The 70,788-nt window shown below is 41.0% G+C and overlaps 3 protein-coding genes, 1 long non-coding RNA gene and 1 pseudogene across 12 annotated transcripts in view; 3 read left to right on the top strand and 2 right to left on the bottom strand.

Moving 5' to 3' along the window:
* SMU1 (SMU1 DNA replication regulator and spliceosomal factor) overlaps positions 1–7,422 on the top strand; it is a 21,662-nt gene extending 14,240 nt beyond the window's left edge. Inside the window, exons 9-12 of the mRNA XM_090274266.1 lie at positions 359–485; positions 2,732–2,899; positions 5,532–5,684; positions 6,849–7,422. Of these exons, the coding sequence (XP_090130392.1) occupies positions 359–485; positions 2,732–2,899; positions 5,532–5,684; positions 6,849–6,947 (547 nt within the window). The 3' untranslated portion in view covers positions 6,948–7,422. The remainder of the gene's footprint in view (positions 1–358; positions 486–2,731; positions 2,900–5,531; positions 5,685–6,848) is intronic.
* A 6,782-nt stretch (positions 7,423–14,204) lies between these two features.
* Positions 14,205–24,227, bottom strand: DNAJA1 (DnaJ heat shock protein family (Hsp40) member A1). Of its 2 annotated transcripts, XM_090274265.1 has the most exons (10): positions 24,087–24,227; positions 22,878–23,019; positions 22,806–22,826; positions 22,548–22,746; positions 20,443–20,547; positions 19,554–19,781; positions 17,527–17,641; positions 15,928–16,043; positions 15,515–15,615; positions 14,205–14,849 (listed from the first exon to the last, which is right to left on the bottom strand). In XM_090274265.1, exons 2-10 carry the CDS (start codon positions 23,007–23,009, stop codon positions 14,631–14,633), a joined length of 1,236 nt encoding a protein of 411 aa, XP_090130391.1. In that variant the 5' UTR covers positions 23,010–23,019; positions 24,087–24,227; the 3' UTR covers positions 14,205–14,630. The 2 variants fall into 2 exon arrangements, with proteins under 2 accessions (XP_090130391.1, XP_090130390.1); XM_090274264.1 differs by lacking the exons at positions 22,806–22,826; positions 22,878–23,019; positions 24,087–24,227 and having other exon boundaries at positions 22,548–22,668.
* Positions 24,228–24,569: 342 nt separating this feature from the next.
* LOC150013293 (uncharacterized) lies at positions 24,570–38,643 on the top strand. The gene is made up of 4 exons (XR_016510805.1): positions 24,570–25,069; positions 30,112–30,273; positions 31,821–31,903; positions 38,533–38,643. It is a non-coding gene; the product is annotated as an uncharacterized LOC150013293 (long non-coding RNA).
* Positions 38,644–39,340: 697 nt separating this feature from the next.
* LOC150013292 (mitotic spindle assembly checkpoint protein MAD2A pseudogene) lies at positions 39,341–39,957 on the bottom strand (annotated as a pseudogene).
* A 4,496-nt stretch (positions 39,958–44,453) lies between these two features.
* Positions 44,454–63,293, top strand: APTX (aprataxin). 8 transcript variants are annotated; one of them, XM_090274258.1, is made up of 9 exons: positions 44,459–44,528; positions 44,658–45,052; positions 51,239–51,375; positions 52,690–52,736; positions 52,964–53,266; positions 54,031–54,090; positions 54,915–55,141; positions 59,926–60,029; positions 60,784–61,067. In XM_090274258.1, the coding sequence occupies exons 2-9, from the start codon at positions 44,985–44,987 to the stop codon at positions 60,936–60,938; spliced, it is 1,101 nt and encodes a 366-aa protein (XP_090130384.1). In that variant the 5' UTR covers positions 44,459–44,528; positions 44,658–44,984; the 3' UTR covers positions 60,939–61,067. The 8 variants fall into 8 exon arrangements, with proteins under 8 accessions (XP_090130385.1, XP_090130384.1, XP_090130388.1 ...); XM_090274259.1 differs by lacking the exon at positions 44,658–45,052 and having other exon boundaries at positions 44,454–44,528; XM_090274257.1 differs by lacking the exons at positions 44,459–44,528; positions 44,658–45,052 and adding an exon at positions 61,972–63,293 and having other exon boundaries at positions 50,319–51,375; positions 60,784–60,966.
* Positions 63,294–70,788: the final 7,495 nt, after the last annotated feature.

Below are 70,788 nucleotides of genomic sequence, written 5' to 3'. Positions count from 1 at the left end.
TTATTTTGTCCATTTGAGTCTTGGCCCACCTGCATCAGCATCATGTTAGAGGACACAGTGCAAATACAGATTCCTGGGACCTAGCCAAGACCTAGAAGTCTGTCCATGAACAGAAACGCCTGTGGTATTTATTGGTATATTTTCTTCCAGTCTCTTTGCCAACCTTTTGTTTTGGTTTTGCTTGATTTTTTGACATAATGAAAATTACACTGCCTACGTAAGTGTGTAGACCTATTACTTCGCTTAATATTATAACAAGAGCTTGTATAATTCATCTAAAATGCATTCAGTACTTGGTCTCAACCATAATACATTGAATATTAATAGTTCTTTTCCTTTCCTTTTTATGTGTGATAAGAATTCATGGTTTAAAATCTGGGAAAACCCTGAAGGAATTTCGTGGCCATTCTTCTTTTGTTAACGAAGCAACATTTACACAAGATGGACATTATATTATTAGTGCGTCCTCTGATGGCACTGTAAAGGTTAAGTATTTTGGGGTTTCTATTCCATTTTTGCTCTGAGGAGTTTCCAGTGATGGTAATGGTGATAATTGTGGTGGAGTAAACCTCTGTACTATCTATTTAAGCTATAATTGAGGTGAGTCTGAGACAATATTAATATGCTATGGGTAATTCCTATTGGCCTAGGAACCTCAAATCTCAGACCTACTAAATCAGAACAGACTTTAGCATGTGTAGGGAAAGAGGAGAGGTGTGGGTTCCTAAATTTAAGTCACCCCCATTTACAGGGTTAAATTTGATCTTGCCATAGGTATGGTCCACTTGTAACAAATTGCTAAACATCTTTGAGACACTCCATATACATTCTGGACTTGCTTTTGAATTGCCTTATGTGAGTGCTTTGTAGCAAAAGACCTCAACATTTTAACACAATCATCTAAAAGACCATGCTCAGGTTTGTTCCAGCTTGGGAATCAAACCAGAAACCTGGGGGTGGAAGATACATAACTTCCTCAGGTTGGATGGGGAAATACACAGAGCTCTTAGTACTTTGGTCATGGGATTTTCCCTCTTTGTGCAATGTATAGGGTGTCACAACGTGTAAAATGCCATTGGGAGGTGGTTTATCTAGGCCTTTTTGTTTTGAGGTCTTTTCCTTTAGTTCTGTAATGTGTGGGGTAAAACATCTCACTAACCTTTTGGACAGAAAATACTAGAAGCCTTAGAACTCTTGATACCTGAAATGCTCATTTCTCTTCTAGGCAATGGTATTTTATTTTATGGTTTATTTATTTTTAGAGAGGGGGGAGGGAGGCAGAAAGAGAGGAAGACAAACATCAACATGTGAGAGCTGCATTGACCTGTTGCCTCTCATGCACCCCCAACTGGGGACCTGGCCTGCAAACCAGGCATGTGCCCTGACTGGGGAATCGAGCCGGCGACCTTTTGGTTCACAGGCCGGTGCTCCATCTACTGAGCCACACCAACCAGATGTGGGACAGATGATTACAGTGTTTTATTAGGAAAATAAACACTGGGGCAACTAGTGGGCAACTATTTCCTTCTGTTTATGGGTACTCAACATCTGTTTTGTGCTAAACTCTATTGAAAGCATGGAGAAAGTACAACTCAGTCCATACTTGTGAGGCTTTTACACCTCATTAAGTGAGTGGTATCCAGACAAAGCTATGCAATCAATATTTGGTCCATCCCTTCTTTATGCACATCTTAGATGTCAATAACTATGATGTCTGATTTAACCCTTCATAACAGCTCAGTGGACAGGGTGAAAAGCATTAGGGTGGAGAACTATTACCGGAAGAGATGTAGGACTGGGAGAGGTATTACAAGCGGCCAAGAGTGACTTCTCCGTGTGTGTGTGTGTGTGTTTGTCAGCATTGTGACTTCTGTTCAGTGGTTCAAGTGGTACATAAGAACCATTTGTGGAGCTTTTAAAAAATGCACATGCCTGGGCCCCATTCCAGACCCACCAGATCAGAATCTTGGGATAGGGTCCTGAGCATGTAACTAAACAACCCCCATTTGATTTTGATGTCCAGATAAGGGTAGCTTTGTGGTTGTTGATGACAGTAGCAGTATTGACATATAGCTAATTTTATTTATTTGTTATTTTATTTTTGAGAGTATATTAAAGCTGGGGAGGGTGAAACAAGAAAGGGCTCAGGACAAGAAGCAACAGGAATGCCTAGGCAAAACTGCTTAGGAAAGAAACATTACAAGAAAGAAATGAGCCACAGTGGGGCTGTTTTGGCTCACTGGGAAGTCAGAGAAAAGGGGCCTTGGAGACAGGCTCAGGGGGTTAGCCTGGGACAAACTGCTGCTGCCCATTGCTCCCCTGGTTGCAAGTCTCGTGGGGACTCTTAGAGTTCAGGAGATGCACGCACACCTAAGAGGGAAGAAGGGTGTGTGTGTGTTCCTGGGAGGGAGGGCACCGACACACAGCTGATTTCTAAGATGGGTATCTTGTTAGGAAAATTTTGTAAGGAAAGAGCATAGATTTTTAAAGGTTTTTATTATTTAGCTTTGTGACCTTTGTTTATACTAATTAGTCAGCAAATAGATGATAAGTGCTCGCTATAAATATGGCAGTGCTCGGTATTTGATAGACTGAAAAATCAAGAAGCTTTTGTTTTCCTGAGTCAGTTTTGTTCTTTTTTAGTAATCTTAATTTTTATTGTTTTAAATCCCAAAACTATAGAAGTTCTTATGCTTTGAATTTATTTGTGCTTTAAATTTTTGCATCATAGATCTGGAATATGAAGACCACAGAATGTTCAAATACCTTTAAATCTCTGGGCAGCACTGCAGGGACAGACATCACTGTCAACAGTGTGATCCTGCTTCCTAAAAACCCAGAGCACTTTGTGGTGTGCAACAGATCAAACACAGTGGTCATCATGAACATGCAGGGGCAGGTGAGTGCTCAAGAAAAGTACCTGTGCATAGTCCCTGTGGACTGTTTCCAAATCAGCATGTCCTGGTCCAGGCCCTTCCAGTAACCACATATGGGCTCACACTCCAAAAACATACGCGCTGTGTTTGTTATTCAAGTGTTTGTTTAAGCTATACTCTTCGGCTTTTTAAAAGTTACGTCCTTTTCCCAGAGTGTTTGTATATTATGCCCTTTCTTTTGTATCCTTTGGATAAATGAAGGTCTTCTCTGTCTTTAAGCCTCTGCTGAGTCTCAGGGAAGATTTTAAGATAACAGTTCCTGTCTGAGTGAAGGAGATTGTTAGTTACCAGCTTGGGACGTCTAGCTACCCTACTACATGATCTAAGGTAGAACTCTTATAGGAGAAGGGCAACAATGTCTTCATGATGTGTATTTGTAGCACCAGGAAATTAAAAACTTCAAGGCTGAGGTCCCTAACCTTAAGAATGTGTTGTGTGCTATTGAAATGTTGGCCTCAGCACTTGGGGGTTCTGCTGAGCATGGAGAAGACCTGGGGGGTGGTATATGGAACTGTCTGTTCCTTTAGTCCCTATAACTGATACAAACTAGTAGTTTAGAACCCATGGCTGGTCTGCAGTATCTGCTGGGCCCTTACTGGGCCATAGCTACCCATTTCATAGTTTTCTGCTTGACCTTTTAAATATTTTTTTATTAAAAAATTTTTTTTAGATTCATAAAGAAGATGCAAAAAGCACGAGAGTGTTTTTTGTGTACCGTTCCCCAATGATAATATCTTACATAACCATAGTACAATTATCAAAACCTGGAAATTGACATTAGTATAATTCTGTTAATTCCAATACAATCTTACTTGGATTTTACCAGTTTTTACATTCATTTATTTTGAGGCAGGAAGTTAATCTATGAAATTTCATCATATGTAGATATATGTAAACACCACCATAATTAGGATACAGAACCTTTGTTTGTTTGTGTTTTATTGATTATGTTGTTACAGTAGTCCCAATTTCTTTTCCCTTTGCTTCTCTCCACCCAGCAACCCGCTTCCCTGCACCAGTTCCCACCCTTAGTCCATGTCCATGGGTCATGCATAAAGCTCTTCTCAACATCCCCCTGTCCATTCCCCACCCTCCTACTATGCTTCTTAACTCCTACATCATTTCCCTCCCTCTTCCCTTTTCCCCCTCTCAGCTGCCCTCCCCCTACATGCTCCGTGTACCTATGATTCTGTTCCCACTCTGGTTGTCTGCTTAGTTGGCCTTTGTTACCATTCCCTAGCTTCTGTTGTTGATAGTTGTGGTACTATTTTCATTTTAGTGTTCATAGTTTTGATCTTCCTTTTCTTAAATAACTCCCTTTAACATTTCATGTAATAATGGCTCAGTGATGATGAACTCGTTTAGCTTTACGTTGTCTGGAAAGTACTTTATCTGCCCTTCCATTCTAAATGATAGCTTTGCTGGATAGAGTAGTCTTGGTTGCAGGTTCTTGCTTTTCATCACTTTGAATATTTCCTGCCAGTCTCTTCTTGCCTGCAAAGTTTCTTTTCAGAAATTATCTGACAGTCTTATAGGGAACTTGTTGTAGGTAATTCTCCTCTTCTGTCTTACTGCTTTTAAGATTCTTTAGGATACAGGACTTTTTTATCACCCCCAAAGAACCTCCCTCATAATACACATTTATAGTCAAACCCTCTCCATCAATCCTAACCACTGGTCTGTTTTCCATTATTATAATTTGGAGAGAATGGTGGATAAATGGGATTCTACGGTATGTAACCTTATAACCTTTGCAATTTGTTTCTCTCAGCTAGATCTGTGATGATTTTAAATGGTATGTAAAATAGAGCAAGCAAGGTCCTGGAGACAATGTCAGTCTGCGTGGGGAGAGCATCTCGTTTTGTTGGAAAGTGGGAACTGGGGAGCGTGGTCTGTAGAGCATTGAGAACCAGTGGTAACTGACTCAGAAGTTGTGTGTGTGTGGGTGGGTGGATGGTAATGAATTTGCCTCAGGGTGAAAGGAGACCGGTGACTTGGGATACATGAAGTCTAAATTTATGTCTGCCACTGACTTGAGATAGCCTATCTGTTGAGTATATCTCAGGATTTAGCCCATCATGAATGGAATTGATGATCTAATTATAAATGTTAATACAGTATTCCCTCACTTATCTCGGATATTACGTTCTAGATCTCCCCGCGATAAGGTGAAAATCCGCAAAGTAGGAACCTTACATTTATTTTAGTATTTATATATTTTTTAAGGCTTTATAAACCCTTCTCACACACTTATAAACTTTTCCCACTTCCTTATTAACCTTTTCCATGCTTTTATAAACACTACTTATGTTCTTAAACATATTCTACACTCTTAAACCTATGTAACTTTAACAACATACGTATACAGTACCGCAAAATCCCACGATATAGCGAAAAATCTGCGATAATTAAATATAATGTTTTTAAAAATCCCACGATAGTGAGGCCGCGATAAGTGAACCGCTATATAGAGAAGGGACTACTGTAAACCAAAGTTCAAAGTAACAATGTAGAGATATCCATTTAAACTGCTGCATTAGAACTGCTGCTAATCCAGATGTCTTGTTTTTTGCCTTGGGCTGTGACGTGATATAGATCGTCAGAAGCTTCAGCTCTGGTAAGAGAGAAGGTGGTGACTTCGTTTGCTGCGCCCTCTCTCCCCGCGGTGAATGGATCTACTGTGTAGGGGAGGACTTTGTGCTCTACTGTTTCAGCACAGTCACTGGCAAACTGGAGAGAACCTTGACAGTGAGTATTACTGACTTAATGCTTATGTCTTTCTGAACTCTGAAATAAACCTTTTCCTGATTGCTATCATTGTGAACCTCACTCTAAAAAACATAAAAGTTTTATCACTAAATATTTTATACTTTATTTTAAAGGACCCATAAGTCATTGTATGTAATTACCTCCTCTCTCAAGAAAAATCATCCTTCGTTGAGCGCTGAGCTACAAGTGGATAGAGTGGGTGTATGTAAAGCAGAGAAGAAGAAAGGGAATATGCCTGTGTAGCCAGCTAGGTTACATATATGTTCCTCATGGGGACTGGAGACTGACAGATAATAGCTAATCCTGTCCATGCCCTTTCAAAGGCATGTTACTTTTCCATTATCCTTTCAAATTGATCTGATTATGATGCTTTTAAGTAGCTCGATGTTGTAAGAGTCAGTATAAGGAGCAATAGATGCCAGCTGTTGTAATAAACAGTCCCCAAATTTCAGTGGCTTAACTGATATGAGTTGAATAGCCCTCCTCCATCTTTTTAGCTGTGCCAATTGAAATAAATGGCCTTCCGGATCTCAGAATCAAAAAAAGGTAGCTGGAGGGCTATATTGGATGTTTTTGAGACCCACATCTGGAATTGGCTTATATTACCTTGTTCCTTATTCAGTTTTGGTTAGAATTCAGTCAGTGGCCACACCCAAATGCAAGGGTGACAGGGAAAATGTAATCTCTGTGGTCCAGGAAGAAATGCTATGGTGAACATAGAGGAAATTATGTACACACCCGTATTAGAAAGTGTAACCTCTTGTCTCATATCATTCTTGAGTGAACTTTTGGTGCACCTGCCCTAGGAAGCCTCCAGTACTGATCTAAGACGTGAGTAAGGCAAGGTGAGGTAGAGAGCGTCCTCTAGCTAAGGGGCCCAGACAGTCCAAGTCCACTGAGTAGAAGGAATCATTTGATCTCAGCCACTGTCTTGGGACAAAGTGTTATTCACGCATTATGAAAAACATTGAGTTTTGGTTTGTGTGTTTGTTTAGCCCTTTTTGAGGCTGCATTAGGCTTGATTCCTTTGTTGAAAAGTGGAAGGTTCACTCTTAACTCTCTCCCACTCAGCTCTAGAAGCCTCTTTGGAGTGATTTATTTTACAGACCTGTATACCCTAACCCTGTGCTTTGTTTTTTCCAGGTTCATGAGAAGGATGTGATTGGTATCGCACATCATCCTCATCAGAACCTGATTGCTACCTACAGTGAAGACGGACTCCTCAAACTCTGGAAACCCTAATTGACTTTTCTTTAAATTAGCTTGAGAGCATGTACTTAAATGAAGACATACTCATGTGATGCATTTGTGGGGGGTGGGAGTGGGGGCAGCTTTTCTGAGTAAATTGTCTGAATTAGGTGCAAGAATAATTTTGTGAAAATTCATGTTTAAGGAGCAGTTACCCTTTTTAATATATTTTTAAGGTATTCATTTGTCTGTTTCTAATTGAGGCGGTCACTTAACATTTTCAATAATGTTTTACCCAAAGCGTGGAATAACTGCTATTTCTAGAAAAAATAGTAATCCTTTGATTATTGAAATGCTGAATGAAATGTGCCTCCTTGTAGTAAACTATAAAGGAACTATTAAGGAACTATAAAGGAACTAGTCCGTATTCAGTAGCTGTTCCATCCTTTTTTTTTTTTAAGATGGTAATAAAGTTTACACCTTTCTGGAGGTTTTGTTTTTAAATGTAAATAAATACTCATATAGTTAACATATTTACCTAGAATCTAGTGAGATGGGTGGGACATGGACATTATTATGCCTGAATCTTAAATAGAGCAGGAAGTCAGCTCCTGGGTGGAAAAAGAGACTGAATGTGAAAAGTTTTGATGTTGGATAGGATCTCTTTTCACTGCCCTGACCCTTCCACTCCTTATTAGCTGTGCCTTCTCACATGTTCTGGCCAGCTCCAGGGAATACCATCTCGAATCTTCTGGGTAGAACTAGTTGCAGGATCCATTATAAGAATTCAGTTTTGGCACCTCCACTTCATTAAAGGAGAGTTTGGCATTGCAAATGTGCTATTGTTCTGAAGAAAAATTGGAAAAGGACTTGAGATTTAGAAGTCTTTTGTCATGTATGCCATTACCAGTGTGAGAAACGCTCACAATAAAAACTGGGACCCAGGTCTTGAGCAGTAAAGCGAGGCCTTTATTCACGAGTCTGCAGAGCCGGGTGCACCCTCACAGCCAGGAGAATGTGCGCGCCAAGTAGACAAAGATGGCTGGTTTTATAGTCTTGGCTTCCCCACCCTAAAATTGCTCTTAAGTGATTAGCTTCCCCATCCTAAAGTGAGAGGATCAGCTCCCCTCTCCTTCCCCGTTTCTCCATTACTGGTTACTCCGGAGTTACAATCTAACACGGTTATCTAAATGCCCCTATTGTGATTTGTAGATATGCCAGTGCTGTCAACTCCCCTCTCAGAGACCCTTTAATTACATTTGCCCTTTGTTATTGCTGATTTTGTACTGCTTTGGGAGTCACTATGTCCTTGTTTCCTACACCAGTTAAGAAAAAAAATTAAAAGCCAACAAAACCCTTGAAAATATTAGGCAAGTTGGTATCTTTTATGTTTCAACCAAATGTGTTGAGAGATGGAGCATCTGTGTGGATGTGTGAAGGTACTGTGCTAGGTATCATTTCCAGAAATTGAGACCTATTAATTTGTGCAGATCTTTTATGTCCCTCTGTAATTTTAGGTACAAACTAGTGGGGAGAGGTTTTTTTTTTTAAGTTTTATATTCTTACAATATACCTTTGATTGTAATTTTAAATACAGCCTGGTCCTGTGCCTAACAAATAGTAATGCTCCATATTGGATGAATAAATTCTTAACAGTGCTAAGAAATCCCTCTTTCCCAGTTATATTTCCGAAACTGAAATTTTTTCCTGGAACTTACAGTGAAGATGGCGATGTAGGCAGACATTGCTCGCCTCTTCGCACAACCACATCAAAATTATGACTAAAATATAGAAAAACCATCACTCAGAACTGTTAAGAAATAAAGTTGAAGTCTGACCACTGTGGAATTAAAGAAACCACATATGTCCAGACTGGTAGGAGGGGCACAGACGCGGAACTAGCTGGTCCCTCATACACGTGTGGTGGATAAATATTTGGGAGGGGTGTCTCAGGAGCGAGGAGCCCCAGACCCACACCAGGCCCCCCAGCCCAGGGATCCAGTGCCAGGTTGATGAGTCCCCACAATTTCTGTCTGCAAAAACCAGCAGGGATTGAGTTGGAAAGAAACTGCCGAATCCCCAAGCAGTTCCTCTTAACCCACACTGGACTCACCTACTCAGACTCACTCCTGTGAGAAATGCTCACAATAAAAAGCGGGACACAGGACTTGAGCAGCAAAGTGAGGCGTTTATTCACAAGTCTGCAGAGCCGGGCGCACCCTCAGCCAGGAGAATGTGCGCGCCAAGTAGACAAAACTGGTTTTATACTAATGCGATTAGCTCCCCTTCTCCTCTCCTTCGTTTCTCCACCACGGGTTACTCCACAGTTACAATCTAACACAATTATCTAAATGCCCCTTTCGTGATTTGTAAAAATGCTAATACTGTCATCTATCTGCTTCCATTTTCCCTTTGTCTGGTGATGACTAGCTTTTCCCCTTCAGGATGTCCCTCTTGTGATTTGTAAATATGCTAATACTGTCAACTTCCTTCTCAGAGATCCTCTAATTAATTTGCCCTTGAGATGCTCTAATTACATTTGCCCTTTGTTACTAATGATTTTCTACTGGTTTGGGAGTCACTATTTCCTTGTTTCTTCCACTCCCTCTGAGCTATAGCACTGGGCTGGCAGCTTGAAAAGCACCAGTGGTATACAGGGAGGAATTGGAGTGTCTGTCATCAAGATGAGCAGAGGCCATTGCTGCTTTTCTAAACCATCCCCAACAGAGCTGGCAAGCTGGTGCCATTTCTGAGATTCCATCAACCTGGCTAACCCTGTGTGACTCGCCTTGGAGATCCCCAGAGACTCTGCCCCACCCAATTTACGGGCCCACCCAGGCTGCTTTTCTGTAATAGCTGATTTTGGCTCATGCTTCACAACTTCCTAACTCCTATCAAACAAGCAACAGCTGGCCTCAGTGAGCCCCAGGCCTGGCACTTGCAGCAGCCAGCCTAGATTCACAGACTGGCTTCACCTGGGAATCTCCAACCCAACATAAGTAGCAGCCATCTCAGATTGCTTTATAGCTCAGGCAGGATGCCCCAAGCAAAACACAGTGGGGGCTGACCTTTATCAAACACCTCTTCCGTTTCTGCACCTACCTAGTGCTGAGGATGCTTTAAAAAGGCAAGTTTCTGTCATAGGGTGGGGAAGAAAAGCAAGTTAAAAGGAGTCAAGTAGTGGACCAAGAGAAAACCTTGAGGTTTTTGTTTTTGTTTTGCTAGGGAAGGGCACCTAATCCAGTCCATCCCTACTGAGTTAGGAAAAGCTTCCTGGAGTCTAGCATAAAGGACCACCAGGAACTGGAGGTAAACAGGTTTGGCAATCTAAGCAGTCTTTCTAGGCACTATAGAGTGGCACAGCCATGTGCTGGACAGATGGTTGTGCCCAGGGAGACCAGGCAAAGAGGAGAGGCCTGGATTGGAAGCTCTTAAGTATGTATTTTTTCTTTTTAGTAAAGTGATGCATTGGTGTAACAAGTAAATGCAAAGCTGAAAAAGAAAACCTTGTGCTTTTCCCAGGTAACTGAGGCATCTTACAACTTTATTTTGTACAAACCTAAAAACACAGTATTACTTTTATTCAAAAATGGAAATGCGCTTCCCCTTACTCGGCACTCAGCTTTTCTTCTTAAGGACCATGTGACCATCTCTCCAGTGCAGAAGGCAGGGGAGTCCCAGGGACAGAGGTTGAGGTGGAAGAACTCTTCTCACCTGGATCGGGAGGTGACTGCTGAGGGCACAGCACATGTGCAAGGTGTCATGAGCCCCTGTCGGTGGTCCCTGGTGTGAACCAGGCTGAGTGGCTCCAGTAGACCCCTAATCAGCTGCCGGCAACCTGCCCCTCATTGGAACCAGGTGTCAGGCTGGAGGTGTTTGACCACACCAGTGAGTTGCTTTTCATGTTGCATGTTGGCAGTCGGAGGTCCTGTTATTGGCCTCTTACCACAGTGCCAGTTGTAGAGGCCAAATGAATGAGAACTGGATGCCAATAATCAGTGGCTACTCCCTTGTGAAACTAAGCATGTCCTATCAGGTTCCTAGGGAGGCACTCTGCTGCAGCCCACCAATTTAACTAATACTCGTTCCCCTTTAGATCTGAAAACTTAAAATACACGGCATTAAAGTTAACCCCGTGAGACAAAGGACATTTGTCCTACCTCCCACTCAGTTGTTGAATTAATAACTGGAAAACATCCAATTCTTTTCCAACACTCATGTACAATACTATATCTTAAGCCAGTTGTTTAAATTTTCAACTTGTATTACTATCACTAATAAAAACTACTTATTGAGCCCTTCCTATATAAGCAGCCTTATGTAATCCTCAGAACCATTTTATGAAGTACAGCTTATTATTCCCATAATACACATGAAGAAACGTTTCTGCACTTTGCCCACGGAGCTCACACTGAAAACCAGGTGTGATTCCAAAGCTCAATTTCTTTACTCTTTGAATCAAACTGCTGCTCTCAGTTTCTTCTCTATCTTTAGGTTTGGACAGAGGTGAAGAAATCTATGCATTGTTTCTCCAAATTCTGTTAAAATTTATCTAAATTGGCCCCAGGCAGTGAGATGAGTAGAAAGAACTAAGGTGTAAGAATCTGGATTCCAGTCTTGGCTGTCATTTTATCTTTTTACTTGGGCCAGAACGATGGCTGTAACCTGGAGATTTGTTTGAAAAAGTAAGGTCTTAGGCCCTACTCTAGACCTACAGAAATCAGACTGGCTATGGCACTTGGCAAGCACACACAAATTTGAGAACCAGTAGACTAGAGGGGCAGTTTCCTCACCTATGAAGTATGGCTGTCCCTTGGTATCTGCAGAGGACTGGTTCCCAGACACCCAGAAGATACCAAAATCAGGAAGATGCTCAAGACCCTTATATAAAAATGACATTTGCATTATAAGGTATACAGCAGGGTATACCTATACATTATTCTTGTGGCAAATTCAAGTTTTGCTTTTTGGAACTTGCTGGGATTTTTTCCCTCCAATATTTTTCAATCTTAAGTGCTGAATCCGTGGACACAGAACCTGAGAATATAGGAGGCTATGTTTCGATTCTTGTTCTGTCTCACGAGGTTGCTGAGATAACCAAACTAATAAAGGTACCAGACTTCAGAAACCCTTAAATGTACTTGTATTGCTATAGCTTACTAGCGTTTTTGAATATATTGGTATTGCTGTAGCTTACTAGCATTTTCACTACCTGTGCTTTGAGAGCCTATGCTTTGTTTTCCCAATTATTTCAAAAGAAAAAATTGTGATGAAGTATGTATCTAAACTGGGATGCTCCCTTGGCCTGAGCCTAACTCTCACTTGCAGTGGCAAGGGCTGCCATTATTTGAACTTCCACATTAATTCTAAGTGGCATTTCTGTCCTAGATGGGTTAATACAATCATGTCCCCACACTGGTGCTGAAACTTCACTGTACCTACCATCCAGATTTTAAAGCTTCCCAGGTAATTCCATTCGTAGCCAAGGTTGAAAACCAGTGCCATACACAGAAAAGATCTGATGCTAATTTCAGAAGTTGGCCACCATGTTACACAGCACCTTCATGGGACATAATTGGCCTCTATTACTCCCTGAAAGTGTGAATGGGTGGGGTAAGCATCACAGAGAAAGCAGTGCTGGGGCCAGGAAATGCACTTGTATTTCTGTGATAACCTTGGTCAGTGTTGTAAGAGGCATTTTTTTAAAGATTACAAACCTGTCAGTCTGTGCCTCTCCAGGCTATAACTACAGTAGTCCCTCTCTATGTCACGACCTCACTGTATCATGGGATTGTTAAAAATATATTTAATCATTTATCACAGATTCTTCGCTATATTGTGGGATTTTGCGGTACTGTATATGTATGATGTTAAAGTTATGTAGGTTTAAAAAGTGTAGAATAAATGTAAGGTTCCTACTTCGCGGGGGGCGGGTCTAGAACGTAATAGCCGTGGTAAGTGAGGGAATACTTTATTTTCTTTTAGTGATTTCTATTTTCTTTTAAAGGTTTTCTTTCACTGTGGTAAAATATGTAAAATAAAACTTACTTTTAACCATTTTTAAGTTCCTCTCCCCTCTGCCCAGCTTGTGGTATTCATGTAGCTGGAAGCATAGTAGATTATCTGTACTTCTGCATGTCATATGTAGGGTGGACAAAAGTAGGTTTAGTTTTTGTATGATACAGTAATACAAGAATAAACTGTTTCATGTACTCACAATTATAAACCTACTTTTGCCAATCCCTGTATAATCATCACATTTTGTTTACATTCTGTTAAGACACATGGTTGTTTCCCTTTGGCTATTGCAAATAATGCTATAATGAACACTGGCATACCAAGTATCTGAATTAAGGAGTATAAATGATGGGTCATATGGCAATTCCATGCCTGCCTTTTGAGGAGCTGCCCAACTTTCCCACAACAGGTGTGCCATTTTACATTCCCACCAGCCATGTAGAGGGTAACAACTTCATTCTCATTTGCTTTCATCTTGAATTAGATTTTGGATTATTTAATGTGAAGGAGCAGCTCACTGTGGTTTTGATTTGCATTTCCCTCATAACTGGTATTTTTCACTCTTCCCATTTAAATGAAAACATTTAATTACAGTTAATGGTATTTTTTTGGTATTGCTCATTTTAACTATTTAAGTGAAAAGTTGTTACCTATCTTAGTGAAAAGCTAATGCTTTCTTCTGGGAAAAAAAAGCCTGTAGTGACACACTGAAAATGCTTTGTAATCAGTATATTAAGGAGACATTCATACATTTCAAGAATTGCTTAAATTCTGGTATCCAGACTTAAGCTTGTGAACATGACTTTTAAACACACAATTAAAGCTATTCATAATTTGCTATACTACCAACATTTAATTACAGTTACTTTGGAGCATAAGTTAAATGGTTTAAAGTAAGCCTGTAACATACCTAAAAAAAAAAAAAAAAACAAAACCAAAAACACCTTCCTATCTCATACATGCAAATTACTTTTTCATGTAAAGTTCTCATCACTCAATTTCTAAGTTAGGTTGCTCCAGAAGTCACTACTCTAAGGCTTATGGTCCAAAGAGAAGGAAAAAAAATGTAACCAAAGATCGATATAATTATATATAAAAAGATGGCACTGAAGAAGGGAATGCAATTCTACAGGTGCAAGCCCCCTCAAGAAGCAGCTTATTATGATAAACCCCTCCTTCAGAAAGGTATCATTTCTATCACTGATACCACAGGTTAAATTATATGGCATGCCATCTTCAATAACAGTTGAGGCAATAAATGCAGAGGCATTACAATGAATCCCACTTAACTATACAAACTAACACTTCTCCATAAATTTTTTTGTCTGACTGCCAGTTAAATACAGAATTTTAACTTCAGAGCTTAACAATTAAGGGTCATACACCAGTCAATACATATACCTAGCATTTCAGTCTAAGATATTCCATGTACATAGATGAAATTAATTACAAAGTATGGCCTAACAAATACTAGGGGAAAATTTTTTTTAAATAGTTTTTACAGGTATTGAACTTATCTTGCACACTTAAGTCACCATACATACAGGGCAAAGTCAGAGCTTTTATATTTTCAGTTTATTCTTCATTTAACTTTTAAAACACTACTATAGTTGAATATTAAAACAAAAACAATAGTAAGTAGTGAGCATATTATGATTATAGTCCTTCACTTATTCACTACTGTATATAAAATGCCAGCAGTGCTATTCACTGGCCCCATTAAGAGGTCTGACACTGAACACCACCCCTAGGATGATGTTCATCATCCTCATATGCTTCTCCATTGTAATGGCGCCGTCTTTCTTGATTTGGATCAAAGTCCACCAGTTCTACCTGGTCCATTTCATCAGTCTCTTCTACTTCCTTCCTTTCAGGTAGGAGCTTTTCCAGCAAAGAGAGTTTATCAGGAGAGAGAAAGCCATTCTCAGGAAAGTTTACCTACAAAAAGAAATTTCTACTGTTAAATTCAATTTTATTTACTTCATCATTAGCTCCTTAAGTTACTGTTGACCCATTTCCCCCAGGAAAACACATGTAACCACTCAATTTTTCAGTGAATTTGCCAATCTCAGATTAGAACACATGTTCTAAAAGGCACAGCATCTAGTGCTCTTAACTATAGTTTAAGGCATATGACGTAAGGTCTTTAAAAAAAAAAAAAAAATGCTCCTAGTAAAACTGTACTGTAATAATCATTGTCCTAGTCAGCAAATGCATTATACAAAAACCCTTCCTAAAATAATTTTATGAACCACTGTTAATAAAACAAGCACTGTAGTATTTTGCCCAAAATTCACAATAGTTATTTCAAGTCCTTTTGCTGAAACTTTAAAATACCAGTTAAAGGCTCTCATTAAAAAAATACCCACTTCCCATGTACTCCCCTCCCCCAATCTTTAAATAGCCAAATAATGATGTAAACCAACCCAATCCCACCTTGTTAACAATGATCAATTTAACAGTAGTAGTACTAGATCAATGTTATTTCTTCCTGGACAAGGGAGAAGATAAATTTGATTTTTCTTGTCATTCAGAAAATATAATTGCTATCAGATTTTACTATGTAATCACTTAAATATTCCTGGAGTACCATTACAGCTTACCTTAAATTCGATGATTAGGCGACCCTTTTCATATGGCCTACGATAAATTGGCATGCCTTCATTTAGCACACACTTGATATCTCCATGCTTGACAATTTGACCTGAAAATATTGAAGCCAAGATCTTCCTTAAATACAGCCACATTTTCATGAATTAGGGAAAATAAAGAACAGAAGAATGTCCTAGCTCATAGAGAGAAGGTAAAGTTATATGAAGAAATACTTTACTTTTCATTTATGAATTTTCTATGGGCTTCTAAAAAGGAGCCAAGACCACACAATTTCAAGTCACCTCATAAGGAGGATATGTAACTGAGCAAGTAAAATACATTTCCTCAGTGTTTATATTAGCTATCTGCTGAGAATGAAAAGAAATTACCAGACTAGAAAGAAACTCATCTACCTTTCCCTTACCTGGATGAGAAGTGATGACTATTGTTCGGTTGTCAAGAGTAGCTATTGGCTTTTGAAAGCCACACAATGCTTCAACCAGCTGTATGTCCATACACATGAAAAGGTCTTCTCCGCGCCTGTATTAACAAATATAGTACATACTTAGATCTTTCAAATCAGCAATGATTACAAGTACCACAGCAGGCAATTGTTTTTTTTCTTAACAGCAGCAAGGCATCATTCACAAAGCCGTCCTTTCTTCCTCATTCTAAAAACAGAGCCGAGAACTGGGAAAAGCAAATATATGGAATCTGCCGGCCCCATTTCCGAGGCAAGGCTTCAGAATCTTTCGATACACTCTAGGTAGTCTCTACCATTTACCATCCCTGACTTGTTTCATTACCTAATATTAAATCTAGTTTCTCACAGAGAAGAAAAATTCTCACAAGAGGATAAAAGAAAGCAAAAATATATTAGGAAGAGGACATTATAATATAAACTGGACAGACCTCATCTGGGTCTGGATTATGGGGCTCTATGAAATTTACTGATGTACATAAATTAAGTAATATAGTGCCTGGCATGTTATAAACACATTCTTTTATATTTAATAACAATTTCCTCCTCCTCATACTAAGACTTTCTTCCTTTTCCAGTTCACATTAATAAAATATCTTTAATCAGGCAGAATACTCTCCAGAAAAACTCCTGAGGATTTACCTCAAATGATAGCATTAAAATCCTGAGCTTGGCAGAGTTTTTCATTGCTGGGACACCTGTGAAATGTTCTTTTATAATTAACTTAAAACGAGTTTCTTCAGCCCTGACCTGCATGGCTCAGCTGGTTGGGCGCTGTCCCGCAAAGCGAATGGTCACTGGTTTGATTCCTGGTCAGGGCACATGTCTGGGTTGTGGGTTTCAGTCCCGGGTTGGGGCACATGAGAGGCAACAATGTTTCTCTCCCTCTTTTTCTACCCCCCTTCCCCTCTCTCTAAAAATAAATAAATAAAATCTTTAATAAATAAAACCAGTTCCTTCAGATGTCATTCCCAATAAGATTTAGAACTCTAATCCAGTTCAAATTTTTAGTCATTCACTGTTTACTACCACTTTTTATTGTGCTTCACTGTAAGTTTATTGTAAACACTATTATTTCACAGCAATAGACGCACATTTATAGTTTTTAATAGAGATGGTTCTAGACACTTACAATTAAAAGCAACCAGCCTATCATGAACTCAGGACTGAAACTGGTGAGAACTTCAGGGTGAAATTTTATCTAGGGAGGTGTTCCCCTACTCTTACCTGTTTAGTATACTCATATAAATAATCTAATCAAAGTATATATCCTTTAAATCCCATACTAGGTAACAATTTACCCAAACTTAGACCAAAAGCTAAAATCTGATTTTTTTAAAGCCTCTTTTAAAGATGGAAACAGTAATGATTAACAACCTTTTAGAAAAGACATTACATATAGCCTTACTCCTCTACCACTATATTTTTTCCAGGGTATTTCTAGGAAATATGTTCTAAGAGTAATGAAAAGCTCACTAAAATTTTTAAAAAATACCCCAAGTATGAATGATGTCAGTTTGAGTAGCTGGTTAAAGTTTTTACCGAGTGAAAACAGCATGGTCCTTCTGATCTAAAACAATGATAATATCTCCTGGCTCTAGTCCCGGTTCTTGGTCTCCTTCACCATGGAATGTTATCTTCTGGCCATCTTTCATTCCTAAAAACAAAAGGTTAATTTTATACTCTTATTTATCATCCAACTAAGGTCAGATTCTCAATCTAATAAGAAACACAGATGCATATTTGTGTGTGCATAAAAAACAAAGTTCAAGTTTTTGTGGATGCTGAAGTTTACAGAGATTACCAAGAATGCCCATATCATTTGATCAGTCCAATTTCTTACCGAGGAAAGCTATCACAGTGGAGAACACAAACCCTAGAGGCCAATAGATCAGGCCCCAAGACTCAGAGCTGCTATTTACTACCACACCAGCTGGGTTATCTTGGGGAAGCAAGTTGCATAACTTTCTTAAGCATCAACTGTCCCACAGAGACCTACCTCATCAGGGCTGTTAAGAGGATTAAATAAGGTCTATGCTGGCAACAAATCAGTGACTGGCAAACACTATAACCATAAATGTTAACTATTTCAATTTCATGGAACCTATATCAAATTATTTCTATTAAACCTAACAGAAACATAAATCAAAACTTTCTTATGCCCTGACTGGTTTGGCTCAGTTGACTGAAGACTGGCCTGCAAACCAAGGGTCACGGGTTCTATTCCTAGTCAGGGCACATGCCTGGGTTGCAGGCCAGGTTCCCAGTTGGGGGCATGCGAAAGGCAACCACATATTGATGTTTCTCTCCCTCTCTTTCTCCCTCCCTTCCCCTCTCTAAAAATAAAAAAAATCTAAAACAAACAAACAACCACTTTCTTCTCTCTGTTCTATTTACATATAGGAAATCTGTACGTAAACCTAAATAACTGAAAAATCCATTATCATTTTGTTGAACAATGATTCAGTTTAGCATCCTTAAAAAAGGATACTTATGCGACACTCCCTTCAGCCTATGTGGTTAGAATAAAAAATTTAAATCATAAGATCAGTATTATACATTGAAAAACTAAACATACTCAGGCTTTAATCATCACGAGGCAAGGTGACTGTGTTGCTGCACTATAGTGTAACAAATGCAGCTATGTTTTGCCGGTTGTTTCATTACTGTAAAGAGCATGGGTAAAAGGCAAAAGTAATGTCCTTCCCTAAGTACATATCAGGGAGAGGTCTGCCACGCATCTTACTGGAGGAAGAAAAATATCCAAACCCTACAAAATATGGGTCAAATATTGGGGGAGGGATTTGAAGGAGGGCAGTATCATTATTCACATGGGAAAGTACGATTGCCAGACTTATGTAATAGTTGTATGCATTAATGAGCTGACGGTCATAATAATTAATATTTCCAAATTAGTATGTACAGTATAATACTAATTGCAAAAGTCTTAAGACCACCACATTTATTATTTCAGAATAGCAAAATCAGATTTTAATTTAGTCAGGAGTTATATACATTTCTAAGATTTGTATTACAGCAATACAAATGTGTATAGCTATAACCTAAAACCCAGGAGTCAGAGACCAACAGGTAGGTTTACATGATCTACAAAGAACATTTTAAAAAAGCAATATAATGTAATTATATCAATATAAGTTCTTAAAAATCAATTAAAGAATAAAGCACTTCGTTAGTTTAGGAAATTTTCAAGGAAATATTAATTTTAATAAGGACGCCCCCCCCCAAATCCTTGAAAGTATACATATCCCTTAACCTAGCAGTTCTAAGGAACTTAATGTGTACAAAAGCTAATTACAATTTAAAGAGAATTAATATCAGAACACTATTCAATCATTTACTGATATCTGTTATATTAAGTGAGGAGATTCCTAAAATATTCCCCACAAATGTGCAAAAATGTCTGGAGGGAAAAACATTCTTTACTATGTAGCTAAGATATCTCTGGGTGGTAAGATCATACACATAACCCTACTGAGAATTATTTTTAACAATAAAATGTAAATATCCTTGCCATAGCATTAAAGAATTAAGAAGTGGCTAGAACTCACCTTTGTCAATATGAACTTCTAGAATCTTCTTCTCTCGAACTATCTTCCTTCCGTTGCAGCTTTTACATCTATCTTTAGGACTGATCCGTTCCCCGTGGCCCTGGCATTCCATGCACACAGACTGAATTTGCTGAACCATTCCAGGTCCTATCTGATGAATTCTTATTTGCATCCCAGTACCTCGGCAATTGGGACAGCACTCTACTGCTCCTTTCTTACCACCTCGGCCTAAATAGTTTAAAAAGAAATTGAATTAATTTGAACTTAGTGCCAAACATAGTAATGAATATTTTAATAAGAGTTCCTCAACACTACACTTTAAACATTTGCAAGGTGTGATGGAAAGCTGCCCTAAAAATCTCCAATTCAGCCTCTTTATTTGATAAAATAGAGCTGCAGTCAGCTTCAGTTACATATACACATGTAAACATTGACTGCTGTTTCCCCAAGGAGCCATTTTAGAATTGTGAATTTTAAATGTGCTCCCAAATCACAATTCATAGGATGTCCTTTATCTGTGAGATGAAAATGTTTTTAAAAGTTTGTTCTCTTTAGAAGATACCATATTTCCAAAAAATAAGTTGTACTTCTAAAAAAGGAGGACACTGTTTAAACCATACTACAGATTATGAAGCCACTGAATTAAGTGTTAGAGATAATAAGTACTCATTTGAACAATGTTGAGAAAAAAGGATACTCAGATTGATCACAAATGCATTTAAAATATATACATAAAAAAAGTGCTGATATCTTGTGAATATTTCTCTAGATGGTATGTTTATGTGGTTTTCTTTTTATTTGCGCTCTCCAATATCTGGGTAGTGTATTTTTGTCAGTTTTATATATCCAGAAAGGCTTCAGATATACTTAAGATGTTAAAAGACCATACCTTCACATTTGTCACAAATCACATTCTTTTGCAGAGCTAGTTTTCTTGTGGCACCATTATATAAATCTTCTAAGGTTACTGAGAGCTGATGCACAACATTTTTACCTAGAACAAAACACTGCTCATTAAAAATCTAAGATACTACATTTTATTTGTGTACAATGCACCATAAAACTGAACAATAATGAAAGATGAGGTTCACAAGGTACATATGTTGAGTATTATATGCATAGAATGTTGGCCATATTATCCACACATGATCCTCAAACTGTAATTAATTTCAGGTAAGGAAATTTGGGTGAGATTAAATAATTTGCCTGAGAATGTAGTTGTGGCCATCTTACAGACTATGGCAATCAAAAACATAAACTGCAAAATCACTTGAGATCCAATATCAAATAAGTAAAGGCACATTTCACAATTATTACCCCAAATTGCATTTCTGTCCCAATATGTTGAGTCTTTCACTTAGTATGATATTGAGCAAGATGGCCCATTACTTCATCCAAAAATTCTTTTAACACACTAAGTTCCATGCTACAGCCAATCAAGACTGACCAGGGAAGCTGATGCATTTATTCAGTCACCATAAGTATCAATTACTATTTCCAGAACTAGGAATAGCACATTTACTGCTTGGCCAGCATTAGTTTAAAGACCAGATCATAGTGCTGTCCAAAAGAACTTTCTGCAGTGATGAAAATGTTTTACATTCATACTATTCAACACAGTAGCCACTTGTCACATGTGGCTTTTGAGCACATCCATGTGGCTATTGCAGACCAAGAATTGAAGTTTTGTCTGATTAATCTAAATTTATTGTGGCCAGTGGCTACAAAGGAGTGCCATATCTCATTTCAGAATGGGAAGTGGAAGGTGGAGATCATATGAGGACACCAGCCATGGTTAATAAGTCCCTAGCCAGTGATTCTTACACAAGGACTTTATCCACCACAGAACAGTATTGCCTTGTGCCTAAGTGAAAAAAAGTTCTCAAACTCTTATCTGCACAACATGCTTATTGTGTACATTTCTAGTTTCCAATGAAGTGTGAAGTACCTTAACTATATATTCCTCTCCTAACTCTTACTCTTTGGGTTCTGTATCATAAATATAGTCCCACATAGTTGGTTCCAGCATGCTGAAAACTGCCCTTACTTTAGCTTTATAGATTGAAGAGTATAAAAAAAAGAACAGCTTAAGTTTGATTAAGAAAGTATCTTCTGCTATATCACACACACAAACCCTGCGTTGATCTAAATCACAGTTTGCTAGTCAATTCATTATTAAAAAGATAATTAAAATAAACAGAACACTACTACTTTTCTCTGGGACAAACCAACCTAAGCAATTGATTTTGACAGCAAATTGTTTTAAGGCAGATTCTTTAAGTAAAATCATACCCTTTCAAGAAAAGCTGAGTCAACAATTTCCAGTCTTTTTGAATTTTAAATAGTTCCAAGTGAAATTAAACAGCTTCCCTATTCCTTCTACTATGGGTTCTAACCATTAGCCCTTATTTGTGTAAAGTGTACCAGGAACAAAGTGAGATTAACCCTGACCCTAACACTGTTTCCTGTGACGACTGTCTCTTCAGCCAGGAAACCATTTCTGATAAATGTTAAGGGCACATATTTTTATATAATAAAAACGAAGCAAAATTAAGACAGCAGACTATTTGGAGGTAGTGAACCCAAGTTCCAATCCTGACTACTAAAGCTTTGCTAGATGACCTTAAGAAAGCTTAGGTTTCCCAACTTTAATTCTCTTTCAACTAAGTACCTGCCACTGGGGCTTTGAAAATTATGTTCTATACTTTGTTCCTTTAACTAAGCCTTATTAAACTTTGTGTCCTACTATCCAAGAGCTTTAGAAGCACTCATTTGTTAGGTGTTGAATGGCTTAGATAATTTTAGCTACATCAAATCTCATTAAAAAACAAACCAAAAAAAAAAACTATACCATAAATCAAAATGGCAGTTTACAGTCAGTTTGCAACATTATACCAACATGTAAACCGACATTTAAAATAGGTGAGTTCTCAAAAATTTGCTTTGACCAAGGGGCTACTTGGAATCGCTGCATGTGAACTAGATTATTCTTACCTCTCCTTTCCCTCTGCATCCTTCCTCCTCCTCCAAAAAACATATCAAAGATGTCCATGGGGGAGCCAAAACCTCCACCTGCTCCACCTTCTTTAATTGCCTGTTCTCCTCCTTTATCATATAATTCCCTTTTCTTTGCATCAGAGAGCACTTCGTAAGCTTGAGAAATCTGTTTAAACTGTTTGAGAAAAGAATAAATCTCACTTTAAAAAGTGTTTCAAAGCATAGCCATTACATTCAGCATATTAAATTTCACGCTGTAATGGAATTACCATACCCCTGGCAGACAACTATTCAAGCTATGTTTTTGAGTATAAATATACAGCTTGCCTTCTCTCCTTCATTTGGATTCTTATCAGGGTGGTACTTCAAGGCCAGCTTCCTGTAGGCCTTTTTCAATTCTTCTTGGGTGGCATTGGGTTTGACCCCCAAAACATCATAGTAAGTGGTTTCTTTCACCATTTTTTACAGCCTGAAATGGAAAACAAAAAGGGAATTTTAACCAACTTTTAACTGGTAGTTGTAATTAAATTAGAGTTTAAGGTAGAGAAATCTCTTCTTTGCCAAAACTGATTATAAGAACCTTGCCTTCTTTCAACTTCACAGAGTAGGTAACAATTCTTGTGATAATTCAGTTCTGACTAAATATAAGTTAATAATTATCAGGGAATAACTCAAAAGCTTCCTTCTATAGCAGCTGGTTCCCATTCTCCCACACAAAAGCCTCCATACACTAACACCACTATCATCTGAATTCTTCCTGTTTCCCTTCCCCATCAGTGACAGAAGTAATCAAAAGCAGCATAGCCAGGTTCAGCCCACTGCTTATTACATTACCATCGTCTTGGTAAATCCGGTAACTCATACACTCCCTAGACAAAATACATCTGGATACCGAGTCGGGGGGCAAGGAGAGGTTTATGAAACTGACGGACAATCCCAAGTATGTTTCTCAATCACGGGACTCTTAGAGCCTCCACAAAGACCACTGAACCGCTCGCCCCCACAAGCCAGCGTAGTTTACACGCCGTTAAGTTTCCCCGTGCACTAGGCGCTAACCGTTAAGGTTTTCTTCCTTTCCCCCTCACACCAGGGAGTGAAGGGGTGGGAGAAGCTCAGCCAGCAACAAAGACGACGGGAGACAGGAGAAACGAAACCATAGCCACCACCCGGCTCCTCCCGCAGCCCCTCGCCCTAGGCTTGTTCTGCGCTTGCGCACAGGGTCGCCCACCCACAAGGGAGCGCGAGGGGAGGGGGTGCGCAAGTGGTAAAAGCCTTAGGCAGGAAGTCCTTGGAGACCGCAGGCTGCATGGGGTGTAGGGGAAGCTTTATGAAAGGTCTCGGGCCTACGCCCTATGTGCCGGGGATGGCTTGCCGGGTACCACACCAGCCCTCAAAAAAGGATATCGTGGATCCAGAACCGATATCCCTCCCGCCCACGCGGAGGCAACCGCCTTCCGACCGCGGCTGCATCCAGCTTTGCGGCGCCGTCAATGGCGCCGGCCATGGGTCCGCTGCAAGCGCGAGGGCTGAACTCACCGGTGAGCTGGCCGAGGCAGGTATGGAGGAGTGGGAAAGTGCGCGTTAATGCGCGCAGCGCCCAAAGCTGCCGCTCCTCCGCTTCTCACCGAGTGTTCTGGAAAGTTCCGCCCGCCGCGCCGCAGCCGTCGTCTTTTGTAGCTGAGCCCAACCGCGTCACCCGCAGGAAGTCCCGCCCTTCCTGCCGCTGCCACCGCCCGCAGTTACCCGGGCAACGGCGCGGGGGAGCTGGAGTTGGACTGGATTGTGCCAAAGGGCCTGGTGGGGGTGGGGGTGGGGGTGGGGGTGGGGGGGCGTCTAAGCTCCTGGAACTTTCTGGAGCTCTTTTTTCCACCGGTCAGCGCAAGAGTGCCGGAGTGTCAGAAGGGTGCGGGGATTGCCCAAGGGCATTGCAATTGTGAGCCAACTCGGAATTTCCAAATCAGTGGGGCGGCCACTGCCGCCTGTGAGGACGCGGTGGGCTTGGGAACAGGACCGCGGGCGGGTGCTGTGTGCAGAATGAGAGTATCTCACAGAACAAAGCCCTGCAGCACCTCCATCCTGCTAGCACTTCGTTTGCCACTTTCGGTTTCTCTTACCGGCTTAGCTTTTTAGCCCTGGGGTTCTGGGAACCCGCTGAGCAAGATGGCTCTGGGATCCAGAACAATCTCATAGGCCTTGGATATTGCCTCTTTTCACACGCAGCCCCTGCCCTCGGAATTCAAACTGCAAAGTTGGAAGAGCTCTTTGCAAGTCCAGACTCCTATACACACGTCATCTACCTTGGGCCTTGCTGTCTCGTACACATTGGGCTCAGGGCAACGCTAAACAGGGAAACGTTTGCAATCTCTTTGTGCAAACTGAGGGCCATGAACTCTTCTGTGGCCCCGCGTTCACCTGGCTTGGCTAGCCGCGGACACAGTAGCATCAAGAATGACTTAACAAATTGTTTTATTTGGTTTTCTAAGTCCCACCAGCCTGAACCTGGATCTACCGTCTGCAAAGTGAGTGTCTGGGCTTTCAAATGTTGCGGGGGCCGGGCATATTGGAAAAAAGATTGTTTTCCTTATTCATTAACACAACAAACTTAGAAATACCATCTAGCTCCAAGGACGCTGAAACTGAAAAGTTGAAAAAATCCGGTTCACCTCACTTACACTTTAGACAAAGAACTCAAAGTGAACCCCACGGTAGAAGTCAGCAGGGGAAAGGCTCCTATATTCATCTGATGGTACAGGGAAAGCTTCCCTGGAAAAGTGGCAGTCGAGCTGAGTTTTGAAGAAGGGAGAAGAGTTTTTGCAGCAAAGGACAAAGTATAAGGGAAGGCTAATGTGTGGAAGAATACAACGTTTTTATGAAGTTGCAAGTAATTGGACATAGCTAGACCTAAGGGAGCTGCAGTGGCAGGAGGTGAGGCTTCAGCTAGTTGGGTCACACCTCTTGTTTTATTTTGCTAGAGTAAGGATTCTGAACTTGACCCTGGAGTAATCCCCATGTGTATCTCTTCAGCCCTATTTCTTTTATTTAAATTGGACACATCAGTTACTTGGAACTATTTGCTGTTTCCCAAATGCACTTTTTCACCTTTCTGTGTTTTTGCTGTGGCTGACAAACACCTAATTTTCCCAATCTTAGATGTTACCTTCTCAAATATTACCTCTGGTATAAAGTTTTTTTCTTCTGATCAGCAGTTACTGAAAGTCTGATACTACCGGGGCTTGATAATGTAAAAATCGTGTAAATCATGGTCCCTGTCCTCAAGGAGTTCACCACATAAAGGAGGAGGAGTTCTGTGGTAAATGCCAACGAAGAAAGTATATATTGGGGTGCTTAGTAGGGAAACCTTGCACCATCTAAATAAATATTCCAAGGCTGAGAGACTTAAGATATTTATTTAGATGAAAACATGAGCAATTAAGAGACAAGTAAACAATATCTAAGTTAATACTGTTTGTATATTACGTAGACATTGTAGTTCTAAAGTTCCTACTTTGCTGCAACATAAACTGCATTTGTGAATCTGACACTGGTTAAGTATATGACATAAGCATCAATATAGCAAAACACTTCAACCAAGAGTGTTCACAATATATATTACTGGTTGATACAAATATCATTCTAGAGACTGCCAATAAAAGGCTATGAAATATGAGATCGAAAATACTTTGTGAGCTTAATTCTTTATTAAGAATAAGGGGCATACAATTGATTAAAAAAGGAAAACTATGTACTTATTTGTTGTGTGTGCATAGGATATTTCAGAAGGATACTCTAAAACTTGTAATATGGTTGCCTGTGGGGGAGAGCTGAGTTTGGGGGAGAGGCAGATGGGAGGAAGACATTTCACCAAATACCCATTTGTAACTTTGGAATATTTAACCCATCTGAATGTAGTACTTTTTAAAAATTTAAAAACATCATTACATATGCTCTGTTTGACATTTTTTTTCCTTCATGGAAATTTATCTCGATGCTGAAAATATGTCCTGATGAATATTCTGACTTTTCACTAATAGAAGTTAACACTTTTAAGAAGCATTCTTATTTACATAAAATAGAAAAAGATTAACAATAATTATGTGATTTTTGGGGGTAAAGAAATGGGATCATATTGTATATGTTGTTTGCCCCTTACCCTTTTAATTTATTGTCATGTTCATATAATAAACCTACCATATTTTTTTTTATTTTTAAAATATGTATTATTGACTTTGCTGTTACAGTTGTCCCAATTTCCCTTCCCTCTGCTCCCCTCCACCCACACATCGGTGGCCCTCCTCCCTCCAGTTGTCCCCCCCTTTTAGTCCATGTCCATTGGTTGTGCATATAGTTCTTCCACACCTACCACATTTTTAATGACTTCATAGTATGTAGGATACAGGCACTATAATTTAACCATTGTCTTATTGATGGACATTTTGGTCATTGCCAGTGTTTTACAAATAACATTAAAGAATAAATATTGTTTATTATTCTCAAATACAGGTTTGGGCATTCATGCAAGTTCTTCTGTAAGATGAACATCGAGAATTGAAACTGTTGGGTCACATGAATGCAGTTTTAAAATTGTGATAAATAATTTTCCATACCAGTTTGTATTGCTGCAGTGTGTGAGTGGGTCTTGCCAATATGGGAGATTTGTTTTTTTTTTTTTTTTTTTAGTTTTAGATTAAAACGTGATATCTAGTGTTTTAATTTGAGTTTCTTTCCCAGTGTGGTTAAGCATCTTCTAAGTAGTATTAATCAACTCTTCTCTGTCAGTGGTCCTTGTTATTTGACCATTTTTCTGTGGGGTAACTCCTCTATTTTAATGTGATATAGTAACTGAGCAAAATGGGGTCTATCCATGTGTCACCTTGATGGTGTCTGTCTATTTATCACCTTGATGCATGACCCAACAATTAGTGTTGAAGGAAACAGGTAGGTTTTTATTTACAGGGGGTTAGGGGTGGGCTTTCCTGTTCAGAACCCTGTTCTCCCAGGAGACCCAGTACCTCCCTTGCTCCCCACCAGGCTGTAAGCGAAAAACATGACCAGAAGTTCCCATATCCTTATCTGTCCTTAAGCCAGCTGTGCACAGTTCTCCATCCCCTCTGGAAGGTACACTCATGGATTTCAGAGTCGCCATCCTCTTGCAGCAGCTCTCTCACCTTCAGGACCTGGGGTACATTGTCCTCAGCATGCATGTAGTAGTTCAGGAAAACGTGTGCCGTATTGCACTGGATTATGGTGGAGTCCCGAGAGGCACATGTCCCATGAGAGTGGCTTCTCCCGTAAGTCCTTCAGAAAAGCAAAAGTCTACATTCCTGGTCACAGTTCAGCATTCCAGGCATCTCCTATGTATCCCTGCTTGGTACGGCAGGTTCCAGCACAGCTCCATCAGCTCTCTCCTTACACCCTTTCCTCAGCCTGCATGGCTGCCTTCCTCACTACAGAACACATGGTGGAATTCCCTTCTACTTCACTACAGCAGGCCACATAGCAGAATCATGACTGTAACAAACTGCACAGCTGCTTGCTGCTTCCTCTCTCAGACCTCATGGCTGACTCTTCCTTACTGCATGAATCCTTCTTCATGGCTTTCCCTCTCTCTCTGCCGACCCTTATTTAAGTGCTGATCTGGAGCTTCTTACATAACCTCATATCCAGCTCCTCTTACAATGTGCTACATTTGCCAGTTCCCCCATATCTTTTACCTTCTTTCAGCTGCCATCTTTAGTCAGGGCAAGCATTGTCGGTGACCCACGGGCCTCCACCTTCCTGGCTCTTGCACAGGTGCTGTAAGCTCCCCCAGCTATGTCATGAGTCCCTGAATGCTCTTAAAAGTCATGTCCACATTTCACCCAGGGCAGCAGCACAGCTATTAACTTGCCTTTTGTTATGAAAACTATCTTAAACACCATATCATCTGCTCCCCCTTCCCCCAACGATTGTGGGGTATATTCTCAGGAACCCCTGCTCTGCACCCTATTACAATATAATAGCACTTTTACATTAGAGATAGTGTGTGTACATGTATATATATACCATATAAAGGTTTTAATTGTTATTAGATACTTTTTACATTTTTAAATTGATTTTTAGAGAAAGGGGTGAGAGAGAAAGAAAAGAGAAACATCGATTTGTTGTTCCACTTAGTAATGAGTTGTTAGTTGATTCTTGTATGTGCCCTGACTGGGGATGGAACTCGTAACCTTGCCATGTCAGGACAATGCTCTAATCAACTGAACTACCTGGCCAGGGCTAGATAAGTTTTGACTCCTTGTTTTTGGCTTTTGTGTTTCTTTTCTTCTCTTCTTTTCTCCTCCCGCTTCTCTTTTATTTGTTATACTAGAAAGCCTTTACCAATCCATTATAAATATAGTCTCCCAAGATTTTTTTTCTAGTACTTTTATGGTTTCATTTTTTTACATTAATTTTTTTAATACACCTGGAAATTATTTTGGTGTAAAGGCTGAGGATTTTTTTTTAAAGATTTTATTTATTTTTAGAGAGAGGGGAAGTGAGGAAAGAAGAGAGAGAGAGAGAGAAACATCATCAATGGTTGCTTCTTGCACACCCCCAGATGGGGACCTGGCCCAAAACCCAGGCATGTGCCCTGACTGGGAATTGAACCGGTGACCTTTCACTTTGTGAAATGATGTCCAACCCACTGAGCCACACCAGTCAGGGGAATACATTATTATTATTAACTAAAACCCATTTCTTACTTGAATTTCTTTAGTTTTTACTTAATGTTCCTTTTCTGTCCTGGGACCCCATCCAGGATATCATATTACTTTTGTTGTCATGTCTCCTTAGGCTCCTCTTGACTGTGACAGTTTTTTAGTTTTGTCTTATTTTTTATGACCTTAACAGTTTTAAGGAGTACTGCCCAGTTATTTTGTAGACTACCCTTCAATTTGGGTTGTTTAAAATTTCTCTCATGATTTGAGTGGGTTTATGGGTTTTGGAGAGGAATATCACAGAGGTAAAGTGCTAATTTCATCATATCGTATTTGTACATGCTGTGAACATGCCATCACTATTGAGGTTGACCTTGATCACCTGGCTGAAGTAGTGTTTCTCAGTTTTCTCCATTGTGAAGTTATTCTGCTATTCTACCCCTTTTCGATACAGTACCCTTCAGAAGGAAGTTTTATTCATCCTGATGTCATTGGCTTGAAGGCATGGTCTGGCAAAGAGTAGTACTTGCTGAACTGAACTTGCTCCCTGTTATTTTGTGAGTCTGCCAGATAATTTTATCTACTTTATCAACAGGAAAATAAAAATTAGAGAATTTGAGTAACTTGCCAAAGTAACACAGTAACTGATCAAATTGGAGTTTGAATCCAGTCTTTTTGAATGCAAAGCCTGTGGTCTTTGCCCATAGCAACTGGTTTAAAGAGGGTTGTATTTACTTTGGCCATTTTTCCTAAGTATTTGTAATGCAAGTGTCCATAGATAATGTGGTTAGATCCTTTGTTATATGGAAATTTAACTCCTCTTTTCTTTTTCTTAATTTTTTAATTTTAATTTTTTAAAAAATTTATTTATTTATTTTTAGAGAGAGGGGAAGGGAGGAAGAACAAGAAGGCCTGAAACATCGATGTGCAAGAGATAGATACCTCGATCAGTTGACTCTAACACGTCTCCAACCTGGGACCTGGCTTGCAACTCAGGGATGTGCCCTGACTTGGAATTGAACTGGCCACCTTTCAGTTTGCATGTAAGCATTTCCATATTTTTGTATTATATTTTATAATACTCCTTTCTTTCTATTACCTGTGTATTTTTTTCTTGGGGTAGGTGATAGGGAAAGCCTGAAGGTAGAAATCAGAAGCTCAGGTAAGTTCTGCCTCTGCCTCTTGTTGGCTGTGTGATATTGGGAAAATTACCCAGCTTCTCAGCATGGTTTCCTTATTGGTAAAATGGTGATGAAATTAACCTTCTTAGCGATGTGAAAATTAAATGGGACTATAAGGGAAAGTTCTTTGTAAACTCTAAATTTTATAAATTCACACCCTTAGTTCTGCACCCAGGGCCTTTCTTAGTGAGTCTCCCCTCCTCCCCAGATTCACCTCCAACAACAGCCTACCTCCTCAAACTTGTTTTCTCACCATCCCCAGAATGTGCCTTATATTTTTCTGCCTTCTTAATATTGCTCTGACTCATTTACTTAATCAAGTGTTTACTGAGCACCTCACCTCCCTCAAGTCTTTGTATAAGTGTCACCTTCTCAGTGAGGTCTACAATGTCTACCCTGTTCCGAGCTGCAATCTTCTGCTCCTCGAATCTCAGTCCCCCGTAACCTGCTCTATTTTATTTCCATTACACTTACGAAATAACACAATGTTTACCTATTGTCTCTTCTCTCCACATCAACTTCCCACTAGAATTAAAATGTCATTTGGGCAGGGATCTTTGCTTTGTTTTATGATGTATCCCAGCCATCTAGAACACTGCCTGTTACAGAGTAGGTTCTGAACCAGAGGTATTTATTGAACAAATGAGTGACTGTTCACTGTGCCAGACTTTTAGCCACGCTCTGGGTATATAGTTGTGAAGAAGAGCTGGTTTCTGCCCTCATGGAACATCCAGTGTAGAATTATGGTCTGGCGGTTTCTCTGCCTGCCTGAGCTGCCCTCCTCTGGGAAATGTCACAGTGAGTTCAGAGTAGCCTTTCCTCTTAGCAGTGAGCAATTTTCAGATAATTTGCTTTTAAGTTAAAAAGGGCAAGGGGAGAGTGATGCATTCTCTTTAGTTACTCTAAGTTAAAAGTCAACAATTTTTACTATTGCAAAGACAGAATAAAATATTCCCTTTAAAGCATCAGGCCTTGCAGATAGCTGAAAGAGATCATGGGGTATGTCTGGTTTATTTTCTTTCTCTCTGTTTCTCTCCTTTCTTTTTTCCCTCCCTTCTTTCCTCCCTCCCTTCCTTCCTCCTTCCTTCCCTCTCTCTCTCTTTTTTCTTTTCACTTGAAGGAAGATGGTTGTAATTTTTCATATTATTGAAGAATGAGAGGACGTTCAGTAAACGTATTTATTGCTTTCTTTTTGTAAAATTATGAATGCTTCATCCATGAGATCCTGACCATTTCTGGAGGTTCTTCTGTATGCAGTTTGTTAATAAGAGTTTTTATATTGCTAGAATTCTTAAGAAAAGAAGAAACAAAGGAGCTTAAATTGAATGTCTTTTAAAATAATCTGCTGATTCAGCACACTTAAAACAGTGTGTCAGCAACTATTCTTTCTCTCTCCCTGTTCTGACAAGGCAACCACACAATCCAGAGAAACTTCAAGGCTGGGGATACAGCTGCAAGATGGAATGAAGAATTGAAGATATCTGCTGCACAGGTATGCAGGTGAACTAAATGATTTTTAGTATTCCTCCCAAATCTGAGGCTCTTGATCTAGATGATTTAAATTCCTAACTGCTGTTTGTTTTCACTTAATAATCCAGTTGATACATTTTATATATACATGAGGTCTGTCCAGAAAAAATCCAGCCATTGTTAAAATATAATGATGATGGTTTGCACGACATCAGTGTAACCCGGCAGCCAAGGGGAGTGGACTGGAATGCTCATGCGTGAACGATGATGACTTTGCCTTACTAGTCAGTGGGGGCAGTAGACCTCATTGAGTGAGCATGTGTACTGGGTGGTCATCACATTCAAAATGACTGAGTAAGTAGAGCAACAAATCTGCATCAGATTTTGCATTAAGCTTGACCATTCCTCTGTGGAAACTATTTGTATGGTTCAGAAGATTGCAGCTATAGGCAACTGGTGATTGGCAGCTTCATCATGACAACACACCCACACATGCATCGTGTCTTGTGCAGAGTTTTTTGGTGACACATCAAATCACCCAGGTGACTCAGTACCCCTACAGTCCAGATTTGGTGCTCTGCAACTTCTGGCTTTTCCCAAAACTAAAATCACCTTTGAAAGGGAAGAGATTTCAGATTGTTGATGAGATTCAGGAAAATACAATGGGGCAGCTGAAGGCGATTGGGGAGAACTGCCTGAGGTTCCAAGGTACCTCCTTTGAAGAGGACTGAGACATCATTGTCCTATGTACAATGTTTCTTGTATCTTCTATCTTCTTCAATAGATGTCTCTATTTTTAATATTACATTGCTGGATATTTTCTGGAAAGACCTCATATATCAATGTTTTCTAGATAATTATTTTAATTTTTTACCTTTGCTATCAAATATCTTCAACTTAAGTTTGATATTTCATTTGAATTTTCTTCTATGAACACAAATTCTGATGTACTTATGAATTGTTCTGCCCCATCATCTTTTTGTCAGAAAAAAATTGATAAAGGAAACTTGTGGCAGTAGCCTCAAATTGTTGTAAACAATTTCTATGATGTCCCATAAACCCATGATATGACATAAAAATCTACTCTGCAAGATTATTTTTAGCATCTTCTTGTACTTGGTAACAACTTAATTTTGTTTAACAATTGCTATGTTGTGAATAAACTCTTAAAACATCCTCTAAAACAAAGAACAAAAGAAAAACTCAACACAGTGTTCCTTATGCAAGGTCTCCTCTAATGCAGTTGACTGATGTATAAATCCTCTAGTGTGCCCACATCACCCTGTGGACACATCTCTGTCATAGCATTTATGTAAATATGTGTATGTTATAAACACTGATGGTGATACCGTCTTCCAGAAAGGGTTCAGAGCCATTTCCAAAGATACAAGAAAAACCAAAAAAAAAAAAAAAAAAAAATACAACCCCCAAATCACACATACACACACACTCACACAATCCAAGATGCCGTAAATTAAAAGTACAGAGAGCCCTGGCTGGTGTGGCTCAGTGGATTGAGTGCTGGCCTGAGTACTGAAAGGTCACCAGTTTGATTCCCAGTCAGGTCACATTCCTGGGCCAGGTCCCCAGTTAGGGGTGTGCAAGAGGCAACCACACATTGATGTTTCTCTTCCTCTCTCCCTCCCTTCTCCTCTTTCTAAAAATAAATAAATAAGATCTTTAAAAAATATTAAAAAAAAACTTCCAGCCAAGATGGAGGCCTAGACTAACACGCTTTGTCTCCCTCCACAACTAAGAAGGGCTATAACTACTGCAAAACCAGAAATAACCAGAAGTGCCAGAAAATAAAGCTACATGGAAGTCCAACGTATGAAGTTTATAAACAAGTGATGCCCATCTGGATGGGTAGGAGGGGTGAAGCCAGGGCGGAGAGGTCAACCTGTGCTGGTGGCAGCAGCTGCAGTGATGAGTGGTGGGACTGCGGTAAGCACAGACACCCATATTTAAGGGGAGGCGAGAAGCACCTGGGAGCACCCCTGTCTGCAGACCAGACCTGTCAGCTCGCCATTCCAACAGGGGAAGGCAGACCCCCACTGCCTTGGAGTGTGAGGCCCAGAGGTTGGGGATGGAGGAGGAGGTTGTCTTGTCTCTCAGTGGAGAGAGAACGGCAGGAATCCATCTGGGACCCCTGCCCCCACACAAAGCGCCACAGCGTGGTGAGAAGGGTCGCCCAGTAGTGATGAGTGCACACGGCTCTGCCCCCTATAGCGTAGAAGGTGTGACAGCCCCGCCAAGGAAGCAAAGAACTGCCAGGATGGCAGGGATAATGATACAGATCCCAATCACGCAGCTGACTAGAAAGCAAGTACATGAATTAACAGACGAACAGATAGATAACCTTTCTGAGTCTCAGGTCAGGGCTATAGTTATAAGACATCAACAGAAATAACAGTGGGACTTAATCAAGACAGGAAAGGAATGAAGGCTAGTCCTGCTGAAATGAACAAAAACACATACAAAACAAGTGGTGAGGGAAGGAAAACCAGGGATGAAATCAACAAATCAGAACATAGGGAAGGAACAAACAGTCAACCAGTGCAGAAAGAGGGAACAAAAAAGTGAGGAAAATGAGGAGAAGCTCAGAAACCTCTGGGACAACTATAAGAGAGTAAACATCTGAATTATAGGGTTGCCAGAAGGTGAAGAAGAACTAGAAGTTGAAAAATTATGTGAAAAAATGAAGCAGAACTTCCCTCACTTGGGGAAGGAAACAGACTTACAGGTCCAGGAAGCACAGAGAGTTCTAAATAAACTGGACCAGGGAGAACCACACCAAGACACATTATAATCAAAATGTCAAAAATTAAAGAGAGAATCTTAAAAGCAGCAAGAGAGAAGAAGAGAATTATGTACAAAGGGGTACCAATTAGATTATCAGCTGACTTCCCAGAGACTCTTCAGGCAAGAAGGGACTGGCAAGAAGTATTCAAAGTAATGAAAATCAAAAACCTACAACCACGATTACTCTATCCAGCGAAACTGTCATTCAGAATAGAAGGGCAGAGAAAGTGCTTCCAGGACAAAGTAAAACTGAAGGAGTTCATCAGATCCAAACCACTGTTATATGAGATGTTAAAGGGACTTGTTTAGAAGAAAGAGAATTAAAACTATGAACAATAAAATGAAAACTGTATCACAACAACAAACAACAGAAGCTAAGGAATTGAAACAAAGGCAAACTAAGGCAATGAGAGTGGAAAAAGAATTATGGGTATGGGGAACATATGGGGGGAGGTCAGCGGGGAGGGAGAAGGGAGGAAAGGGGGGAGATGATGCAGGAATTAAGCATAATAGGAGGGAGTGGAGTAGACAGGAAGATGTTGAGACGAACTATATGCACAACCAATGTGCATGGACTAAGGGTGAGGGACAACTGGAGGGAGGAGGGTCACTGGGTGGAGGGGAGCAGAGGGAAAAGAAATTGGGACAACTATAACAGCATAATCAATTAAAAATATTTAAAAAATATTTAAAAAGTGCAAAAAATGAAGAAATGGAGCCAGGGACAAAGCTAAAAATGAGTATAGGAATGACCTTCACAGTTGCTGCAGCAGGGCCATGAATTTGTCTCTAATCTGACAGCCTCATTGGTCCCACAATTCATGATATCTATAGATAAAAAACAAACCTGTTACTTTCGAGAAGTAAAACTATTCCCTGAACTGAGATCAGACTGGACTGTCTTCCAGAGATGCTCATAAAGAGAACATTGTGTTATATGAGCAGCAGTGTCCTTGACAGCATTCCTGACAGGGTAGCCAGTTCACAGGGATGCCTCTTATAGGCTGATGGCAACACACCAGAAAGCAATCCCATAAGTTAAAGCAGTACTTTTGAGGTGGAGCACAGTCTCAATGATCATGGCTCCATGATGTTCCATTTCCTGTACCTACTACAGTTATTGGTATAGAGCGGCTGTCAAGAAGTATTTTTTTATTGAATGCCAAGTGGAGAAGACCAGTTCAAAGACTCCCTCTAGAAAGGTCCCCCTGATTACCAAGACCTAAAATCCTGCTCCCCAACTCTGCACTCCTTTTGTAGCTATCAAGCAATGCATTTTTGAAATACTTCTTCTACTGTTGGGTTAAACTGCCATTTCAGTATTTTAATATTAAATTTCTCATGTCTTCTCCAAATATGGGAGTGAGACCAGGGGAATTTGTATGTGTGTGCACACATTTGTTAGTGTTGGGTCAAGAAAGTACCTTACTCATCAAACGGGGGGCCAGTTTGCAGGTCACCTTGAGAGTACTGTTGGCATAGATCCAGACTCCCACATCCAGGCTGTCCTTCACAGCAGAGGCAGGGTTGGTCGTGGTGCTACAGTGGGCCTTTTGCCATGGTTCCCTGTGCTGCGCATTAGGAAGACCCGGTCCCAGGTCGTAGTAGCTCTGGCATTAAAAGAGACTCAGAGCTGAGCTGGCAGCTCTTTACAATCCTGCAGAGGAATTGGCATGAGTTGAACTCACAGGTTAGGGTTTAGTCATTTTAGCTGGCAGAGTTAGAGGCTTGGGGATAGGGCTTGGTGTAAGGTTTTTTCTTTTTGGAGGGTGTCACCACCTCTCAGTTCTGACTTATTATCTTCCTGTTGTTACTGATATTGTAAAGGTATTTCAGAGCAGGAATTTGGTCCCCAAGTACAGCTTTCTGTTTGCATAGTTACAGTGATATCTGCCTCATGATGAAGATGCTCATCTTCTGATGTGTTACTTTATGTTGTTCACACTTCAACAGCAATGGCACTGCCAGAACAAAGACAGGAAACTGGGAGAGGGAATGTAGTGGCTAAGGATATGGGTTTTGATGGAGGCCTGCACAGGTCCCAACCTGTCCAGGGCTTGGGGCTTCTCTCAGCCTCATAAAGCAAAGTAGAGGGTTTGTCTTCTGGGAAGACAGGGTCTGAAAAAGCCTCCTGCATAGTTGGCTTTGGCATCTTTCAGGAATAGGAGGGTGAGGGTTGAGGCCTCATGAATTTGTTTTTCAGTTGAGGTAGAGAGAAAAGATTGTGGTTATAACCAGGAAATTCAGTATGAGACGTGGTTACCTATAGAACTCATCACTGTTAACCCAGCCTGGGCTCCATGACAGTTGTCAAAGTGGATTTCTTAATAGTAAAATAGTAATAATACAGTTTTAAAAAGGAATATGGATTCTGGAAACTGACTCCCTGGGTTTAAGTCCTGGCCCTGCAATAAGCAAGTTACTTATCCTTTCTGTGCCTCAATTTCCTCATCTGTAAAAAGGGATAATAATAGCACCTAGTCCATATGGTTATTATGAAGAGTAAATGAGGTAATACATGTAAAGTGGTTAGAACAGTGTCTATATGTTGTAAACATTATCTAAGTGGTTGCTAGTAATTACAATGGCCATAAGAATTACTGTCCTATTCAAACAGAGGGACTGATATAGCTAGTAAGACTACATAGTGTTGATTTATTAAAATGTTGAGTGCCTGCTGTGTGCTAGGGTCTTTTCTAGGTCAGTGAAATAATGCTGACCACGACAGACATAAACCTCTCCTTTATGGACTTACAGATGAATGGGGGCACAGACATTAAACTAACAATTACTTAAGTATATAAATCGGCTCTCTTATTAGGGAAGTTGACTCTTGGGCCAAAGTTCAGACATTTCAGTGTTAAGAATTCCAGTATACAATGTCCCCCCCCCCTTTTTTTTTAAATAGAAAAGAGAGTATACTGGTTATCTAATACTGTATGACAAACTGCCCCCAGCATTGGTGGCTTAAAGTAACAACAATCACTTATTTGCTCAAAATTCTGCAGTTAGGGCAAGGCTTAGCAGGAGTAGCTCATCTTTGTTCTGTGTGGTAATTGCTGGGATGGCTTGACTAGGGCTAGAGAATCCTTCCAAGCTGTATCACTCACATGCTGTCTGTTGGCTGGGAGCTCAGCTGGGAACATTGGCCAGAACCCCAGTTCTCCTTCATGTGATGTCTTCACCTGGCTGAGCTGGGCTTCTCACAGCATTGTAGCTGGGTTCTGAAGTGGATCACCCCAAGGGGATAGGCCACAATGTGTAAGCACCTCTTAAGGCTCTGCTCACATCATACTTGTTAACGTCCTCTTGGCCAAAGCCCGTCAGTGTCTTGGCCAAGTCCAGAGTCAGTGTGGGAGGGGACTATACAAGAGTGGGAATTCTGAGTGAGAATCAATAGGTTTTAGTAAAGTAAAAGACTACCACAGAGAGAGGCTAAGTCTACATCTTTTTTTTTAATCAAAGGATTAATTTATTCATTATTATATATTCTAACAATTTGTTTATTATTTATTTATACTTATCCCTCCCCAGAACCTCCCCTATGCTGAGGTTATTTGGAGTGGTTCACAACCTGGGGCCTGGAGTCTGAAATCTGAGGCACCCTTCTCTCTCATTTTGTGGCTTAGGTGGGGGCATAGTCCAGGCAGAACTGGTGTGTGCTTTTGGATACTTCAGAAGGGGGACCTAGGCACACCCATAAAGGAGGTGACACCTAGGAGGGTTGATTGGCAGGCTAGAAGACAAATTATCTGGATAAAGGCACTTTTATCTCAGTGGGGGCTGATGGTTGGATGGGAGTGTTTATAAGGGTAGGGTGGAGTCATCTGATGGACGTGTTATTTGCAGTTGCAGAGAGAAATGAAGGGAGTTCATCTTCACCGGGCCATCTGCAGGTTCAGTAGAGGCTGCTGTGTGTCTTTGCTGCTTTAAGGGGAAGGTGACACAGGCATCAAAGCCAAAGAGGTATGTAGTGATTAGGCCCATCACCCATGTGGTGGTTTTGGAGTGATTTCCTCTCAAGGAGGACAACAATAGAGGTGACTGGGTACAGGATGTCCGCTATCAGGGTTTGGAGGAAATCACTCCAAGGCCAGTGATGAATTTTTTAAAAAGATTTTATTGATTTTTTAAAAATGTACACATTTGACTTTATTATCATAGAGCTTGATTTTATGAAACACAAAAAGGCATCTTTAAAAATTCCCTGTCACCAAAATTTAAACAGAAGAAATAGCGATAGCTTTGTAAGTGTAAATTATATATATTAAATCAAATAATTGGAGATTTCGTTCAATATGGAAACTATACAAATGAAATAAAGGGCAAAAGGACCTAATGCAACTTGACCAAAAGGTCTGATTACAAAGGCATCTAGCTTTATAGTAAAAGTTTTCCCATCTTGTTACCACCTTCAAAGAAAGTAACGTGACAGCATTCATGTCACCTGTTGGCTCCCTTTCGGACAGTATACAAAAAATTATGTGAGCTCTACAGAAAGTCAAACAGGTACCAGAACATGGGACAATTATGCACAGTTCAGTAAAGTATCATGTTAACTTTTCCCCAACTAAACAGCAATGAAATACATCACGAACTATAGTTGACCTGGTTCAGGAAACACATGTGAAAATTAGGTTTTGTCCCCGGCTCCTCTTCAGTCAAGGACGGGGATTTTGTAGGTCACCACGCTGTTTACTTTGTGGATTGTAGTAGTGAAGGACCGCATGCGGACCTGCTCAGAATTGATGATGAACTGTGGTCCTGACTCCTCCCACATTTTGGGTACGACCAAATCTTTGTCTGTGTAGATCAGCAGGTCAGATGAGCAGGAAACTTCCAACAGGGGCGGAAATGCCACCATGGCTGTGATCTGTCTGATCACTGAGCGGATTTCATCCTGGATGGCTTTCTGAGATTTTTCTCTGGGTGTACTGTCATCTTTGGCAGTTTTGTCACACTCGATATCAAACTGCCATCTTTCACGGACCTCACCACTCTCAATATTTGAGATGACGACCACCAATTTCTGAACTGAACACTTGTATAACCAGTCTTTTAGTTGTTCCATCACATTATTTAGGTATTTCATGAGCTCAGGATCAGTAGTTATGAGCAAGGTGAGTCGTATTTCTGCATGCGAGTAAAAGTCTTGGAGGGATAGATGCCACGCTGGTATAAAATGCTGTTGATGCCAAACGAGAAGAACTCGGCCATGATCTCAGCGCTGCTGCTCAGGGTGATGCCCTGCTCCCGGGAGAGCTGCCGCGCCATGGCCAGGCCCATGGCCACGGTGCGTGCCCCCAGTACTCGGCGACTGTGCTTGGGGACCACAGGGCTCCGCCAGATTTTATTGATTTTTATAGTAAGGGTAAAGGAGGGAGAAGAACATTGATGAGGGAGAGAAACAAATTAGTTGCCCCTCGTACATGCCCCAATGCGGGACCAAACCTGCAATGTAGACATGTGCCTCACCAGGATTTGAACTGGCCACCTTTCAATCTGCAGGTCAATACTCAACCCACTGAGTTCAGCTGATAATCTTTATCCTGGTGTTCAGGTCATACGTGTAGATGACAAAGAAAACAGGAGCAAGGATCATCTCAACCACTGACAGAGAAGTATACTGATATGGAGGCAGTGAAATAGAGCAGGATCAACTGGCCCAATATAATCCCAGCAAACAGCAGAATTCCCTGAGGGTATGCCAGGGGCGAGAAGTACTTGAAATCCGCCATGGTGTGGGCCCAACTCTCTAGGGGCATAGATGATCTCTTTACTTTCTAAATCTATATTTTTAAATTTTTTCTCCTCAAATGCATATGCCATATTCCCTGTCTCTAAGATACCAGGAGAAGTCACATAAACAAGAAGTGAGGTTTCTCCTGTATCAGAAGCCCTGTACCTTTGTACAGGTTATATAATTTAGAGTATTATTATTCTATGTAAGTAGATGCTTTCCTCTGGCTGAAAGTATGTGAAGAAAGAAAGAATAAATTTAATTAACTGTTATTTTGACATACAGAGCAAGAGTTTTGCTAGTAAAAGAGAAACAAGGTAGGAGGGTCCCATGGTTATCCGAGTCCTGTAAAAGCATACACATACAAATTTTGTGTCAGGAGGAGGCAAACTATGGGGTATCCAGTCTGAAGTATAATGAAAAAGACATGTGGCAGACAAAACAGATTGGCAGGAGGGATACTAACATGTTCAGGAGAGTAGAATAGCTCAAAGGGAAGCCTGTGAAAGGAGAATGTATGCTGGAGCTGTGCTCACCAGACTGAAAGTTCCTTAAAGGGTGGGGCTGCGTCTGGCCTGTTGATGTCAATACCTAGCTCACTGTCTAATAGAGAGGAGGCACTCTTAAGTGCTTGTTGAATGGATACAGACATTAAGATTTGAAGAAATCACAGAGTTCTCTCTCTAAATAGAATGATCCTTTTGAAAATGTCACTTTGGGATTGTTGGAGGTGGCAGGGATCAAAAAAGGTCACTCCTTTGATTAAAATCCTTTGATGGTTTCCCACCTCATGCTCAAAATAGGCCTTCCACAACATACAAAAAATATCCTCATCACTTTTTAAATGTACAGAATTAAATATCCCATTTATTAATTTATAAACCATAATAAAACCAGTCACTTCCCCCAGAAGCATAAACTGAGGCAGAGATTTGAGTGCAAGTCATTTGTTTAAGAGATGATCCCAAGAAGTGCCAGTCAGGAGTGAAGTGAGGCAGGGATAGGAAGGAAGCCAGTGTGCAGTTACCACTCTGGGTAAGTGGGGTTGTCTTGCTGGAGAGCCTCTGGGAGACAGTGCAGTACATGCTTCAAAGTTGTTTCACCCCAGGAGTGAGGAAATAAGTTTACCCATCTACTCCTTCACACCATTTTACTACTGCTCCCACAGGCATAAAGCCACTCCATTCTGGCTTGTATGCAGTCAGAGAAGGCTCTTGGGACCAGAGGAAGCCTACAGGCAGAGTTGCAGGTGCTTGCAGTGAAGTTTTTGGATATATGAAGCATGCAAGTAAATTTATAGTTCACTAGGTTTGGGTCCTATCCCCACTAAGTGACTTCTATTATTTGGCATCTGACTTAGGTCTGCCTACAGAGAAGAATATGTCTTGCATTGTCTATTTGATGCTGCCTCCAAAATATCTCCTGAATCAGTCCATCTCTTGTCCAGGCTGCCAACCTTCTTTGTACTGTATCAGGAAACTCTTAACTGCTCTCAACCTTTCTGTTCTTGCCCTCCCCCCCCATCCATTCTTTCTCACAGAGCCACAGCTATCTTCATAAAATAAGAATTGAATAATGTGTTCCTTGGCTAACTTTTTGGGGGTTTTTCATTGAATGTAGCAGAAACTCACATACAGTTTCAAAGTGGTTTACTGTCTGACCCTCGCTCAGATCTCACCGTTTTCCTTTCACTATGTACTCTTCAGCTCCAACTTTTCAGAACTGAGAGAATATGCCAAAGGCCCTGCTATAGAGCTTTTGTACATCCCCTTTTCTCAGCCTAGATCATAGACCCAGAATATTCTTCCACCAAGTCTTCACTTTGTTTCATTTTCATCTTTCTTGACTGTTAGGTCTTTGCCAACACCTCTCCCAACTCCCTCCCATGCTATCCCCCACCCCAAACAAAACTAAAAACAAAACAAAGTTTCCTAGGTGTACTCCTTTCCAGAACTCTATACTTTTGCTTCAGAGTAAATCTATGGACCAGACCTCCCCAGATTGGTACTCTCGCTTTAACCGCTTTTCTTTAAGACCAGAAATCTCCAAGGTCAAAGAAGAGTCTTAAGGGGACTAGACAGGTTATATAAATGAGTGGGTGGAGACAGTAGCAATGTAGAGAGCACATAGCAACCACTCACAATTCCAGCTATTTGTTGCCAGAATTTGCTGAATTGATTTTTTTCCCCAAGAGACCACAAATCCTAATTTTCATGAGCACACTAATTTTTAACTTGGAATTAAAAAAAAAAAAAAATTAAAGTCCCCTGAGTAGAAGAGCCAAAACTATCTTGAAAAAGGGCAAAGTGGGAGGTCTCATACTGCCTGATTTCAAAAGTTATTACAAAGCTACAGTAATTAAATCAGGGTGGTTCTGGCATAAAGACAGATACATTGAGCAATGTAATAGAACAAAGAGCCCTGAAATAAATCCTTACATATAGTCAGATGACTTTCAAAAAGGATTCCAAGAGAAAAAAACCCCAAAAGGCCTGAGTTGGCTAACAAAACAAGTTTATCATGGTGTACAGTTGGAAGCCTTTGTCTTCCATCAGTGAATCTCAAACTTGAGCATGCATCAGGACAGCCTGGTGGGCTTAAAACAGATTGCTGGGCTCCACCCCCATATTTCTGAATCAGTAAGGTTGGAGTGAAGCCTGAGAATTTGCATTCCTAACAAGTTCCTAGGTGTTGTGAGGCTACTGCCACAGCCCAAGGGTTACACTTTGAGGGCTGCTACATTAGATAATACTGCAGACTACTCTGTTTATTTCTGTGTTATCTGTTTGTGATAACTCTTTGGTTCTGGAGTCTGTGAAAGTCTTTAAGTGTCTGCCATGCCCTTAAGCCATGCATCGTGCCATGTGCCCCTGCTTCTTTGGCCAGAAGTATGCTGTAGAAAAAGGCTAGACCGAACAGAGTAGGCATGGAAACTCTGGCGAGTTTTGCACAATATATGGTGAATAATCCAATTAAAATAATTACCTCCAATTTTGAATTCAAGACGCAGGAAGGCATGTCAGGTAGAAGCAGAAGCTAAAATAAGCTTAATTCTGATGGAATGACAAATATAGTTAGGTCCCCAGAATTGCCTCTATTTACCTGGAGCAGTATGAACCACATTCCACATCCATGAGGCCTGTGTGGCTGCTGAGATGCTTCCTATGCTCCCCCACTTTCTGGTGTGACCCTATTATAAACTTGGGTTTCTCTCCTAAGGAGGGCAAGTCTCTGTTCCCTGTTTCCTGGAAGATCCTCCCACCCTCTGTTTCGATAGCTCTGGTATCTCCATCATAACACTGAGTTTCTGCTTTTCTATGGAAGGAAATAATATTCCATTTTGATCAAGAGATGTGACTCCTTAAGGATCAGTTTCTATTGAGTTTAAGAAAAACTACGAACTGTGCCTTCACCCATAAGATAGGAATTTTTCTCTCTGCCAAAATGCCTTCTAATAATTGCAGTGCATGACTCTTAGGGGACATCCTGAGATTGCTCTAAAAATCTGTAAACAGCTCATCCCAGCATCCTACTTCTCCTGATTGCTCCTCGCCAGTTAATTTAGTGGGCAGCATTAAAAAAAAAAAAAAAAAAAAATCTTAGCAGGCTTCCCTGCCTGTAGCCTCTCCAGTCGTTTCTCCCCCGAAAAAGGAGAAAGCAGATTGTAGTTTTGAAAGGGGATAGGAAAACAATGCTACAAGCAAGTACTGTCTACAGCGGAAAACATGGCCTTCACAAAGGTAGTGAGTTCCTCCTTATCAAGGGAGTGGCGAGAGGCTGCCTGGCTGCCCGGAAGCTGCCGCAGAGGGGACAGCTGCCCCAAGTCTCTCCCAACTCAAGAGACTGCGAGGCGGTGACAGGGGAGCAGCTCTCGGGTACACAGATGCCGAGATAACTCCCAGCAACCACACTGGCCCATGCCCCACCGTGGGACCAATAGGGGCGGGCGGTGACGATCATGCATTAGTCGAGGCACTTAGCCAATCTCATGACAGGCGCTGTTGACGTGGTAGTTGCTCGCCAGCGTGGCGGCGTCATCCCGCAGCGCCGGAAGTGGGGCGGCACGGAGGCGTAACGTGTGCTTGTCCGTCTCCGCTGTTTGTAGGTAAGGCAGTTGGGGCCTATCTCCTGTGCTGGCAGAGTTGAAATGGTGGTCGTGGGCCGTAGGCTGGGTCCGATTCTGCTTTTGAGTGATGTGCCTTGAATAATGCTCTCACGGCTTCTTTCCCGGCAGGCGTTGCTCCATCCTCGGGCTCCAGGGCTCTCGGCTATCCACTTTCCTACCGCTCCCTTGGGCCGTGTTTTGGCGGCGCTCACGTTGGCCTCTGCCCCACTTCGCATTCGTTCGCCTGTGACCCCGACACCAGTACCTAGCTTGGTCCCAACACAAGCAGAGAAAAGATTAGAGAGTGGGCAGTTTCCAGCCCGTGGAGGCGGCTCAGCTTGTCAGGAAGGACATTGTTTCCTTGGGAAAAGCTCCCTGAAAGGAACTTGAGGGCCCTTCCTTCACAGCGTACTCAACAGGCCTTATGGGCAGACCCGAAGAAGCAAGCTTGTTCTCATGAAGGCCAGTGATAGCGGTTCGACAAAACAGGGATATAATTTCCATTTGGAATTAATGTGGTCCAGGTTTGCAGTCTTTTGGGAATTTGATGTATATTGGGAACAGGACTGTTCTTATGGGGAGACAATATGTATTTGTACCCTTTTACGTTAGTTCACAGTCTGCTCTCGGATGGTCTTTAGCTTCTCCTTTTATCCTACCTTTACTGTTAACAAGGGTGATAATAGGTTGGAATGCTTATTTTTTTGCCAGACACTGATCTTTACATACTTCCTTATTTAGCCTTGCAGTGTAGAGCGGTTATTAATATTGTTTTCCAGCTGAAGATGTAAAGGCTTAGGTTAAATAACTGGCCTCAAGTCACACAGTGAGTAGGTGGTGGAGTCATAATTTGAACTCAGGCATTTGGACTTAAGAGCCCTGGGTGTTACCTACAATTCTATATTGATTTTATTCAACTCTATTAAGCTCCCATACACTTCAGTTTGTTATCTACTATTTTATGGAGAAAATTGAGATCATCAGATAAGCTTTTCCTTAAATTTTGGCCTCCTCTTTCCCTTTAACAAGGTCATCTAGGTTTACACCCACATTTACTTTTCCTTAAGCCTCAGAGGATGAGCTGTGTTGTCTGATCAAAGCAAATCTCTATCTGTGTTTCTGACCTTTCTTTTATACTCACCTATGACACTTGGTTTTCATTTGTCTTTTCTTCCCCTGTCCCAGTTATGTATAACCAAGGTCAGATTTCTCAGATTCCTGACCAGCCCTCACCCCCACTCCCATCCTGTAAGCCAGAAAGAAAAAGTTCTTGGTGATCATCTTTGGTTAGCTGTCATCCATTCACTCTTTTCCTCGTTTTATCTGAACTGTCGTCAAGTGTATATGTGTATTCTGAATTCTGTCTCCATTTATTGACCTCCCATTCCCTTCTGCAGTCTAGCTTTCAGACCTATTCCCTGAAATTATACTCTAAGGTAACCAGTGATTGATTCTCAAACCAGATAGACATTTTAAAGTCATTACTGGATCCCTTTGCTGGTTTTGAAACTTGATTCCTCTCACTCTCCTGATTTGTTCAGTGAACATTTATTGTAAAAGATAAATAAGACCAAGTGTCTTTCCTTAAGGAGCTTATATTTGAGCTGCTTCTCCATCTTCCTTGCACCAGTCATTTCTCCTGTGGTTACTCTATCCTCCTCTCATAAAACATTGGACGTTTCCAATGCTTGTGACTTTGGCCCACTGTTCTTTTCATTCTGTACACACTGTCTGAGTGAGCACATCAGCTGGCTTGGTTTTAACTCCCTATGTGCTCTCAAATAGCAATTGTCTTCTTAGACCCCTCTTCTGAGTTTCACTCATCCCTCTCACCACCCTGCTAGATGGCTCTGCGTGTAAATCCCACAGGCAGTTCAAATTCAGAGGCCCAAGACTGAACTCAGTATCTTCCCTGAACTTATTCTATCACATTCATCACTAAATCCCGATGATTTTACCCCCTAAATGCTTCTCAAATCTGTGCTCTCTATTTTGTCTACTCTTGTCCTACTTTAGGTCTCATCATCTCTCACCTGAGACATGATGGGCTTCTAACTGGTTTCCCCACCTCTAGTTCCCTACATTTCTGTTCTCCACACTACCTTCCTCCTTCCCTAAATGACCTTTGAAAACAAATCTGTGTCAAAGTCCTGCTTAATAATCTTTAAAGAGCTCTCTGTTCTCTCATCTGACCTTTTCTCTCATTCATTCAGCAAATACTTATTGTTTACTGAATTGCAAAATCCACTGGAATGTCTAAAATTTGAGCTGCTCAACCAGTCACCCAAGGCTGGCTTTCATTTGGACCTGTTTGCGTCTATAGCCTCTTTTCTGTCTCATACTTTTAGGTTGCAGCAGAACTGAATTGCTTCTTCAGGTGAACAGTGCTGTTTCTTTGTGCTCGTGCCTGTGTTGTTCCCTTTGATTGGACTCTTCTCCCTGATTTCTTTCTCCACTTACTGCTTTTTACCTAATTAGGCTGCTCCCTCTTACCTTATTAACCTGGTTTATATAGAGGACTCATGTTTAGGCCCATCTCCTATTGGAAATTTTTCTTGATACTTCCTTTCTCCAATTCTGGGTTGGGCACTACACCTTTGTGCTCTCCTAATACCCTTTGATGGCAAGTATGATGTATTATACTTATATAATGCAAGTGAAATGTATTATGTCTTTATTTCTAGCACTGGAATGGCACAAGGAACATAGCAGGCATGCAGTAATTTTTTTTCCCCAGTCCTCACCTGAGGATATGTTGATTTTAGAGAGAGAGGAAAGGGGAGAGAGATACATTGATTAGTTGTCTGCTGTATGCTCCCTGGCTAGGGACAGAACCCACAACTTAGGTATGTGCTGTGACTGGGCATCAAACCTGCAGCCTTTTGGTGTATGGGATGATGCTCCGACCAACCAAGCCACCTGGCCAGGGCATGGTCATGCTGTAATTTTGATTGGGTGATCAAATGAGTGAAGACAAATGGTATATGATGCACTGATTGAGAACCTATTCTCTGGAATTAATTCCAGTCCTAGCTCTGACACACATAGGCTGTGTGACTTGAACATGTTACTAATCTAAGCCTTAAATTTTCTCTTCCTTAGAATGAGAGTTGTAAAAATTAAATCAGATTATATAAGTAAGACATTTAGCAAGTGCCTGGCACATAGTATACACTTGGTTAAGGTATGCCGAACACCAGGGGATATAGAAATATAAGACCAGGCCTAACCCAGGGCAGTGATTTCCAGAGAGCCTTCCTCTCTGAGTTTCCTGAATGGATGGGTCTTGATGCAGTCTGTGTTCAAGGAAATTTTATTTTCATCTGGAGAGTAGAACTACGTCCACGTTTAATTTTTAGAGAATTGTGAAGGTAAATGGACCACACCTAGTAACAAGATGTAGAGAAGACAGCTCAGTGAAAGCCTCAGGGAGGAGGTGGGACGTGAAAGTTGTGAAGGATTTAGGTGTCTAGGAGTGAGGAAAGAGTATAAACCACTACCAGGAGATATTAAGAATTATTTATTTGGTGTACATGATTGAGTACCTTGTACCTGAGGGATGTATGTGTGTGCAGGGATGTGTGTATGTTAGTCCGTGGGGAGCGGGGAGAGAGAGGATGGGTAAGTGGGACTAGTTCTATGAAAAGAAGTGGAGGGGGAGGAGTAAGTAACCTCTATGGGGTTAGAATGTGAGGGTCTTAACTTCAAGCCTGAGGGATTAGGGATTGATCAGGACTGGGCAAGTTTCCAGGGCTGTGCTGGACATTATGATAGCCATCAACCACATTTAACTTGCTATTTAAGTTAAAAAAAAAAATCTAAGGTACTCAGTTCCCCTGTTGTGCTAGCTACATTTCAGATTGTCACTGGTGGCTTTGTTATTAGACAGTGCAGGTTTAGACACTAATCATTGCAGAAAATTCTACTGGACAACACTGTTCCAGGTTATCAGATTGCTGACCTTGTGTGGCCTATTAGATTACTTGGGCTCCTTAAGAAATAATCAGAATTTCTTTCTGACCAATCCCTGCAACTTTGGAATGGAAAGTATGGAGCTGAAAAGCAGAATTGGAATTTATCCACATAGGTGGGAGGATGTGATTGCCCAAAGAGGAGCAGAGCACTCCACATAAAAGGGGGTGCCAGAGAAGGGAAGAGAACCTGGATAGGGTTACCATCTGGTCATTCGCTTGCAAATATTTAATGTATTTTTGCTGTATGGCAATCTTGTATTAAGTGCTGAGCTATATTGGTAAACAAACATGGACTTGACTTCTGCTGTCGTGGAGCTAGCAGTTTATGGAGTTTTACTGGATGGACTTCATTGAAGATTCAGCAATACCTGTCCTTAAGTGTTCCCATATTCTGAAATGCTTTATTCTTAGAAGTTAGAACTAGAGGTTGAAACAGGCCAAGATATTACTTAAGGTTAGTTGCGTAAAGTATTGTGTAGTTACTGTTTCAGCTTCTCAGAGAGTACTAAATTGGATTTGAGGGGAATGAAGCTGTGAGTTTGTGTGTAGGGTAGGAGGGGTAGTTTCTATTATCCTGCAACAGTCAGCCATGTTCTCAGCTGTCCATTGGATTCTTCCCAGTCCCTGCTGTCAAACTGCTCTCTTTAGGCTTCTTTTATTATTGCAGGGAGTAGTCCGTCATCACATGGCTTGTCTCCCAATGCCTAATGAAAACATCTCAGTGCATTACCTGCTCATTCATCACTTTCCAGCAGGAACAGATGCCTTTCTAAATACATAGCATTTAAGAGTGGGACCCACCTGTAGCACCATCATCACTTGAAGCTTCAGATTAAGATTTTAGATTTACAGCTGACTTCTGATGCTTTGGCATTAGCACCTGCACAAAAACCTGCTGAACTGCCTTTTGGACTTCATTCTGGGCCACATTATATTAACAGTCTCCTGACTAATTTTTGACTCTAGATTTCTCCACTCCAGTCTGCCTACACACCGCTGTTTTTTCACCTTACTGTGTAGCTCAGAACCTGGCAGTTGTCTCTTGTTGATTGCCAGATCTCAACTTTTCAGCTTAGTGTTCTTTCAACCTCTCTGCCTTTTTTTGTGACTCGTTGGGGCAGCTCCTCTGGGTCAGCCAGTTAAGGTTTGCTTTCTACCTCTCACCAATGGCTTGTCATTGCTGAAATCTGTGCTGTCACTTGTATTTTTTAAAATGGAATGTCCCCTCCCACGCCTTTTCTTCTTTATCAGTCCCATTGGCTCCTGGCCTTTTCAACTGGGAGGTTTCAGAAGCCTTTCCCAGCTGATCCAATTTCTATGACTTGGCATCCCTGAGCACCACCCCGAGTACTCTTATGTTCACTCTGCCTTGCATTATCCTGTCTTTGCAAATGGGAACGAGACTCTTGATTTTTTAAATATGATTTCTCTTCCCTTTGGACACAAAGCTTGTGCAGAGGAACTGATAGGTGTTACCTTGCTTACAGTGGACATTTCTTAAAGAGAGGGTGTTAGAGGCTTGAGCATTGGTAAGTTGAGGGAGTCTAGGGACGCATCCCAAAGATCTAGTCCGGTCCCTGAGCCTAATTCCTTGCTCTACCTCTCTGGGTGAACTCATGTCCCTTTGGCTCCCTCTCATATATACATTTGGTGCATTCCACTCCCTGAGCTTCATACCCATACATCCAGCTTGACCCTTGGATCTTTCATAGGCTACTTAATCTGATTTTTAATCTGCAATCTCTTCTTTACCTACTGTTTATCCCCAAATTATGTCTCTTTGTTCTTCCTTTTGGTCATGGGTATTTCCAAATTATTCCTTTATCATTCCCCAAATGCAGTCAGTAATTAAGTCTGCCTTCATGATTTCTTTTGGCTCTTCTTCCTCTCCGTCCCCTTTGTTCTGCCTCTTGTCTCCTCTTCAGCTGACGCTTCTACATGGGCGTGATGGTTGTTTTTCAAAAGAACACCGCACCTCCACTATTGTGCAAGTTACATGTTGCACAGAGGTGCTGCACTCATACTTTAGAAATTGTAGGTTTGTATATTTCTTGTGACAGTCTTTTGGCAGATGGCAGTAAAAGGTATTGTTTTAACATCAGTATGTTATGACAAGGAAGGGAAATCTTCTAATACACACAAAATGCCTGTGGACTAAAGAACATCTGTTTTTATGCCCTTAGTTTTCTGACAGGCAAACTCCTTTTTGCCCTTAAAAAAAACACCCAGCATAAATATCCCTTATAGTAAAGCCTTTGTTGATACTTTGTGTAAGAGTCAGTCATTCCTTTTCCTGGGCTAATGCCGTTTTTGGTTACTTTCTTCTTATAATGCTTATCACATTATATTTTAAGAATTGGTATATGAGTCTATCTGTCCCATTGTTCTCCACGCCCCACAAGCATAGCGACAGTATTTAGTCATTTTTTGATCCTCAACGTGTAGCCTAATGTCCAGCACAAAAAATATATCCATAGGCATAACAAATATTTGATTGCTTGGCATGATTCAGGAACAGAGGTGAATACTTGACTCACATTATCTTATTGAATCCTCATGAGTCCTTATGAGTCTTGTCATTATCACATTTTACAGGTGAGGAAATTGAGACTAGGGAGGTGAAGCCACTTGTCTCAAAATGAATAGCTGGTAAATGGCATGTGTGGTTTCTGGGGTGTGGCGCTGGAGGACTTGTGCTAGTTTTTCTAGCGAATCTCCTCTGCTTTGTCTGTCAAGAGTAATGATGCGGGTGTGCTGGTTGGTGAGACAGGACAACCGGCACCAGCGGATCAAACTCCCACATTTGGAAGCAGTCATGATTGGGCGTTGCCCAGAGACCAAGATCACTGATAAGAAATGTTCTCGACAGCAAGGTAACTGGTCACAAGAATGTGGAGGGTACTGTGTGTGGTTCCTTAGAGCAGTAATAAGCAAAGGTGCACATTTTCTGGGTGCTAATGTGGAAAACCTTTCGTTTGCCATAAACAACTCAGGAACTGAGAGCTCTTAGCCAACACCAGGGCCCCATTCACTCCTGATTCCATCCTATGAAAGCAGTTACCATTCAGTGTTGAGAACAGGCAGGTCCTTCCAGTCACTGTGGGTGGTAGGACTGATCCTGCACCCTGCTTTGTCCAGGGAGTGTCTGGGTTTGGCAGTGAGACTTTTGAATTCTGGGATCTCCAGGCTGAAGTCATGTCTGAGAAGTGATGGGATGGTTCCATCCTTTACATATTGCCTCAGACAGAGGGTGGTATCTTTATAAGACTGACATTTAGTCTTGAAATATCATCCTTGGCATTTAATGAAATGAAAGGCCTCAGGAAAAAGACTTACTTTATACCTCATTTTTTTGCCTGTAAACTTCTGGACGTGCTTACTGCTACCAGGCCTCCCGCCTGCAGTGTGTTCCCTGTAGCAGGGTTTCCTAAGTCTTGCCACATGAGTTAATCTTATTGGGAGGAAAGAAAAGTCATGCTTCACCTGTCTAGGCCCAAGACACAGAAGCAGACACTGCTGCTTCTTGCTTTCTACCCCTCTTGTGACATGAGCAACGTATATGCCAGCCTGTCCTCTGCCTGTCCTCCCTGGAGAGCGGCTGTGGTGTCTCTTTTCTCCCTGTCTCACCCCAGACACTTTGTTCATTTACCTGAACATGAGTGTTTAATGTTATTTCTCACACATGCTCAGACTGTTCTGAGTATTCATCTTTATAGAATATTCTCTCCATTCCTCCGACCCAAGGCCAACTGAACTTCTGTTTTCTGAGAATGTATCATTTGCCCCTTTTTCTGTTAAAGGCATCTGATAGTTCTATATAATAGTGGAAGCCTGATTCAATCCTGAACCAAGAGCTTGTGAGAGAAGTGGGTTCCCTTCCCAGACTGCAGAGTCTTTGATCCCAGATTGGACAAGGACTCTGGAATAGGGAGACTTGTGAGGATTCAGTGAAGTTGCCTCGTAGGGATATTAGCAGTAGCTAAGGGAGTATGTACACTATTAGACATTTCATGGGAGGATTTGGAGCCCCAGCCACCTGTATAATAGGCAGTTTTGCTCATAGACCTTTGAGGAATCCCCTGTCAGGTTGCCTCTTAGAGTGAGGCTTCATTGTCCTGCAGAGAGAATAGGAACAAGTGCCTGGTTCTTCATGGCATTTGGGTTTAACTTCTTTCAATCTCTTTCAGTACAGTTGAAAGCAGAGTGTGACAAAGGATATGTCAGTGTAAAGCAGGTATGTCTGTAGCTTGAATTTCTATTTTATACTTGATGATTTTCTCATGCTGTTGACTTTAGAGTGTATGCCAGCTGGCAATTTTTCTTTGTCATGTGTGGAAGTGATGGAGTAATATAAGTGAACATTAAGCATGGTGCCTGGCACATAGTAAGTGGTTAACGTTGCAGTAGCTATATTTGTAATGGTGTTATTGTTATTATAATTATTTTCTTATTATTTCCTAGGTAGGGGTCAATCCCACCAGCATTGACTCAGTCGTAATTGGGAAGGACCAAGAGGTGAAGCTGCAGCCTGGCCAGGTTCTCCACATGGTGAATGAACTTTATCCATATATTGTAGAGTTTGAGGAAGAGCCAAAGAGCCCTGGCCTGGAGAAACACAGGAAGAGAAAGAGGTCAGGCAGCAGTGATTCTCTAGAAAGGGATGCTGCCCAGGAAGCTGAGTCCAGTATAGGACTGCAACCTGGGAGTGACTCTAGCCAATGCTTTGTGCCCCAAAACAAGGGAACAGATACAGCTACGAAAAAGGTGAGGCTAGTGTGGCTGATAAATGATGTGGAGATTAAATGAGATATTAATGACTGCTTGATTGTTTTGTATACTATAAATCCCAGGCACACGTGAGGTGTTATTTATTAACCATGGTAAGGGTTATTAACCTTGATGAAAGAGTCACTTGTTTGTGTCACCAATCAATTGGTACTTTTCTCTTGAATTCTTGAGGTAAGCCTCTTGAAGGTAGGGTGATAATGGCATTGTACTTAACAATGAGCTAACTACTAAAATGAGTCAGTCATTTGTATAGCTAGAAGGTTAGCATTGGAACACTTCATAGATCATGTGATTCACATCCTGATGTCAGAGTGGAATCCTAGTCAGGCTTAGATGGAGTAGGAGAGGACATGCAGCTCTGACTATAGGCAGAAAATGGGGATGGCTTATGGTTATAAAGGCAAAAGATTGAGATAAAGGAGATATCATTTAATTCTTAAAAATTAACCTTATTTAAGCCCTGGCTGGTAGCTCGGTTGGTGAGAGCATCGTCTCCATATGCCAAGGTTGTGGGCTTGATCTTTGATCAAGGCACATGCAAGAATCAACCAATGAATGTATAAATAAGTGGAACAACAAATCAACATTTCTCTCTTTCTCTCCCTCTCTTTCAATAAAATCAATTAAAAAAAAAGTAACCATATTTCCAAGTTTGGTTGGACTTTGCTGACATACTATGTTAACTAATGCCACATTTAACTATTGGCATTTGTGATCTACCTTGACCTTTTTTGTTTTAGGACTCATTGGGCCACTGGAGTCAAGGCTTGAAGATTTCCATGCAGGACCCCAAAATGCAGGTCAGAATAAAATTTTGGCATTGAAATACATTTCATATTTTAAATGACCACTCTGCAGAGGTCATAACTACAAATGAAATCAAAGGAGATCAGTTGCTCTAAATGAGATTTGTTTTATTGGGCTATTTATTGTGAGACCAAGTAGCTTTTCCCATTATTAGTTAAGTGAGCACCTGGAATTCTTTGGAGAGAAGCTAAGTTCTTCAAATGAGTATCCCCTCTGCCTTGTTCCTCCTAAACTTCTGTATACTGTTAAGGGAAGTTGAGTTAACCTTACTGTGGTCCCTTTCAAGGGAGCGTTAGATAATGTGTTGTGGCTGTAGTTACTGGGCTGCTCTGGGATTAGTAGTTAGCATCACCCTGGGATGGGTCTTTGAATTATTCTTGAAGTACATCCTGGGGTGGCAAGAGGCCAGATCTCATAGAGCTTCTCGGAACACACGTGCAGGTGTCACGTGATCTGCTGTGGTAGAGTGGACAAGGGAGCATTCGAATTGACGCCTGCAGGGATTTCACATCAGATCCTTAGGGGCTGCTTTGTACTGTGCATCTTCTGTGTATTCTGTGTAGTGTGGTGAATAAAACACTAATTAGAGTTCACTAGATCTGGGTTGCAGTCCTATATTTCCTATTTGTAACTGTGGCTTTGCACAAGGCACTCAACTTATCTGTGTCTGTGTGCTTTCATCTGTCAAAATTGGGATACTAAAACCTTTTGCAAAAGATTGTGATGGGGATTAAGTGAGTTAATGGATATGATGGCACCTGGCACACAAAAGATGTATGGAAGACATCTGTTTCCTTTTCCTGTGCCACTCTGCTAGGTTTACAAAGATGAGCAGGTGGTGGTGATTAAGGATAAATACCCCAAGGCTCGTCACCACTGGCTAGTCTTACCATGGGCCTCCATTTCCAGTCTGAAGGCTGTGACCAGGGAGCATCTTGAGCTCCTCAAACACATGCATGCTGTGGGGGAAAAGGTGATTGCAGGTGTTGCTGGGTCCAGCAAACTTCGCTTCCGATTGGGCTACCACGCCATTCCCAGCATGAGGTAAGCCTTTTGGGTAGTGCTGGTATGTCTTGATTTTGTCTAGGTGGACAGATGGATTCAACCTGAGCCTGCAGAGTGTGCTCATGGCTGTGAGGCCCTGGGGAGTCGGGTGGGATGTCTCCAAGGCAGGCTGGCTGAAACTTCCACCCTTCTGTTTGACTTGCCTCTAAGCCTTGAGTTCCTACTTCTGCTTGTAATTCAATCATACACTTTTTTTTGTTCCTCTCAAAGTGTAAACCTCTGAGGACCTAACCTATAAACGAGATGAAGCAGCTTTATTATTCTCCCGTGAAGAATTGTGGTCAGTGGCTTTTCAGAAGCCTCTATAACCCCTAAGTGATTAAGGACCATTGCTCTGGAGGAGAGAAACATCACTGACTTCTTTCATGACAGCTTAGTAGATCTAAGATTTAAAAAAAAAAAAAAAAATGAGAGAAAAGTACAGAGCCTGTTTTCTTTTGGCTTATAGCCAGAAGGAGTCAGAAAGGAATGATTGATACTTTTCAAAGAATGCAAGCAAGGCAGATCTCCCCAGTTATTATAGCTAAGCCACGATATAAGCAGACTAATTGGATTTCAGAATTTTTTTTTTTTGTGGTAAAATAAACATAACAAATTCACTATTTTAACCATTTTCAAGTGTACAGTTCAATGGCATTAAGTACATTCACATTGTGCAACCATCACCACTATCTATTTCTAGAACTTTCTTTATCTTCCCATACAACCTTCCATTCCATCCTTCCCCGAGCCCCTCAAAACCATCATTCTATTTTGTCTCTATGAATTTGACTACTCTAGGTACTGCATATAAGTGGAATTATATAGGATCTGTCTTTTTGTGAGTGACTTGTTTCACTTAAGAGAATTCTTCAGGGTTCATTCATGTTGTACCATGTATCATAATATCTTTTGCTTATTTTTTTTTTAAGCACCCAGCATTCTTCACATTTTATTTAAGTGGGTAATTAGGTTACTTTAACCTAATGAAATTTTTATGCCACATATTTTTCTCCCATTAATACTCTTTCTTTTAATAAGGCACAATGTGCATAGGACAAAATATATAATAAGATTTATAGTTTGGTCAGTTTTGACAAATGTACATACCATGTAACTGTCACTCTGATCAAGATACAGAACATTTCTGTCATCTCGTCCCAGAAAGCTCCTTTGTGTTCTTTGCAATTAATCTATCTTTCAGCATAGATTGGTTTTGTTTCTTCTGTAACTTCTTTTTTTTTAATGTATTTTATTGATTATATTGTTACAATAGTTCCAATTTTCTCCCCTTTATTCCCCTCCACCCAGCATCTCCCTCCCCCAGTAATCCCCCCCCAAGTCCATACCCCTGGTTCGTAAAAAATAACTATCCCTCCCTCTCAGATATTAAGACCTTTTGTAATCTTGTAAAGGACAATGGGCGAAGGTCTCAAGCTCCTCTAGCTGATTCAAGCTGGACATGGTCGTCGTCCTATCTACCCTTGGATCCAGAAAACCCTAATAAGAGTGGGGGTGTGGAGGGGAGGGTGGCCTTCCCACATGGGGAAGGATCGTGCAGACTCCAGGTCAGTTGGCTGTCTCCGGTCAACAGCGTGCTTGGTTTAATGTTCTGTAACTTCTCATAAATGGAGTCATATAATGTGTACTGTTTTTCATTTTGGCTTTCTTTGGCCAGTATAGTGATTTTGAGATTCATGCATGTTGTTGTGTATATCATGGACATACTTCGTTTTTTTTTTTTTTTGCTCATGGGTAAATACCTAGAAGTGGAATTGCTAGGTCACAGGGTGAATGTATGTTCTACTTTATTAGGAAAATTTTTTTTTCTTTTCTTTCTTTCAATGTGTGGTTGCATCTTGCACACCCCTAACTAGGGACCTAGCTAGCAACCCAGGCATGTGCCCTGACTGGGGATCGAACCGGCGACCCTTTGATTCTCAGGTCGGCACTCAATCCACTGAGCCACACCAGCCAGGGCAGGAAAATATTTTTTATTGTTTAAACCTTCTTTAAAAATTTAGGGCAAAAAGTCACCCATAACGCTATTTCCTAATGCTGCAGAGCCTGTGATTAACAGAGCCTTTGACTACATAGCCCTTTACCCATAGGAACCATAGTATCTGTGCCTTTTCCCTATGGTGAATGCTGTTGTGCTAAGGAAAATGCTAAAAGCAACAGCTGTGGCAGGTGTGGGTGGGAAGCAAAGTGAGCAGTAAGTGAAGTTGCCACTTACATATCCTTTTATGATCACTGTTGATGATATAATTTTGAATAAATGCTACAGAAAGGAAAAGGTAACAAGTAACTTTTTTTATTGTCAAAGTAGTGTTTTTCAATTTAGAAAATATAAAAAAGGAAAGTATGAAGTAGAACAAAAATCTTCCATAACATCGCCACAGTTAAACTCTAGACTGTATTAGAATTTTACCTATTTTTCTTAAAATCTTTTCCTGCTCCAGGATCCTGCATTGCATTTATTTATTATCTCTCCTTAGTCTCCTCTAATCTGCGACAGTTCTTCCTTGCCTGTTTTTTATGACCTTGACACTTTTGGTGAGCACTGGCTAATTATCCTCTAGGTTGTCTCTCATTTTGGGTTTGTCTAATGTTTTTCCATGTTAGATTGAGGTTATGCTTCTTTCTTTTTCTTTTTTGCCGAAATGCCACAGAAGCGATGCATCCTTCTCAGTGCATTGTATCAAGGAGTGCATGATGTCGAGATGTTTTATTACTCATGATATTAACCTTGATCACTTCGTTAAAGTGGTGTCTGTCAGGTTCTCTATTCAGCGTTACTATTTTTTCCTTTGTAATTGATGAATATCTTGAATATTTTGAGACTATGCTACTATCTTGTTTCTCTTCAAAGTTTTGCCCACTAATTTTAACATCTCTTGGTGGATCGTGCCTGCAGTAGTTATTACTATGGTGTTAACCTAACAGTGATTTTATGTTTTTCTCATTCCTTCTAATTTATTAATTAGAATTCTTCTATATGGAAGAGCTATCTCCCAACCCCCACCCAGTCCCAATGATGTATTTATTCAGTTACTCATAGATATTTAATTTATTCTATAGGTTTTAATTTAATCTAGCATTATTTATTTTGTTACTCTAATGAGTCCAGCTTTGGTCATCAGAAGCTCCTTTAGGTTGGCTCCTGTACCACTGATGTGCCCCCAATATTTTTTGAGCACTTCTTTATTTTTTGGAATAAGATGTTCCAGGATCATCTTATATTTTTTCTGATCTAGCCCTGGAATGAACCACTTCTGCCAAGATCCCTAGTTCTTTTTATTGGAGAATGATATTTATAACGTGGGCACTAGGATTCTATAAGGTTGATTCTAGGGTGTCTTTGCTCCTAGATTATTAAAATATTATTGATTCTAAGAGTAAAAAAGTTATACAAAAAGGTATTCTAGTTGGTTTAACAAGTTGAAAAGAGAATTCTTGATTTTCTTCCTCAAACCTACTTTTCCCTTAAGCTTCTCCATCTCAAAAGGTGGCACCGCCCCAAACCCACATTCAATCCATTAGTAACTCTTGTTGGTTCTGTTCCAAAATATATTAAAAATTGGATTGCTTCTTGTCATCTCAACTATTATAGCTCTGGCTCGGTTTCTCTGTATCCATCCTTACCTGCTCTATAGTCCTTTCTTCTTCACATAGCAGCCAGAGTAACTTTGAAAAGTATAACTCAGTAGCACTCCCCTGCTTAAAATCCTTCAATGTCTCCCTGATACACTCAGAATATAGTGCAAACCCCTTGCTGACCTATAAGACCTTTATGATCTGTCTCCTTAATCTCTGCTCCATGGCTCCAGTCATTCTGGCCATGTCACCTTTTCTCCTTGGCTATACTAAGCTTTTTCCCATCTCAGGGCCTCTGTGCTTGGCCTCCCTGCTCCCTGAAACACTCTTTCCCCTGATCTTTGCTTGCCTGACTTTTTTCAGCTCAAATCAGTGCCTAGGAGAAGCCTTCCTCTAACACCCCCTGGGCACTCTCTATCACATTTCCCTTTTTTATTACTTTCTTAGCAGTGCTAATGATTTGGACTTTTCTTGTTTATTGGTTTACTTATGTTTTACTGTGTCCCCTCATGAGAATGTAATTTCTATAAGGACAGAGGCCTTTCTTATTTTGTTCACTATTAAATTCCCAGTGCTAGAACAGCTCGGTCCTACTAGGTATTTAATGAGCATTAAATATTCGTAAGTCAGCCCAAGTGTCCATCAGTAGATGAGTGTATAAAACAACTATGGGACATTTGCACAATGGAATCCTACTCGGCTGTAGAAAAGAAGAAATCTTTACCCTTTGCAACAGTACGGATGGACCTGGAGAACATTATGCTAAGTGAAATAAGCCAGTCAGAGAAAGACAAATTCCATATGATTTTGCTCATATGTGGGATCTAATGAAAAAACTGAAGTAACAAGGAAAATGGAGACAGACTCACAGATGGAGAGCAGGATGACAGCTGGTGTGGGAGGCAGGGGAGGTGAGGGGGTGGAGGGATGGAGCAAAACGGAAAAAGGACTCATGGACACGGACAACAGTGTGGTGACTGCCAGCGGGAGGGGTTTTAAGTGGACTAAAAGATAATTTAAAAATACAACAAAGATTAAATTTAAAAAATATTCTTAAGTGAATGAATGAATTTAATTAAATGGAAACACTGTCAATAGTTTACATATCCATACTTTTACTGTTTGTCCTTTTAATTTAACCGTAGTCTTAATGGATTTAATCATCAGTTTTTTCCTCTTTCAACTAGCCATGTACATCTTCATGTCATCAGCCAGGATTTTGATTCTCCGTGCCTTAAAAACAAAAAACATTGGAATTCTTTTAATACAGAATACTTCCTAGAATCACAAGGTAAATAGTGTTCTTTGGTTTTCACATTTGTTTCATTTTCTCAGCTGTTCTTATACTTGATTCAGTTGTTTCTGTAAATAATAACTTGGTCTCAAAAACCCATGTATTCCCTCGGTGTTCCCTATAAAGAGAGCTTCATTAAAAGAAATGGGATTATTTGGACTGTAGTAGTATGGTCACTTTGCTGTGAGCAGCCTTCTTGGGGGACCTAGAAAGCTGTTATGTCAGGGTCAAAAAGGTGTTTTATTATAACACCAGGGGACTTAAAAATGGTTCTGAGAATTATTGGAGTTCCTGGACATGAAAACCCTAAATAGTTCTGTCTCTTCTGCCATCAGCTAGGCAGTAGCTTGGGGCTGCCATGTGCCAACAGTGGTTAATTAATAGGGGAAGGCTGTGTATGCAGAAGGAAGCATTTCCCAGTGTGTATTCTGTGGAACTTCGGTATGTCGGGAGGTTATCAATGACAGCAGCTATTGACCGAGGACCAACCAGGGGTAAAGCACTGTGATAAGCCTTTGACATAGTAATGTGGATTGCTTAGAGTGTATCTTGAAGGAATGTAATCATCTCCAAAATAGGTTGCTCAGATTTAGAGTTTGATCAGCCCCATTTTCCCAGCAGTGAGTCTAACCTCAAATTTACTAGCTTAAGGGTACCTGTCATATTTTTATTTGGAGTCAGCTTTTTTTTTTTTTAATCTTGTATTAGCTTTCCAGAGTAACTGGGCTCTGAACTTTTTTCTTGCTTGCAGCTGTGATCGAGATGGTAGAGCAGGCTGGCAGAGTGACTGTCCGAGATGGGATGCCTGAGCTCTTGAAGCTGCCCCTGCGTTGTCATGAGTGCCAGCAGCTGCTGCCTTCCATCCCTCAGCTGAAAGAGCATCTCAGGAAGCACTGGCCAGAGTGATTCTGTGGAGCCTGAACTTCTGCAACAAGTATGGCTGATTGTTTAGAGCAAATTCCTGACACCCATTCTGAATTACTTGTGAACTATTACTTAGTTCTTGAATTAAAAATACAGTTTTTAAAAAAAAACAAAGCTTGTACTATTCCTGAGTGGCTATAATGTGGGGTGACTTGAAATGGTTCAAGAATTAGGTTTGCCATGGATGGTTTCTCTGGTTGGTGAGGGTGGCTAGGATAGGACCCATGTCACCTCTAATGGGAACAAAACTGTATTCAGACTGACCTAAGGCAGGATATGGAAGCAGATGGCGGACTGTGTATTTTCACTGCTCACACTCAATCTAACTTCCCCAGAGACATGCAGTAACCTTTCTTCAGAGGGATCTCTTGTTTATCCTGAAGGCACTATTTGGTCTTGTTCTCTGATATTTTTTAATTAAAAATATTTTTTTTCAATTACAGTTTATATTCAATATTATTTTATATTAGTTTTAGGTGTACAGTATAGTGTTTAGACAATCTTATACTTAAAAAAGTGTTCTTCCTAATATTTTCAGTACCCAATTGGCATCATACATAGTTATTAAAATATTATTGATTACACAGGGGAACAATTTTTAACATAATTCCTGTTGAGTTTGATTTTTCAGCTGTTTTAGAGTTAAACAGGCATGCCGATTTCAAAACTGCAGTTAGTTTTCTTCTATCACGTCAGGTTTTTTTGTACAGTTTATCTTAATGCGACCACTCTAGGCTGGATTGAGCCTGGATCAAGGGAAGCACTAGTGCTCTCCTATTGGCTGAGAGCAAACCTCCCTCGAGTGGGGAGGGGCGGGGGATGACCTTGGAGGCCAGCCACAGGTTCATACTTGTCTAAGCTATTCAGTTACACATGAGACAGTGTGGTGAGAGGTTGTGGGCTGTTCTATATAGTGAATCATATTCCGAAGTGTAATCCGAGTTCTTGTCTGTATACAAGGAGTTAGCAGAATTTATTTTTTTATTTACATACGTCCTTATTTCCTTTCCTTCAGATCATGTCTGCCTCTGCTATTTCTCATAGTAAGTGCCTAAACAACCCTGATTAGTTTTGTTACATCTGTGGCAGTTTCACCATTCTCAGTCAAAGGACAAACATCAGTGCATTGGTCAGGAAGACTATTTTGCATATTTTTAAAGTAAAACTTGGTGATCAAGATAAGTCTTGGGCCCCTCACAAGCTGTGCAAGCAGTGTGTCGAGAATTTATGGATGTGGATGAAGGGAACACGTGATAAATTGCCATTTGGTATACCTATGGTTTGGTGAGAGCCCAGAGATCATTCATGTGACTGTTACTTTTGTATAGTGAAAACGTCAGGATATAACGAGAAAAATAAATGTAAAATAGAGTATCCTAGTCTACCATCAGCTATACCCCCAGTGCCTCATTCAGCTGAAATCCCAGTGCCAGTTTTCATTGAACTACCCTCTTTCGAAAAACAGGAGTATGGCGAAGAACTAAGTGACAGCACTGATGAAGATTTTGAAATTGAAGATGACTCAGTTTGTAAGGGATTTGATCAGCATTTGTTGAATGATTTGGCACGAGACTTGGGACTATCCAAAAAGGCTTCAGAACTCCTAGCATCAAGACTGCACAAGAAAAACTTGCTTGAAAAAGGAGCCAAGGCATCCTACTTTTGATCAAGAGAAAGTGCATTTCTGCAGTACTTTCAAAGTGACAGTGGCTTTGTGTATTGCCATAACATACATGGTTTAATGGAGGAATTGGGAATTCCAATCTGTAATGCAACTGAATGACGACTATTCATCGATAGCTCAAAGCAGAGCTTGAAGTGTGTCCTCCTCCACTATGGCAATTTATTTCGTGCGCTCCCAATTGGCCATTCAGTTTGTTTTCGTGAAGAATATGAAGATGTAAAGGAGAGTCATTAATCTGTTGCAATATCACAGGCACAATTGGATCTTCTGTGTTGACCTTAAAATGGTCTGCTTTCTTCTTGATCAGCAACGTGATACACCAAGTATTCCTGTTTTCTGTGTATGTGGGACAACAGAGCTCATGAGAAGCATTGGGTGGAGTCAAATTGGCCTGCAAGATCTGACCTCAAACCTGGTGATCCAAACATTCTACATGAGCCACTTATTGACAGAACATTATATTCCCACCTCTGCACATAAAACTGGGTCTCATGAAGCAATTCGTTAAAGCTTTGCCAACTGAAGGAGACTGTTTCAAGTATTTCATTTTGGTATTTCCTAGCCTGTCGTTTGAAAAGATAAAATACCTTAATATGTATGTTTGGTAGCAGAACTTTACTACTTGTACACAATTTGACTTACAGTAACAATATATAGCCTTTATATGAATAAAATAACTAAATAGTATATTCAGGTAATTTTTTCTTTATTTTCCTTTGTATGTACATTTTGTATGATTTGGGGGACAAAGGGAGGGCATCCTGTACCTTAAAAAGTTGACGTGATACAGAAAAACTGGGGTCATTTTTGGATTCAGGTGCCAAAAGTTAGTCAAAAACAAGTGTCAGATCTAACTCAATGAAAATTGTGTTCCCCAGTGTAATAATTTCTATACTGTACCTGTTCTGTGATCTTACTCAATTCTGTAGTATTCTTTCTCTTTCCCTCCTTCATGAGGAGACTTAGTTTCTTCTGTTTCTTTCATGTTTTTCTATCTAAAATCACCCAAATGTTCCCTTCTCAGAAAGTCTGTCTTACATTCTCCCTCACTCTGAGCAAACAGGCTTGGTGAGGGGGAGGAGGGATGGTGCCTCCTTCTAATATCAGAGTTTCCTGGATAGTGAGGAAATAGCCTAATATTTATCACAGTTCAGTTGTCAAGTCTTCTTGCTGGCATGCTTGGATCTGTTGTCTGAAAATAACATTCATTTGTTTGGGTCATCTCTCTCATGTAGTTGAAAATATCGGGAGTTTAGTTAACAGTCACAAAGTCATTTCTGATACACATAAAGGTAGTTGTTGAATGAAAAGGTTACATAGAACCCCATAGTTTCATTTTCCCCTCAGGACGAGTTTGGATAGAACAGTTGCATCAAATCAGTTTTTGGATGACATCAGAAAGGTAAGGGGAAGTCTATAAAATTTTTTTGATTAAATGGTTTATCTATTTGGGGATGTGACTCTTTGTTTAATTTATTTAAAAAAGAAGAATACCCTAGAAATAACTTCACTCTGGAGAGAGAAAATCTCAATCCACAGAGACCACATTTGACCTCAATGTCGAAACCTAAGGTACAAGAGAGGGGGGCGACCTGGAGATTAAACAAAAAACACAGACACAAGACACAAGATTAATGCAAAGCGGGGGTCAGGTGGTCCATTGCTCTGGGACGGAGGGACAGTGACACCGGCCTGAGTCCACCAAGTTTATTTATAATGTTCCATTACATCAGCTACTGACCTCAGCAATCAGGAGGTAAAACTAACAAGTGAAACTTCTAAGAAACAAAACTGATGAGAAACTCCTCAGAAAACTGTAGGCCGAGTGTTCTCATATCTTGCAAGTAGCCTCTGCTCTAATCTAATTATTCGTACGATCCCTGCTCCTGCTTTGTTTATCAAAAGACCACATGTTGCCCTGGCTGCTGTGGCTCAGTGGATTGAGCGTCAGCCTGCGAACCAAGTGTCGCTGATTCGATTGCCAGTCAGGGCACATGCCTGGGTTGCACGTCAGGTCCCCAGTTGGGGGTGCGTGAGAGGCAACCACACAGTGATGTTTCTGTCCCTCTCTCTATAAATAAATACATAAAATTGTTAAAAAAAAAATTCCCTAGTCCATCGGTTAAAAAAAAAAACAAAAAAAAAACAGGCCACATGTTGCAGACATATTCAGTCAGGCAAGACCTTGCAAATACCTGATCCTGGCCAAGCAAGTTGGCCTTTCTTTTGTAACTTCAGCTTTCGCCATCCCCTACAACAGTGGTTTCTTGGTAAGCGTGGATATAGTCATAATTAGTAGTAATTAATGATTATAGCAGTTAACACTTGTTCAATCCTGTGTATCTGACATTATACTATATTCAAATGATCTCATTTACTTTTCACTGTATGCAAATCTATGGTGTAGGTACTATTGTTATGCCCCTTTAGAGGATGAAGCTTTAATAATCTATAAAGGATCTTGGGCTTCAAAGCTGGTCTTGATTTTGGTACATCAAATTCATTTTCCCTATTAGTTGCAGAGTATAACTGCAATACTAATCAGCAGGGGCTACAGACCCGTGGGGGACTTGGGCCTGTGCTGGCCAAAAGCTTTCCGTGGCATTTCATTGATTTCTCTGAGGACAGTGTTTCCTTCATCTGTCTGTTACTACCTAACATTTTCTATCTCTGTCCTCTGTGCCTTCTGCACTCCAGCAATGTAGTCCTTACTTCATCAGCCCGGCTATCATAGGTCTTCCTGTCTGGCTCTGCCCTGCCCGATCATCTGTGTCCTCTCTTGCAGTGGTTACCTACTCACCCTGTGGCCGGTGGGGTTTTCCCCCAGCCCAGCTGCAGAGGGGATGTGGCTTCATAGTTTCTCTTTTGCTGTCATCAGGCACTAGGCACTGAAAGTCTTTTTAAAAATTGTGGGCTTATTGGTTAAGAACAGAAACTGGATTCAGCTCTAGGTCCCAGTCTTGGCTCTAGTACTTGGCTGAGGGATCCTGCCCAAGTAACTTATTTTCTCTGAACTTCAGGTTATAAGGGATTAAATAAAATAGTTCATGTAAAAGATTAATCATAGTATCTGGTGCAGAGGTGAGTAAACGGTGACTGGAAGCCTCTGCTTTTATTTCAGTGGGGATTGGGAAGGAGGGGTTGGTTTTTTCCCGTCTCCACATCTGATCCTTTAGAGCCCCAAGAAACTGTTTCTAAAGTTATACTCCATAGACTCCTGAGATTAGAATTGCTAGTTTCCTTTTAAAAAGTGTAGACACCTGGGTTCTACTGCGGAACTACTGAATCACAATCCAGTGGGCCTAGGAATCTGTATTACAAAACACATTCCGGATGGTTTTTATTCATACTGAAGTTTGAGAACCACAATATAAACGAACCCTTGGCTTCAGCATCTTGTATTGCTTTTCTTATTTTTTTTTTTATTTTTAAGATTTTATTTATTTTTAGAGGGGAAGGGAGGGAGAAAGAGAGGGAGAGAAGCATCAATGTGTGGTTGCCTCTCACGCACCCCCAACTGAGGACCTGGCCCACAACCCAGACATGTGCCCTGACTGGGAATTGAACCAGTGGCCCTTTGGTTCGCAGGCTGGCACTCAATCTACTGAGCCACACCAGCCAGGGCAGTGTCTTGTTTTTCTGAAACTTCCAGATTAGGCTGTGCCCTGCCAGGATATACGTACCATTTTCTGGTTGGCTTTCTGGGTCAGCTGTGGGCCTTTTTTTTTTTTTCTTTGCAGGGTCAATGTTATTTCAGGATCCAGGGAGTTCTTGGGTATTAAATGAGGGAGAGTGAATGGCAATAGGGACCAGCTTGCCCTTTCTGCCAAGTTTTGGGGGGCCCTCTGGCCCAGGCTCTTAGGAGTCAGGCCTGGAACTGAGCCTGCCTCTCTTCAATGCTTCCCATCCCCTCTTCCTGTGCAGACACCAATCCCAGAGGCTTGGCCTTGGCTCAGAGCATATGTATTTTTTTTTCTTCTGGGTCTGTCTCTGAAATATCCAGTACAAATAGTCTTTCAGGGACCAGATTGTACTCGGGATGGTCATTAAGAGTTTCTGCAGGTTCAGGGGCATTTTCTGGAACTTGGCATCTGACAATGTCACAAACACTGGATATGGCTAAATATTGAGAATCAGGGCTCACCTGTGTCAGAACTGGCCTAACTACCTCTCTGTCCCTGTAATCCCAGTTTGGAGACTTTCAGAGAACACTTAACTTTCTTCCATAGACTAGATTTAAAAAATAGGATGAAAGCTATGAAATCTGCTCCCCAGAATAGTGTGTGTGTGTGTGTGGGTGTGTATATATATACTTTAATAGGGAGTTTATGAAGGCCTTGAAGTGCTTCCATAGACTCCCTATGGGTCTGTGAACCTCTTAAGAATCTCTGCTCTGGAGAAAAGGCTCCTCACCATGAATCTAGGATTTCAGGAGGTGTCTGGGTTACTGTGGAGGACTAGGGGACAGACTTAATCCTCAGGAGGTTTCTGGGATGCTCTCCTTTGATCTCATGCTCCTATTTAAGCCCTTCTGTATGTGCACATCATAGGAGCCTCTGGTTAGAGAGAATTCAGGCCCAGAAGCTGTTGGCTCCAGTTCAGCCACCACACTCAGGGAAACGGCGATCCTCAGCAGGTCTGAGAGGTTTGGGAACCCTGGCTAACAGACTCACCACAAGCTATCTAAAAGGCCTTGAATCTGTATAACTAAAATGAATGCCTTGGGGAGAACAGTGCCAGTCATCTGCACAAATAGATGAGCTGCATCGTTACTGTGTCCCAGGATGGTGGGAGTGGCATTATTTCTTGGGTACCATATATTGACACTATAAACTGTACTGAAGACCCAGTACACTTTTAGCAGCTTGTACTATTAACTAAGACAGAGATTATACTGAGGCCCCAGCCAAAGTTTTATACTTGAGAATTATAAACATTCAGAGAAAGTGCTCAGTGAATGTTTCGAAATACATATTGCAAAAGCATTCAGTTTAATTTTTAACCTAATCAACAGTGCTATATAGTTTAGCGTATCAATATTAAAATCAAAATGAATGGAGGCATAACTCTTGCAGAACCATAGCACAAATTACAACTAAAATACAGAACAGCTATTACTCAGAGTCTCAGAAAAGTCAGCTCAATGGAAGTCCGACAACCAAGGAATTAAAGAAGTCACATTCATCCAGAAGGGTAGGAGGGGAAGAGATGTGGAAGGGGTGTTCCCACAACTACTCGTGGTAGATAAAAATCGGGAGGGATACCTCGGGAGTGAGGGATCCCAGCCCCACAGCAGACCACCCAGCCCAGGGCTCCAGTGCCAGGAAGATAAGCCCCATAATTTCTGGCTGTAAAAACAAGTGGGGGTTTGTACAGAGAAAGAAAATGCAGGATTCTCAGGCATCTCCTCTTAAAGGGCCCAAAATGGACTTAGGACTTACACAGACTCATTTCCTCTGGGCTCCAGCACCAGGGCAGCAGCTAGTGGGCCACCAGTGGCACACGAGGAGAAACTGAAGTGTCTGGCATCAGGGTGAGTGCTGAGGCACAGCTTTCTCCTGGACAAAACCCTGAAGCCAGGCAATGGCCATTGTCCTTTTTCTGAACCCTCCCCCACACGGAGCCACAGAGCGAAGACACCATATCTGAGACTCCATCAACCTGGTTCATATGGGTTGCCCCACCCCAGTGATTAGCTAAGGCTCCACCCCATCCAATTTAGGGGTACATTTTTCTACAACAGGCCACACTACTAAGGGAGTCAGAGCAGTTCTACCTAACACATAGAAACAAGCACAGGGAGGCTGCCAAAATGAGGACAAAGAAATACAACCCAAATGAAAGAACAGAACTTGAGAAAAAGATACAAGAGGCAACTGTGTGCCTCCGTAAACTGTTACACACATGCGACCCCAGCCTCTAAAGTAAGTGTTTTTTCTTTTGAAGCAAACATATTCTCAAGATTTTATTGTCACATAGTAAAACAAAATATAAAGCTTAGAATGGGATCACTTGGCCCTTTTTCTTCTCTCTCCTCCCAGATAAAATGCAATGCTTGCAACTTGTTTAAAAAAAAAAAGATTTTATTTATTTATTTTTAGAGATATGGCAAGGGAGGGAGGGAGGAAGAGAAACATTAATGTGTGGTTGCCTCTCTTGCACCCCCAACCAGGGACCTGGCCTGCCCCGACCAGGAATTGAACTGGGGACCCTTTGGTTTGCAGGCTCAATCCACTAAGCCACACCTGCCAGGGCAATGCTTGTTAACTCTTAATAGCCAGCATCCTCTTAGATCTACTGGTGGACTCAACACATTCAAGCCTCAGCACAATCTTTGTGGCTTTAGCCTTTTTGTGGACAGTTGGCTTAGTCTGCCCACCATTGCTACTCTGCTTCCTGTCATAACACTGCTTTCCCTGTGCACAGAGAATTCTTGCCCTTCTTGTACTGTGTTACTTTGTGGGGTTGATGCTTACCATGTTTTTTACAGAAAGTTTGGTGGGTTTGGGGAATGTTCACCATGCTTGTGAGAAAGTGCTATAAGCATGGAAAGTAAAGCCTTCATCTGCACTACTTTATGCTGATTCTGAATCCACAGCATAGTCAAATCTAGGGGTTTAAATGATGTTATTTCTATCTCTTAGTTCTGCTTCCTGTGTTGATCTCTTGAGAGGGCAGTAAAAATAGCAATGGGCCTGAGAAAGAGAACAACAACTCTCCCCCTGCCATTGTTACCAATGCACCGACAGGATCCTGACTCCTCTGCCTAGGTAGGTCACATACTCATCTCTGGACAAATCACTGTGTCTCTGAATGAGATGGCATACTCTGGCCATGGAGTAACAGGACCATCTTGAGGTGAAATGCCTTGGGACTGATGGCCTCACTGGAATTACCTGGTACAGAGGGTGGTAGTTTGCAAAACAATTGATGTTTATCACTCATGTGGACTGCATACATCATCCCAACATGCTGGTAGCTCCTGGGCCAGCTGTTTTCATGGGATATAATACTAAAAAGAAAAAACAGTCCCAGACTTCTGGTAGCTACAAGTTGAAAAGTTGGCATAACCCACTGCTTCCACCCCCAACCTGTACTTTTGGCCTTGATTGGAGGAAAAACTATTGATATTATATAATCCAGTTGAATAATTGGTTACTGGCCAAGGACCTTTTGCAGAAACTTAAGGATGTACTTTACAACTCTTGTTAGAGTTGCCAGCATCTGGGGGCCCTCCATGTGCTGGCTCACCAGCAGACCACTGACCTTTGCTGTTCTTTCCTGGGCTTCATTCTTGAGGTAGAAGGCCAGGGCCAGGCAGAGGAAGGGGCTTTGAGGGGTGCCTGAAAATCCAGTTGAGGGTTGGTTTCTTATGCACTACTGATAGCATTTCCACTATCCTGAGTATTCTTAGGGAATTGCCCAGTGACTAGGGAATGGAAACTGTTACTTTGTTTTCAAGAACCTGTGAAGGGGGAAATATTCATGACAAAGCAAGGGAGGGAAATAGGTGGAATAGGAAAATGTGATTGCTCTAGCTGGTCATGCATTAGGGAAGAGACCCAAGGTATCGGAACTCCGACCTGAGAAGCTGATAGCCCATGTGCCCTAAGGAGAATGAGAAAAGAATGCCCCCTGCAGGCAGAAGCTTTTACACTACTCTCACCAGTGCCCCCCAACCCCCACCCACAGGCTGAGGCCCATGTAGGGCACAAATACACAACCTTAGTTTCAGGATCCTGTTTCTCACCAGACCATGAGGTTCTCTAGAACAAATGCTGTTTTATTTTGTTCTCCATCATACACCCAATGAAATTCAGTGTACCTGAAACATAACAGGATCCCAATAAAATTTTATTGAGTGAATGAAACCTTGTGTCATACTTTAAAAGCATTAAGAACCCTGGCTGGTGTGGCTCAGTGGACTGAAGGTTGGCCTGTGAACCGAGAGGTCACAGGGTTTGATACCCAATCAGGGAACATGTCTGGGTTGTGGGCCAGGTTCCTAATTGGGGCTGTGTGAAAGGCAGCCAATTCTTCCTTCCTTCCCCTTTCACTAAAGAAACACACACACACACACACACACACACACACACACACACACACATAAAAAATACTTTTTAAATAATAAAAAAATAAAAGCATAAA

The sequence above is a fragment of the Furipterus horrens genome, unplaced genomic scaffold, assembly GCF_987537825.1.
Source record: "Furipterus horrens unplaced genomic scaffold, mFurHor1.1.pri manual_scaffold_4, whole genome shotgun sequence".
Taxonomy (NCBI): Eukaryota; Metazoa; Chordata; class Mammalia; order Chiroptera; family Furipteridae; genus Furipterus; species Furipterus horrens.
This window is presented reverse-complemented; position numbering and strand designations above follow the sequence as displayed.

Excerpts from the sequence above, each read along its gene's own strand:
- DNAJA1 (XM_090274265.1), bottom strand. The coding sequence starts at position 23,009 with ATGGTGAAAGAAACCACTTACTATGATGTTTTGGGGGTCAAACCCAAT. Across the intron at positions 22,747-22,805 it reads GGTATGGTAATTCCATTACA|ATTTATTCTTTTCTCAAACA; the intron begins GCGTGAAATTTA and ends TTTTAAAGTGAG. Across the intron at positions 15,616-15,927 it reads AGTCATCACTTCTCATCCAG|GTCAAATTGTCAAGCATGGA; the intron begins GTAAGGGAAAGG and ends CAATATTTTCAG.
- APTX (XM_090274257.1), top strand. The coding sequence starts at position 51,156 with ATGGCATGTGTGGTTTCTGGGGTGTGGCGCTGGAGGACTTGTGCTAGT. Across the intron at positions 55,142-59,925 it reads CACGCCATTCCCAGCATGAG|CCATGTACATCTTCATGTCA; the intron begins GTAAGCCTTTTG and ends TCTTTCAACTAG. Across the intron at positions 60,030-60,783 it reads ATACTTCCTAGAATCACAAG|CTGTGATCGAGATGGTAGAG; the intron begins GTAAATAGTGTT and ends TCTTGCTTGCAG.